Source organism: Lethenteron reissneri, chromosome 27, assembly GCF_015708825.2.
Source record: "Lethenteron reissneri isolate LAM-NWPU_2019-01 chromosome 27, ASM1570882v1, whole genome shotgun sequence".
Taxonomy (NCBI): domain Eukaryota; kingdom Metazoa; phylum Chordata; class Hyperoartia; order Petromyzontiformes; family Petromyzontidae; genus Lethenteron; species Lethenteron reissneri.
In genome coordinates, this window is record NC_083805.1 from 7,245,829 (window position 1) to 7,306,776 (window position 60,948).

The 60,948-nt window shown below is 42.9% G+C and overlaps 1 protein-coding gene across 7 annotated transcripts; it reads right to left on the bottom strand.

The window, feature by feature from the left end:
• Window positions 1–3,193: 3,193 nt before the first annotated feature.
• PXN (paxillin) lies at window positions 3,194–59,646 on the bottom strand. 7 transcript variants are annotated; one of them, XM_061561285.1, is made up of 11 exons: window positions 59,392–59,646; window positions 37,439–37,573; window positions 30,426–30,579; window positions 21,652–21,781; window positions 15,954–16,031; window positions 15,555–15,644; window positions 15,191–15,418; window positions 13,750–13,923; window positions 12,325–12,406; window positions 8,055–8,203; window positions 3,194–4,532 (listed from the first exon to the last, which is right to left on the bottom strand). In XM_061561285.1, exons 2-11 carry the CDS (start codon window positions 37,548–37,550, stop codon window positions 4,266–4,268), a joined length of 1,464 nt encoding a protein of 487 aa, XP_061417269.1. In that variant the 5' UTR covers window positions 37,551–37,573; window positions 59,392–59,646; the 3' UTR covers window positions 3,194–4,265. The 7 variants fall into 7 exon arrangements, with proteins under 7 accessions (XP_061417269.1, XP_061417270.1, XP_061417265.1 ...); XM_061561286.1 differs by lacking the exon at window positions 15,555–15,644; XM_061561281.1 differs by lacking the exons at window positions 21,652–21,781; window positions 30,426–30,579; window positions 37,439–37,573; window positions 59,392–59,646 and adding exons at window positions 17,025–17,558; window positions 17,683–17,928; window positions 18,476–18,659.
• Between the last annotated feature and the right edge of the window lie 1,302 nt (window positions 59,647–60,948).

Consider the following 60,948-nt stretch of genomic DNA (forward strand, 5'->3'; position numbering starts at 1 on the left):
TGCCTTTGTTGCAATTCGAACTGGAGGAGGCACATTTGTGGTGGTGGAGGGAGCTGCATGCGTGCCTCAAATTGCATTTCTCATTCGTTTTCAGGCGTATGAGCAATACTATGTGATATCGATGAATTCGTAAGTATTACAATAATCACGAGACTGTGTATATTTCCCACAACGACACCATCGAGTTATGCATTATTTAATATTTTATTAATTATATTTAATTTTACTTTGCACCGAACATCTGGCAGTTTACCGGCCCTGATTTCAAGCACGCTTGACTGCTGATAAGACGAGAGGCTGATGGATTAATATTTTTTTTTAATGTGTAGAGATGGATATATGAAGGAGACATTGTTGACGTATTGATCACGTTAACTAGAGACCACCGAACTCCTCCAGGTTACAATAATGTAAGACACACCGCAAACCTTTGTCCTGTGTCAGTCAATAACGTTATAAACATCCAGTCACAAACACACAGTTACCGGATTATAAGACGCACAACCAATTGTTTTGTTTCAGACACGGGGGGGGGGGGTGGGAGTGAGTCTTATATAATCTGAAGAATACAGAAATCGACCTAACAAAAATCACGGAAAGCTTTATTTTTTAAAGCCCCTTTGAGCCACGAGTTATTTTTCAGAGGCGACCTGTCCACACATGATAGCTCACCGATGTGGCTTATCACACGTGGGAATTTATAGTCGCAGCCAAATAATCTCAACGCACGTTTTAGAATGTGGAGGGCGAAACCGCAGGACGAGGAGAAAAATGCACGAGACCACCACGGGGAGAGAACACACGAATGCATAACGAGGCATCGTCAGGATCGGGCTCGAACCCACGACCTCCTGCGAATGAATGAAGCGCAATTGTAAAAACCCTTACTCCCTTTAATTTAAGTGGAAACCCTTCTGTTCAAAGAGACATCCGACCATGATTACAGGAGCTCAAGTGCAGCGAAATGATAAGTGTCGGCTCTGTCATCAATGGCTGCACCAATAACACTTTTGAATGTTGTGTTCCATAAAAAAATAATCCTTAGTTCAGCTCCGATAGCTCATTTCATGAAGTATGGAATAATTTCCTTGCAGAAAAATACCTATTAAAAAAAATCTGACAATACATTTGGGGAAAGCGTTGGCGATGGGATGCATGGACTAAAACAAACCACGATATTCAACCTTAACGTTGCCTTAAAATGTCAATATAAGCTGATGTTTCAGGAAATTACCCTTATTTAGAATATTAATTACTATCAGTGCTGGGTAACAAACAAAAAAACCTGCAGTATTCAAGAGACTGCAGATGCAAGCTCTGTGGCATGTTTTACAACCACTCTGTCAGATAATTTGATGCTCTGCTGTGTTTAAGGAGTTTTGGGAAGAAGAAAAATGCCACGATGAACAGTAATGCAGCACACATGGGATGTAATTCAGCGGAATGAAAAAGAATATCAGAATGTCTACATCGGGATTGTGATTACGGGATTGTTGTCATTTACCGAGAGGTGCAGGTTACATTACGACAAACTACAAAAATACACAACGGAGCTTCAACACAGCTGAACATTTGGGGCTTTGAGTGCACTCACGATACGTGATTGGCATGCCAGTGTTCCTTACAGCACGTTGAAATGCCGTTATATTTTTATACTCTCGATATCTAAATTGAATTGCAGTTGTCCACTGAATGGGTAAATAAAACCACTGTTGTCGATACCCACTTGCCTTGAAAACAAGCTTGCTCAATTGGGTTATTTTTTTGTTCATTATATTTCATTCCACGATTATGGAGCAGAACACACGACATAAAATGTAAAAAGAGGACAAACGAAACCTTGCATTATTAATAACGAAGAAACTGCCCGGGTTTTTTTTTTTAACATCTGAAAGGTACACTTTATTTGTAAACATTTAAGAATCAAAAATAGTCAAATAAAGACATAGAATACATGTTTCTTATCTAAACGTGTCACTTTGCAGTACATGTATGCAAAAATAGCATTCCTATGTTTAATAGCTATAAAATACTGAGGCAATATCATTGTTTGCTTTCATAGCCAATGTAAGTTTGAAAACCTACTCGTACCATTGGTGAAAATGTTTTTTTTTAAATACCAAACCTGCTTTGTACTTGGTTGCAACATTCCTTTTTATAAATAACGATTGAGCATGTTACTGTTAAACACCAGCAATTATGTTTCCTTAATTCTATGATAAACATGTTTGAATATTAGATTATGAAAAGAGGATATCTTGTACACTGTCACAAAGCAAGAAAGCTGCGCTCCTCCCCATAGCTCCACAAACCCAGCATGCGATCTTGCAAACAACATACACTTGTACAATTTTCTAGTTTGAGAAAAATTCCATGAAAGATTTAGAGCTTAGTGCCTGAAGCTCATTCGAACTATGTGGGGAAAAAAACTTGGTAAATCACACTGTAACAAACTAAATTTGATTTAATTCAAAGTCTCTACCTGTCTCTTGAAATGATCATGACTTGGTAACATTGTTTTGCTTATTTTCTTCCGACTTCCGTAGTATGCACAAAAGTCACACCATTACACAAGGGCTCTTTAGTGACATCACAAAAAATGGAGATGACTTGGGGATGCCTTCGTCCAGCAGTGGATAGATAACGACTTAAAATAATGATCAGCAATACATGAAGTATTCAAATGGGCGTGTAACTGTCATTGTGTTGTGCTCAGTCCAGTTCTTGCAAATGCTGTTTCCTTATCAGCATCTAAAGCACTGCCTGCTGGGTGAGATGTTTTATTTCGAAAATGTAAAATACAATGTCCTGAAAGATGTCCGTTCAAATTAGCTCTTGCTCATTGTATGAAAGCACCATGGCGAGCACGGTGCTGTTAATCCATTTGAAAACAATTAAAAACGAGCTTAAATCGTGGTGGTACGAGATGAGTCGGCAAACGAACGGTATGTTACAGCCGTATGTTTTTTTATGCAGAATTTTGACCGAAGATTAAACTGGACTATTTAAATTGGGATTATGTATTGGCAGGTTATTTCAATCAAAAAAATCGTATATGCTATGTGACTTACACACCTCACCACACCTCCCTCGTTCAAACGTATGGCCCCAGCATGTCAACAAACAGTACACATGAGAAGACTGCAATTAACAAAATGCTGCATCTCCAAAAGAAGCATATGAAACCCGCAAATTGGTTAACACTATTTAATATAAAAAAAATGGTATTCATTGTTCAGACAGCATGCACTTTCATTGACTGATAAGTTGGGAGTATTGTATTTCTGAGAAAATGTGTGGTTAATAAATTGTTTTCTCATAAATAAATATGGCCACAGGCGATGCATAAAAATATATATTACTAAGGGCAGTTGCTTACTATTTATAGTCAGGTATATGTATCTGACACTGAATCATAAAATATAAATAATGTATTCTAATTATTCCTTTCTTGCAAGATAAATGTAACCGCAAGGTGGATATTTAAACGTAAGATTGATGGTGGGCGTACTTTATTTTATTTTTCATCAGGCAGTGGCAGAACAATTAATAACACCAAAGGCATTATTATAACATTCCATAATCATCCATATCCATCTCATTATCTCGTAAAAATATATAGCATTTAAATACACGAAGAGCAGGCGATAGCAGAAGCTTGGTGATACGATGGTAGTTTTGTTGAAGATTTGGTACCTGCGGTATGTTTTAATGAAAAGTACAAAAAAGCCCCTTCTGTGCGAGCAAGCACATTATGTGAACCATGCTTTAAGAGTATAAATGTTAAATGAGCTAATATGTGGATAATGGTTCCAATTTTAGATTTAAAATATGTGTATCCATAATTTATGTTTGAATATATTGTTCTATAAAAAAACATATTTCAGAAATATAGCACAGTATTTGGAATAAAAAATATGGCAAAGGGCTATGCTGCGCAATTTCATTCCCGTGTTTGAGCCAAAGTAACCAAGGCCTCTGTGGTAGCAGCAGCAGGCAAGCTGGGGCAAGCAAGTTGACAAGTGCTGGGCTCTCATGTCCCATCTGTAGAGAAATCTAAAATTGGTGCATGTCTGGCTTATATCCTTTATTAAGTCACCGCAATCTATCCACACAAATGCCTGCGACCAGAGCTAATACTCGAAATAGGGGCAACCCACACGTGTACAAAACCACTTGCCCCATTCCCCTTCCCCAATCAAATATCATTCTCCCCCCTTATACTGCACTATATTTGCCTCCAAAATATCATCACGTCTTCACCCTTAACCAAATAGCTTTATGAAGCACGGCTGGCAGTAAGGCTTGTCGTTCTGCTCCTTGAAGGTTCCCTTGTTCAGCTGCTTGAGACAGAAGGCGCACACAAAGTGCTCGGGGTGAAACTTCTTGGCCATGGCAGAGATGCATCGGCCCGTGATGGGCTTCTGACAGCCGGAGCAGAGCGAGCCGCGGCGCTCGTGGTAGTGCACCTCGCAGTAGGGCTGTCCCTCGTGCTCGAAAAAGCTGCCGTTGATGAAGGGCGTGAAGCACTCCTGCACGCGCACGCACCCACGCGCACAAACAACGGCATGGGGACATGAACGGCAGTGGCCGGAGGCAGTGGCGGCACGACGCATAAGCAAGTTGAGCAAAAGGATTTGGGCCCCAAGTGGGCTCGAGGGCATGCCGTGTATATACACGTCTAGTTGTCTACTCTTTTTTTTTCTAATCTCACTGCATCTCTCGTATTTATCTCTTCCATCATCTTACTAGGAGTTCATGAATTTAAAGTGTGGCGGGGGGGGGCGCAAACATTTTTTTTTGTATCGGGGTTGCCAATGGGCTCGCATGGAGGAGTGATGCCCCTTTTAAAGTAATCGTTATTGGCATCAGCGTTTTTAAAACAGAAAGTGACTTTACCTAACGAGGGCCAACAATGGACTAATTTACACCTGTCGAGTTGGTGAAAAGTACATCCATACCAGTAAATGTGTCACAACTGCAATGGTCAATTCTGGACGAACAAGAATCAGGAGTATTTACGGGAGTCAGCAGAAGTGTTTCAGCAATAAAAATGACCGTGGTAATGAGTTGGCACAGTCTTATTTACTTATTTATCTATTGAATTCACATTTATGTGTTTTAATGGATGAGCAGTACATTGCTACTTACATTTCCCAAACAGGCAAGACATGTGGGGGTGTTGGAGGCCTTGGACGGTCTATTATCTTTATTAAACATAAGTATGCTTAATCTATATTTGAAGCTTTCGTGACTGCAGGAATCCATCCTCTTTGGTTCTTTCGGTAAAGTCACGTAGGTATAAAATAAAATAAATCACGACGTTTCGATTGCAACACAAGCAATCATCATCAGGTGGGAAAACGAATAACTCATTAGTTATTCAGCATAATAAACAATGATGTTTGATTGTTTTAAGTGAATGTCAGCTTGGAGTGGTAACAAAGTGGTTAATGCATGTTGCTATGAACCTGGTAATCCGAGTTTGCTTCTGACCCATAGTTGTCAACCTTGCCGAGTGATATCTGAACTGGTCCCGAGGTCGTCATCCCACTCTACCAACCCTTTGTCCAGTGTGAAGGGGTACGGTCCAAGAACCTCCATGATCAACATGGCATCGGAAAGCCTCATTCACCGTCGGATTAATAACAGGGCTACAAATTATAATTGTTGATGAATGTCGGCATGCCCGAACGAATATTGAACAGTGCTCAGTGGTAAAAGATCATGTACCTCTGGCAATGATCAATTTATCTAAGGGATGATTCCCATTCCTTCACCAACTTGCAGCTCAGCCATAACATGACAATAGTTCAAGTTCACTTCATAAATTCGATTACACACGGATTGGCATTGAACAACCTTGTGACAAATCTTGATGTTACAGATTTTATTCTATCGGAGACTGCAATGTCACAATTCAATTGCTCTTATTAATGAACCTGTATTGGAGCCTACAAGAAGTCCTTAACAGAAGTGCATTCAATTGCATACCACACACAAGCCCACAAGGGTATTTTTGGATTTCCATCAGCCATCTGACAGATGTGATAAATAGTGCAGCTTACAGGAGTATTGACCCTGTTTTCAGCAGAAGCCATGGTTAAACTGCTACATTCATTATATTGTTCACAGTCAACTAAACAATGTGGAGAAATGAAATGGCATGAGCTTTCCTTCCAGAAATGTGAAGCATGTAAATCCGAGGTCCACTAACATTTCCCACTAATCTTGACCTCCAAGAATCACACAAATAAAAAAAAAGTTAACCTTTCAGAATATATGCTGTATTTACGAAACAATGAGATTCAACACATTAACATTTACCTTTTTACAATTATCTCCAAAAAATTGAGTGTTAAAATTTAGATTTTTCTAAGTAACCATTTGTAAAACTATCAAACTGTCAGCAGTTGCCTGTCAACTTCCTTCCCTCTGGAAGCACCAACCCACACAGGCATTTAATACCAAGGCTGGGTCTCATGGCTAGAACTGATAGTACCTTTTAAATTCAGTCATACTACAGTATTACACAATGTGCACAATTGTATGCATTAGTATGAGTGCTATTGTATGCGTGCCAATAGTGCTATTGTGTGCGTGCCAATTTTTTTAATATCCTGCATACTGCTGCGATGACCAGGCCGAAAGTCACGTTTAAAACTGGACTTATTAAATGGCGCTGAGTAAAGCATCGTGCCCTTCATTATGTTTGCAATGAAGAAGACAAAGTAGTTCACAAATGAACAGCTTTTATGTAAACTGAAAACCTAAAAACACTCTAAACATTGCTTTACAGCAAGCACAAGACCAAACTAAGTGACGAGATCCATCTTCTGGTGTTCATCATCATCAGCAGCAGCAGCAACCATTATCTATCCACTGCTGAATGAAGGACATCTCTCATGATTTCGCAATGCAACAATCCATGCAGCACCTGCATCAGAGCCAATTTCCTTTCTTCATTTCCAACGATGGATATCTTCTGGAGAACTTGCATTTTTTTAAATGAAATAATTGTGCCAGATACAAAAATAACAGAATATTCTAAACATCACAATTGCAGCCATTAGTCCAAGAACAAATGAAATAATCTAATTAGAGATTTGGTGATGAATCAAGGAACATGTGGTACTAAAATAAGGTTTTAATCAAACAAGTGCAGATATGCCAATGTTTTCAGGAGACTTTCACCTTATTATTTTTAAGCGTGTTTACCTATAACTACCAGGTTTTCAAAGTTGGGGAGGATGTTGCAATGTGTAATCCCTACTGAGTAATTTGCAGGTATTTATTTAGTTTTTGGATATTTGGCCAATACAATTTACATTGCAATTTAGTATTTTTTTTTTACCTCTAGGAGTATTCCAGAGAACCTAGAGGAAACCTATGTAGAAACAGGGGGAGGGACATACAAACTCCACAGAGAAAGGTTCCCAGGTCAGGAGTCGAACCCAGGCCCTCTTCTTGTCATGAGGCACAAGTGTTCCCATTGCACCACCCTGTCACCTGAGAGTTGGGTTCGACTCCTGACCTGGGAACCTTTCTCTGTGGAGTTTGTATGTCCTCCCCCTGGGTTATAATCCAGCTCTCAGCTGATATTATAATCGAACTTTCACTGTGTAACAAATCAATATTTTTTTTTGTCCCCGGGTAGTAAGTGTTATTTTCTAATTGCTTATGGCTATTATTCCCCACAAACTTTGCTTTTGTGACCAGGACAGTGATATTTTGAAATGTACCTATTTTCAATGAGAAAACGTGTGCATTTGTGTCATTCCTTCACGTAAAGTCCTTTTTAGGCATAACCAATTAAAAAAAAGAAACACTTACTACCCAGGGACAAAAATCGTGTTACATAGTGTTATAATCTAGCAATGGATAATGACGTCCAGTGGAAATACCAACCATTGTGACACAAAGTCAGTGCATGAAATCATTTTTAAAAAAAGCCAGCCTTTGTCCACAAGTGAAAGGCCCGGTTTCTTTAGGAAATAAATAAATAAAGTTCAGAGTGATGTAAACCACTTTTTGACTCTCCCATCCCCAATTACCCGACAGATGAAGCACTCAGGATGCCACACGGTGTTGAGGGCAGACAGGTAGTTCTCCATGATCGCACGGCTGCAGCCATTACACTTGGGCGCAAACATCTCATAGTAGTCTTGCCGGCAGTATGGCTTTCCATCTCGCTCATGAAAACCTGAATTATCACAGCGAGGGAAGACAGGACCGGCCACATTCAGAAGCCTTGAAAGCACTCATATTAAAAGCATTACATTACAATACTAGCTTGTCGGAAACTTTTTGATGTGATGTGAAATATGTTTGAGACAAAAAAAGTTGTATTTGGTGGATATGCTGAGCATATATTAAAATACATGTATATGTACTGATGAGGAGCGGTGGCGCAGTGGTTAACACATTCCGCTACGAACCTGGTCACCCAAATTCGATATTTGTCCACAGCGAACGTCAGTTGGAGTCTGAATCTCCCCGTAGCCAACCGACACTGACCAGCATGGTGAAGTATGGTCAAACAACCCCCAAGACCAATATTGACATGGGGGGACTCCTTCATCGATCAGTGGATTGACAAAAGGGCTGAACATTTTAATTTCTATTATATATGTTCTTTAGTTAATATTTCCTTTAAATATTATGAGCAAAGCAGCTTGTGAATTGTCACAAAAATAAGACTGGCCGAGTTAATGTTATGGCTCGTGCACATTGTGAGCAGTGCCTCCGTTCAGCCGAGAGTTTGTTGGATAGGCAAGCCTGCCGATAGATTACATGAGCACACAGTCAATTCAATGATGCCGTTAGATTTACGGCTTAAATGTAATCCAATAAATGTAGTCCGCTATTGTTTATATTTCAAATAATTTTCCATCCCATGCACTTTCAGAATATTACAATTTTGTTCATTCACTCTGAATTCGGCAGCAATAATGCTTGGTCCAGTGATAGACACATGGACTTAAACTGTACTTGATGAAAAATACATCATAGTAGCATCATTTTTTCATACAGTAGCATATTTTTATTATAACCTCTTATTATTCTTGGTTCTTTCGGTAAAGTCACGTAGAAGGGAAATAATAAAATAATAAAAATAAAACATAATAAGCTAAAATCCTCACGACGTTTCGGCCACAACGCAAGCAGCTGTCCTCAGGTGAAGAACAGGGCTGTCGGAAAGACAGCTTCCTAATGAATTAATTTAATGAATTTGTGGCCGAAACTTCATGAGGATATTATCTTATTATGTAAATTTTTATTATTTCATTATTTCCCTTCAACGTGACTTTACCGAAAGAACCAAGAATATGAATCCATGCAGTCACGAAAGAATTAAATCAAAATAGAACCTTTTATTGTTACGTGAATTTCGATTACATCTTGTGAGAGTCATGTGTATTTTTATAAATTTCAGCACCTCCGTTTTTCTGCATATAAACTGCACTTACGCACTGGTGAGTTAATGCAGACACAATGATTGTTAATGTATTGGCCACTTGGCTAGTTTAACAGTTTAAGTTGTTTTATTGAATAGATGAATTACAATAACAATAAAAAAAATCATTTTACATAACCAAAAATGGCACACTTAACATAATTCCCAGCAAAGATTTTGATGATAACTATAATAGTATATTATCAAAGTAATGACAATGGTATTATTTAATTATTTAATAAAATATTGTGCTTTCGTGTCTGAAATGATTTGTGTGCAAAAATAGTGTCAATTTTTTCATTGTAAGCGGAAGAATGGCTCAATTGATTAGAACATTCATAAACCCTTATAAACACGTTCCTCTTGAAGCTCTGTAATTACATAATTTCCCCACTGTGTATTTGATTACATTTGTTATATTTATTTCTATATATCCATGCAAGCGTATTATATACAGCTTATTGACAATAAACCATCACTGGATGAAGGTCTCCCGAAATTATTTTGGTCATGGCAGTTGGTTGAGGGGTGGCGTAGTAGTTTGTACACCGCACTATGAACCTGGACACCCGAGTTTGATTCGCAATTGTGACTAAGATCCGTGGCCAAGTGAGATCTCAACTTGGGTTGCCAGTGTCATTATAATACTACTAATATATTAACAACAGCATAGCGTACATCATTGGTTCTCAACCGGGGGTACACGGACCCCTGGGGGTACATGGCAATGTCCCGCGTACGTCAGGTGATTTATAAATGTGACATTACATCATACGTTAAGAGTAAGTGGTGAATAATCACGTATGAATATGCCAATTAAAAATAACTACGGTAATATTAAAATGTATATGGTAACCTAAAACGATATGAATTACCTTTCTAAACTCATTGAACAATGTGGTTTCGAAGAGTAACCAGTGAGTGCGAACAAATTACGTCATGCATGCAAAGTGTCCGTAGATTTCTTTGCTTATATTTTTTATTTGTTTGCATTTACTAGCTAGTTAGGATACCTCCCAAAATGGACCATGGGTTAAAATATTGATTTTCATTATTCATACATTTCTCAGAATCATGGGTCAGCAAGGGGGTACTCGGTTGAAACTAAATTCAACAAGCGGTACAGTAGCCAGAAGAAGGTTGACCACCACTGCTGTATATATGTCAAACATATTCTGCAAAAAAAAAACCTTTTACTCAATGGGATATTTAACACGAATAAAACTCACTCACAACTTATATATTAGAAATTGAAGGCATACAAAACTTTGGAAAAATATTCTAAATTCTTCGGCTCACGACTGCCAGTACACTCACCAAGGTTAATAACCAGGCTACAGTCCCCATTATAGATTGGCAATGCACTCACTCCGATTAAGAACCAGGCTACAGTCTACATTAGTGGTTTTTTTAATTCACTTAATTTTGTATTATTATTTTTCGTGACTTTACCGAAAGAACTAAAGAATATGAATTCCTGCAGTCACGAAAGTTTTAGGTCGATAATTAACATTTTTAAATCCCTGCGTAAAGTACTTATGTAAAGCAGTTGTATAATTTGCATAATTCACACATGGTGCTTCAGCATAATTCCAAACGTACTGTGCAAAACTATTTATTGGCCAGACATTCGCCGCCAATGACTGCCAAGCGCCGCACAAGATGAGACGTGACATCCATGCTAATGGTCTGCCACATAGTGGAAGAAAGTAACATTACAGCATAAAAAGGCTGTCACATCTTTTATCTCTCGCATGACAAGGATGCCCCCTATGAAGATGTGCTGACCTTTATAAAGTGCCTTTGTCCATTGCAAAGCTCTGCTGACCACTATTTGGCTTTGCTGAGCTATATTCTGTACATCTCCACTGCTGTCTCAAAATAATCAAAGTCAACAAACCATACTGAATTGCCGCTCAAATGGGCAGTGAGGTGGTACGTATCTCCTGTTTACAGCCCTGAGCCAGTTGTGGAAATTCCACATTCATATGGCAGGGGTGGCTCATTCCACAGGACTACTGCCGACCTCCCCACAAAGTGGGGCTTGCTCACAAAGTGGTTCATCCCCCAGAGGGATGGTGGCCTCAGTCAATCCCCTACCAGGATTTGAACACGCAACCTGCTGTTTGAGAGCCCCCCCCCACTCAACCGCTGAGCCACTTTGGCCAGGTTAGTTAATACTTTGTGGAACAGCGCACGCTGTGGAATAAGTGCAGGTGGGTCCAGATTACCCCATCATAATTGGTCACCATAAACAAATGCCATACGCGTAATAAAATAACGACTAAAACTATTTGTATTTATCAGGTAAGGCCCACCGAGTTATGCAGCTCTTTTTCAGAAGCAACTGGCCACAAATGATAGCGCAACGAAGTGTATTCGATATTGCACTGCGCTATGCATCCAGGTTACCTGATTTTTATACGACTAGAACTATAACTTGTTTTAACCAGGTAAGGCCCACTGAGCCATACTATATAGCTCTTTTGCAGACGTGACCTGGACACAAATGATAGCTCGAAAAAATGGCTTATCTTGTGGAAATGTATAGCAGCTAAAAATACTCAAAACGCATGTTTCTAAATGTGGAGGGAAAAACTGCAGAACCCGGATAAAAATCCACACGGCCACAGGGAGAACAAGTAAACTCCAAATATACAGCAGGCATCAGGGTCAGGATCGAACCCCACAACCTCCTGCATACTAGGCGAGGGAGTTAACGTCTCGCCACCATGCTTTAAAATATGGCAGCATTTTACCAGTTAAAAAGAAAAAACCCCACGTAAAAGAAGAAATGTCAATGTTGGTACTGTTGTTTAGAACAACCCACATCAAGGGTGCATGCTCACTAATCCTGTGTCACCCACCTTCTTCTCCAAACGGCCGGCCACACTGTGCGCAAAAAAAATGTTCAGGATGCCAAGTTCGATCCAAGGCTGTCACCACTCGCTGGTTCCGCGAAAAAAGACAAAAAAAGATTAAAAATTGATAAAATCACCCATACCACATATCCATGCAATGTACAGAGAAAATGTCATAAATACATACCACACACCGTATAGACAAACATCAAAAAGGATTAGAGCACTGTAATTCGGTACTGAATATTAGTTTTAACTGTATCCAGTATGTGCTCGCAGTTAAGTAAAGATTACTCCGAAATGAGCCAGACCTTGTTTCACAGAATTTTCTGGGTCAATTGCGGACAACGCAACGCATACTGCTTCGAAAAGCATCAATCATGCAATTAACTTTATTGGATACAGCTGGTGCGAGTGCCCAGGGAAAACGCATTGCGGCGTTTAAAGAGTTAAAAGCGAGCGGTGCGTTTAGTGACAATATGTTCCATGGTACAAGTCACACTGGGTCACGTCGTCACATACATCGAGCAACTGACCAATACGCTCAGTACTAAACAGTCAAGGATACTGAAATACAAATACAGGAAAAATCTAATAAAAGGTGCAGCCCTGCATTGTTGCTCACATCACTGCTGACAGAAGCTCTACAGCAGAGGAAGCTCTTGAGAGTCCCTCGAGATGGTATTTGGGCCTACTCTTCCTCACTAACCAGATCGCTTGGAAGAGCTTGGTAGTAGCCAAACTCTACTGTAGAGGCGGCGGCGTTGGGAAGGGTTTTTTTGTAAATTGCGCCGTTTCAACTGCTGTCCCCCACAAGAATGAACCAAACCGGTGACCTCTGGATTGCTAACTAGCCCAGAGTGCTAACTCTTTTACACAACGGCAACAGACAAAGCAATTTTAGAGCATTCTAGAAGCATACTTATGAATTGATACTATGGCTGTGAAGCCCTCCCTGAGGATGGAAAAGCAGCCGTGAAATGTTTTCTTCATAACACTTCCACAGATATTTTCAGATGTATATCTAAATTGGTAAATAATTTATATTTTCGCACATTTATGTTCATTCCATGTGTACTGTATAGGCGTAATGTGAAATCGTTCTTCAGAGGTACACAAAAAATATTGTGTATCCATGCCAAAATTGTCAGTAAAAAAAAAATTCTGTACAAAACAATACAGCCACGCTTCCGGCATCTACTTCAAAATAAAACTATATAATCAGAACATTCATGAATACCGGACCAAACATTTTGATTTAAATTATGCGTAATGAGTTATCTGACAATCATGACATAAGAGAAGCCGCAGCCTGGTAAATTGTAAAAATTGGATAATTAAGCAACCCCGCGCCAGGCGCTCAAAAGCAAGTGGTAGCAGCTGATGAAATCAGTCTGAGAGTGAAAGTGCAAGTCGCCGTCTAATACTCACATCCATTACGGCCTCGTTGCAGTAGGCGCAGCGGGGTGAGAAGAGGCTGTGGTAATCCTCTTCGCAGTACGGTTGCCCATCCTTCTCGAAGAAGTTGCGCGAGCCAATCTCCACCTGGCAGTGGACGCACACGAAATGCTCGGGGTGCCACGTGCGTCCCATCGCGGTCACCACCTGCCGAGTGCGGGCAGCCACAGGCGAGACACGGAGGACAAACCACCCGCAACAGTTACAGGTCAATGGATCTATACGCAAAATAGCAGCATGTTCACATCGTGTGTAGGCATTTGTACGTTGAATTTATTTCGCACCGTATGTAACCAACCATATTAATCGGAGGTATGGATCAAGGGACCTCTTTATATGTTCGTGAACTCCTTATACACGAGGTGCGGATCAAGGGACCTCTTTATATTTTTGTGAACTCCTTATACACGAGGACAAAAACAACCATGCCCCTACACCGCCCCCCCAACCCCCACCCCACATAGCCTCCACAGGCTGTTTAGGAAGCGCTGTTAGCGAGCACCGATGAAGACCATCACGGCACACACGGAGGGCGACGTTGGTTGCGGCCAGCACAGCACCTGGCCATTATTTGTATCGCCAGTGTTGATATTAACACACCGTATCAGGTAGTTGTTTTCGGTTGAACTGAGATAGGGAAGGCCCAAAACTGGTTTAGACAATCACCACTGCAGTGGCCAGCAATTGTATTTGGGCTGCTGGGTTCATAGTGTAGTGTGCTAACCAGTATGCTACTGCTCCGACACACATATACACGCCTTTACAAGGTGGCAAACATTTGGATCATGCTCAGATCACAAATCCTCTCATCAGCCTTTAGAATATTCTATATTGACACCAAATCCTTAATCTTGGCAAAAATAACGTGCCTCATAGACCCAATGGTACTGTTAAAAAAAGGAATTTATAATCCTCTTGTCAATCCATTACTGGATGAAGACCTTCCACACCTTCCGGTCATAGGAGTTGTTTAATCATACTTCACCACACTTGTCAGTGGGGGTTGGTGAAGAAGGAGGCCCGAAAACCGGATCAAGTGTCACTCACCAACTGATGTTAGCTGTGGCTGGGAATTGAAGTCAGGTAGTTGTTTCGTAGTGCAGTGTCGCACCACGCAACCCCGCCCCCCCCCCCCCCACAACAAAAACCCCCTGCCCCATAACCCACCTCTACCACTCCTTTACTTATGTAAGTAGCCTTTAAGGCTACAACAGGCCATCGTCTCACCATTCTCCAACATTCGAAAGCAAGCGTGGGGCCGCTGGCTAAGTAACAAACTCCAAGGTGCTATATCTGTGCCCTCCTACTATATGACAACCACCTGTCGGGATAGAGCTGAAAATCTGCCGAGCTCAAAAGCAGAGCCAACACAATGCATTTGCCGCTCGTCACGCACGTTCGCTCTCGCGCCTACCTGCCCAACGATCGGCTTGCGGCAAGCAGCGCACACCCCCTTCGCCACGATAGGGATACCCTGGCGGTTTAGGTCTGACTGTAGGCTGCCCAGCATGTTGTCCAGCTGCCTGCTGCCCTGCTGTGGAAGGGCTGGCAAGGGAGGCTTTTGCGGTGGGGCCGCAGCTGGCTGAGGATCTTGGGGCTCCCGCTGTGGCGCTGGCTGCGGCGCTGGCTGCGGCGGTGCCACCTGATATATATACGTACAAAATGCCAACGCAATTCCATCACTTGCCTTGTTTAAAAAAAAAAGAAGCAGGCGGTTAATTTTGGCTGTTCAACACGTGCAGCATACCGGAAGGGGAAAGTGACTGGAAAGAACTTGCCTGGCGTTTTGGAATGAGTGGTGGTGGAGGAGGGGAGGGAGAATGGAGTTTAGGAGATGGTAAAGCGTCGCCGAGATCTATCTCTGGAAGCTGTGAAATAGGAACATGTGGATTTGTACAAAACAGGCTGTGCTTTGAAATACACAGTACAACAGTTGAAAGAAGAGGCATGCATGCACAGATGTTAATTGAGAAAGTGAAATGTTAAAAGCCTGACATGCATAAATATGCAAATATAAACAAACACGGCTTTGCGAAAAATGGTTATGACATCAAGGAAGTTTTCTCAAAGAGTTAATATTTATTGTAATACATGTGTTTTTTTACTTCTTTAGCATCTCATGTTGCGAAACATAGCATGTATATTGCAGTGTATAAAATGACAAAAGCATGTCATGCCTTTTCGACAGTTGAATAGGAAGGAGCAGGCATGGCTTCATGATATGTAAATTGGACCTCCTGGGTAGGTGACCGCGCCTGGAATAAAAAAAACAGACAATTACCAGCAAGGCACAGAGATATTATAAAGTGGTGGCAGGACTTAGATGGTTCAATGCTGCATTTGCAGAAATAATCATAATGACACAATCAAGCCCAACACCACAGGTTCTGGTCCAATTTGTTGCCACTCTAAGGGGTTGTGCCACGGGACAGCTACTTGTCAAACGATAATAGCAACATATTCACGAATTAGGGCAGACACTTGCGCATTGTATACACAATTTTGCATTTCTGCTGCTTGGCAGTCCATGTCTAATAATGACCCCCCCCCCCCCCCACTACAATCCGGAACACATTACCGTCTGTAATGTGATGCCCAGGACATTTTAATCGGTATACTTGTGCATGTCATCGTCTCATATATAGTTTTACAAATGCTCGTAGAAATGCTTTAACTTTCTCTCCAGACTAGGCAGAGGATAATTGTTGGTCGATTGCCAATAATTATGTCACGAATTAAACGTAGGCTTAATTTTACATTTCATTACAATGCCATAATTTACCTACGGCTATTTACAAATAAATACATGAAATGTACAGCGTTTTGTCAATTCACTGCCTGATGAAAACTTCCACCCCCCGATGCCATATCGGTAATGACCATACCTCACCAAACTGGCAAGTGCGGGACGGTGAAACTCAGAGTGGTCCGTCGACCAATTCAGACGTCAGCCCGCCACACTGACGACAATCATGGCCAGAAATGTAGCCCAAAAATCACCAGAATCATAGAAAAACGTATTAATCACTGCGCCACCACTCCGCCCCAAACACCACCCCCTGCTGCAATATATTATGCTTGAAGATTTTGGAAACTGATTTCCCAAAAATAATAATAATCAGAATTTAAGTAAATAATCAAATATAATACCGCAAGAGCTCTTTAATGGTGCAAGTTACATTCTCATCAGGATAGATCGCTGTGACGGCACGGATAATGACAGCTAGTGGTGAACCAAGTCAGCATGCCTGTGGTGATTCATCAAAGGGGATGTCAGTCTGGCAGCCAACAGACACCCTGGCTCGAGGTGCTCTGCTGACACTCGTAGCTGGGAACACCAAAGGCTGTTGCAGTTGCAGCAATAAGGAGTCCAGCTCAGCTGTGATTTGTTGTTCGGCCGGAGATGGGGCCTCGATGTGGCCCAGGCGAAGCATAACTTTGGCCAATTCTGGCGATTCACGTGGCGGCGGCGGCGGCGGCGGTGGTGGTGGAGTTGGTGATCTGGGCTCCAGGTGTGGATGGTAAGCACGCTCGGGAGGGGTCGGCGGTTCTGATGGCATCGGTGGTGGTGGCAACTGTGGCTCCGCTTTGGAGATGGGTGGCGGTGACGGTTGATGATGCGGTGGAGGTGGTGGTAGGGGTGGAGGTGGGGGTGGAGTTGGTGGAAGTGGAGGAGGAGGAAAAGCAGGAGCAAATAGGACTTTTCGTGTTTGAAGAGGAGAACAAGCTTTTGAGAGCATCGTGACAGCAGGAGAGTTCCTTTGTAAAGGCATTTCTTTTTTCTACAGAAAGAAAGGAAAGAACAAGAATTGCAATGAAAAGGGTGTGGGTTTTTTTTACGTGACTGTTACATGCAATTGAACAGGTAATGCAATCACGTGTTGATTGAAGTGATTTCATGCTTGCCTTTTGTTCCAATATAGGTTCAGACATAACGATAACCCCCTCGGTGAGCCACTCGTCCACCGGTTTCTTGGCTTCTTCCCCTTCCTTCTTGAAGATGCCCAGCCTGCTCTGCAGCTCCTGTATGACTTTGTCCTGTTTCATCGACTTATTGTAGATCACAGGTCCCATGCGCCTTCTGGGTAGCTTACCATTGTACATTGGATGAATATTGGTGGTCTCTTTGGTTCTCTTAATAACAAACTTAATCTGTACGAGTATCGAGAATAGGAAGAAGAAAAAACAGCGAGAAAGTTGCAGGTAGTGAAAGTAAAGTGACAACAAAACATCAACTCATTTGTAAATATAAGGTGCTTGTGGTGGAAAAGTGAAATGTAAATGCATAGAAATTATGCTTTGTAATCAGGCCCAAATCTGTGTTAGTAGAAAGCCATGCCATTTGTATTACTGTGTTTCGAAAATAATGGGTTTCAAAGCAGCTGAACTGCCAATCACCCTTAATCAAAATGCAATATGAATTGCAAAATAATGAGGATTAATGAATCGTACCTAAAAAAAGTTGAATAATTATGTATATAAAAGGTTAAAAGTGAGATTGTTCAAAACATTGATCATTTAAATATAAGGAGAATGTTGGAGTTCACACAGGAGACATGAGTAAACATTTTAGTAAAGTGCTCACAGCCTGCAGGCTCACAACAGGCATGCGGTGAAAGTCAGACGAATGCACAGCCATTACGAGCCCATGAGTGCCAATGAAAGGGAGCCAGCAGCGTGCCTGCCGAGATGCAGAAACCTTCTTGATGCCCTCGGGTGGCAGAGTTGGAGGAAAATCAAAGGACTCGGATTTGATCACCATAGCATCTCCTGCTGCCTCATGCCCAGAATCATAAAGAATATTCTCCTTTTCATCCTTTCTTGTGTTCCCCGCAGTGCCTGGAATATCAGCTTTGCCATCTATAATCGAACAAACCTCTCCTCCAATGTTAATGGCGTCCACTGGAGATGGAAAAACATTTTTTGACTCGGTGCAGAGCGTTTTCAAGACCTGAGCATGTGGGACATCCATTTTGTATGGAGAATGTGCTTCCAGCGAAACTGACGGTAGACTTGATACTTTGGCCCTTTCTCTTGGTTTCGTCACAGAGAGCGCGGTCGTTCCTTGTGGATCCGCTTACGGCATTCGACGTGAAACTGTGCAGAGACGACATTGCAGGGATCTCCGCTGTTTTCTCTGGTGGCTCGTTAATTTTCACCTGCGAGAGTTCAGCCAGCGCCGTAGCTGGCTCTGGAATCATTGACAAAGAGCTAGTATTTGTTGCTTTAAAGAGGGCCACATCTCCAGTTGAAGCACTATTTTTATTTACGTACATTTTTGGAAATTCTGAGAAAACTATTTGTGACTCAGCCTTAGCCGGGGAATTAGCACCACCTTCTGATGGTACTGCCGATATTTGGTTGAAACCAGTCAATGTAGGCCCCGGGTTCTGTGTAACCATGCTGGATTGAGACTCTGATAGTGGAGGGATGTTGGATGTAGAACCACCAGGATTCAGGAGCTTTGCAAGTGCAGAACTTTTGTCTTCCAATTGTTCAAAAGACAAACACTTTGTCACTGTGGTATCTGAAATGTGTAATATTGCTGCAGTTTCGCTTTCTTGTAAGCTTTGCTGCCATTTATTTCCAGCGGTTATGGAATCGGTAAAACTATGAATCTTATTCCCTGGGCCAACAATACCTGATGACTCTAGTATTTTATTGGAAAGCATTTCGATGCCTTGTTCAGCTGTCTTCTCAGCAAAATATTGTCTTGACGATTGATCTGTTTTGATAGTGTATGGAACATTTGGCTTTGCTGGGTCCATGCTTTTTGAATTTAGGGGATGTTCCCAAGCTGTCAATGACAACACGAGCTCATTTTGCGAGCTCTTTTTTGACTGCACATCACAAATGACATCACCACGATTGGTTTCCTTCGCCTTCTGTGGCTCTTTACGATCCAATTGTTTTGAGAGGGCTTTCTTTTGAGCGACCCACTGAATCTCCTTCCCTTGCATAGTGTACACTGAGCTCTCATTATGTCCATTATATATGTCTTTAGTTTTATTGAGGGTAAGAGGAAATGCATTCACAGGTGATGAGCTATTTATGTCAGAGGTTGAAAGGTCAAGTGATAGGGCCTCTTCGTTAATGCAGAGAACTTCAAGGGGGCTTGAAGATCGAGAGGAGAGATTGGGAGAGGTGGATGGCATGTCTGGCACGTCGACCTTTAAGTGAAGACCATTAGTCATAGCAGAGAGGGTCAGGTCTGACCCCGAATTTCCCCTCACGCCCTTCATTTGCAGTTTACTTCTCTTCGGCTGAGATGTGCTTATCATGTTTGAGAGAATCTTGTCAGTGGACGCGAGGTCTGTCTTGAGAAGAGAGAGATCGTCTGGTATACATTCATCAGAGGTTGCTGAAAACTGCCGGCACAAGGGATTACAGAACAGCGGGGAAACAGTAATAAGAACAGAATATTAAAAGAGAAAATAAAACACGGAGATCAAAGAAATGAGAAAAGCAACTGAAGCAACATTGAACGCACCAGGAAAAGGATTTCACATTGTGACAGCTTGGTGTTTGTAGTTTGCTCCACAGAGCTGTGCACCGACGAGCCCTGACCACAGCACGTTCTCACTGAACAAGGCGTATATGTTTTGCATTACGCATCTCGATACCTGGGAGGTTACATCACCCGGCGCTTTTGTTGCTTGCCGTGAACGCGATGTGAAGCACGTATTGGGGATTTACATGGAGGAATCAGAATACCTTTCTCAAAGCCTCACACCGTGCTTACATATGGCCAGAGGGTCGCAACTGGGTACCCGATACCCGTACCCTATCCGATACCCGCCTACCCGTACCCGGCCGGGTACGGGTACGGGTAGCCGTTTGCGACCCTGGTGCGGCCGGGTACGGGTACGGGTAGACCGTGAGTCACTGGTGAGTCACCATGGGATCCTCATTTGCCAGTAAAAATATGATAATTGGTTGTTTACCCTTCTATCTGACAACAAAATATGACACCTTTTTACAAGGAGTCATGTTTGCATAGACCACAATACCTGCAGTCATAATGCAAACAAAAAACATAACTCTGATAATGTGCACTGTCCTTGAAGTTGATTGGTCCACACCCGAGACAGCTTTCCTTAGAGCCTAGTCTTACATGGTGTGGACCAATCAACTTCAAGGACAGTGCACATTATCAGAGTTATGTTTTTTGTTTGCATTATGACTGCAGGTATTGTGGTCTATGCAAACATGACTCCTTGTAAAATGGTGAGTCACCGTTTGTCACTCATTTCCCAACGTCTTGTCTCTTCTCACAATTCAAGTTCCTAGAATCAACCCACCCGCGCCTGCAACATGGCTTCATCCCTGAGGTCGCAATCAGGTACTCGATACCCGTACCCTACCCGTACCCGGCCGGGTACGGGTAGGGTACGGGTACGGCCGGGTACGGGTACGGGTACCCGTTTGCGACCCTGGTGCAGCCGGGTACGGGTAAAGAATCAAAACCCATTTGCGACCTCTGTATATGGCCCAAACACTACAAGGGAGGAAGACCCTCGTGAACATTTTCGTTCTCTGGCGCATCTCTTTTTTAGGGGCCCAAAGGCATTGAGGAGAATTTACCCAAGTTTACACGAGGAGTGGAGATGGTGTTCAGAAGCCTAACGGCACCTGATGGGCCCTCCCTCTGTAAACCCGCCCATGTAGGTTTTCATCCCTGTGCTGTATAACTCTCCGGTGTCTCTTCGGCTTGCACCGCGCATTGTTTTGGCAGAAAGTACACCATGCCAATTAACACGGGGTACAACCCGTTATCACATCAGAGAGCCCACTTCTTTTCTCATATACTTTCTGACTGTGACCTTTGCAAGGTCTGTTGTGGGCCTGACTGCCCATCACATTGGGCATACTTACATTGGTCTGTATTTTGAAGTCTGAGAGGCAGGCCATGAGCTCATCCAGCTCTCTGGTGGCGGAGGAAGCAGACATTCGGGAAGGTTGGTGAACTGGAACAGCATTGCACATCTGAGCAGATGAGGGAGGACTGAAAGACACACGTTGAAAACAGACCATGAATGACCATACAATCTCCCGAGCAGGTACATGAAGAAAAATGTAACGGCTGCTACTTCAGTGCATGTCCACAGTTATTATTTACGTATTTTAGAACAGAACCCAATCGACGTTTCAGGAAAATAAATAAACAAAAGAAATAAATGGCACCAAAGTAAAAGGCACAAACGACAACAAAACGTTAACACGTAACCCTTTTTGCCACATTATAGCCAAGTACCAAAGCCAAATGTAACCAAAAATACTGCAAAAGCCCACGTGTAAAAAGAAAATCCATAAACACACAATAGGTCATTGAGCAATGCTATAAAATATCAGCAGCAAAGATCAAGCCCAAATTTTCTTACAGGAGAGTCAAGAAAAATCAGCCACAGAAAACTCTCTCTGTGCGGGGACAAATATCTCAGGGGAGTGAATGCGTACAAGTAAGTGCTCTTAGAGTTTCACATTTAAAACTTCACCAACACACGTGCCACCATTGTATTACCTCATTACAGCGGCTAATCGATTGTTGCAGTTTACATTTATAGGAGGGGCCCAAAATTTGTAATATTTTACCAAGTCATTCAGGTGACTAATGGACCGAAAAAAAGAAACTGAACGTTGTGGTTTTTTTCTCTCTCAAGATTACCAAACGTTGATGACCAAATTTTCTGAACTACTGATGTAATTTGCACAAGCCACGTTTAGGCTAACCTGTCTTGTATTTTGTTTATATTCCAAACAAAAAGCCACAAATCTAGGTAACACTGTGATATGTAAAAGAAACGAAGTGGTTTGTTGCTCAAAGGAGTTTTCATAGAACCTCACCTCCTGTTTAAAGTCACGTGTTGTTTACGGAAATTCTGCATTGCTATGGAAGTCAAACCATGGGACAACCATTGTTGACTTTCCACAAGAAGGAATTCCTTTTAATATCTACCCTCCCGAGAGATGAAGGACTGTGTTTAACCCTGGTAAATGAACACGCGGCCTTCCCATTGTAAGCCATGACTCTCGAACCAATGAACCACTTGGTCAGTTCATGTTAGTATTACTGTAGAAATAAAACTTTATTGCCTTTCACAATAATTAACAAAATTGCACAAACATTATTAATTCTATTTAATGGTTTATTTAATGGCTCACTGAACCACAGCTAAATGAACACGCTTCAGCCTGCTGCTCTTTACCCTATGTCAGATGTTCACATTTCTAGATTAATGCACAGTGCAATGAGTATCCTTCATCACATATCAGCAGCTAATTACAGCTGCTGAAACCTAAAAAAAAAGTAGAATTATATCACTGTGTAGGTTGCGCTGTGTAGCTCTCCGATGTGTGTTTGGGTTATACCACGCATCGTTCATCACGAAATTGGACTCTTTCGCTCAGTTCCTGATGGAACTAAGAAGCTCCCAGAACATGGGGCGAAATGTCAGAATTCATGGGGAAGTACACTGTGCTACAGCCTAGAAACTCATGAACAAAGGTCCTTGCACAAGAAGCAATACAATCCGACAACACATTGAACTAAAACAAAGATTGCCTAACAAAGTATTGCTGATTGGCTGACACACCTGAACTACAAAGATATGTCCAGCATTTTTTTACATTATTGCTTACTCCAATAATTTAAATGGTAAGGTGAATTAAAAACCAGCACGCACGTATTAATGATTAAAATATAATACTGTTTCTTTGACTCATCGTTATTCAGGACAAAACTAGCCGCCGAGAACCTCACCAGGTTCAATTGGATTGAGATACAAACGAAATAGCGTTAATGACCTTAAGAAATATTTGATGACGTAACTTTGATTCGTGCACTTGCATATTGCACAATTATGGTAAATTTTTTGTTTTACAATTTGCTCATACATTCACGTCTTCATGTACATATTAGGTTCTATGGTGTTGCCTATTAGCTGTAAAGTTTTAAGACCTAGGGTTAAAAATGTCTATAAAAGAGAACACAACGCGAGGTTGTATCTATTAAGGCATGACATTTTTACTAAGGCAGCACGTGTCATGCCTCCCCTCTTAAGATCCATCCATGCCATGTAATCTAATGCTAGAAACAAGCCCTATTAGCCATTTTCAGCACCATGCTCTTTTGCAAGAAGACTTTTCAGGGACAGGCATCTATGAGGGAAGACATTGTGGAGGCAGAGCAATAATGAACGAAATGGGAGGAGGGAATGAATGACGAAACGAGTGGAATTAAATCAATAATAATTTATAACTGAAGAATATGGCATTTGAAGGATTATATGAGAGAAGCACTGATGTCCAAAAGGAATCATTCAAGTGCACCGCATGACCTTTTTATTATTATAAAAAATATTGCTCTGCCACGGTTAAGTCTAATCTCGGATTTCCAATAATTTACTGTGAAATTAAAACTGTATTTGAATTGGACACATTGGTAAATATTAATCCGTGTCCAATTTCACACATGGCCCTTTATAAAAAATACATTTGACAATGAACACAGGGGCTCTGACATGTTTTCCTATTCAAATGTGTTTCTCAAGTTTGCTTTACCTTGAAAAATGAACATTATATTTAATATCAGGGTAGCTTGTTAAAATGAACACTCGCATTCATAAAAAAGACTCGTATGCTTACCGTACAGCACCACCGGTATTACTGACACAAAATAAACTGGAAGAAAGATGTCTTATCATAATTTTCTCATCTCTATTGGCCCATTTACAACAGCGCCGTGCATACAGCGGTATTTTCCTTATGATTTCGTTACCAGTGTACACCTGAAGTCATCTTTGGCCTGGAGAGACCAAAAACTTAGAGAGACATCCTGTATGTACAGTACATATGTTGAACTTCTTTCGGACCATACACAGCAAACCATGCTAATCGGAGGTGCGGGGGAAGAACAGCAAACTGAACACAAAAAGCAGTTCTAAAGAAATTAGTTTTCAATCTTAATGATTTAAAAGTGCATGGCTCCAATGGTTTCCTAATATTGGAAGGAAGAGCGTTCCAGACGGCCGCAGAAGCACATCTGAAGGCGTGCAATGCAGTGACCGTCTTTGTTCGATGGCCAACCAAAAGCCGCTGCGAGGATGAGCGGAGTTCGCGTGATGGTTCATGCTCCTTTACGAGATCAGCAAGGTATTGTGGTTCATTTGTGGCGAGCACTTTGTGTGTATTGAGTGCAACCGGAAGCCAATGCAGCTCGGTGAGCACCGGATGGACATGGTGGGATCTTGCACGCTACAAGCCTCGGTGTGTTTAGGAGGGAGTGCAGGACTCACTATGTTCTCCTGGCTTTTGCTTAAACATTATTGCACTGTATTTGCATTTTATTTTATTGTATATAATGTTTTCATACCTTCTTGAGTGGCGGGGATATTACATTTAAAATATATATACGATTTACGGTTGCCCTGTCAGTTGAGGCCATCTTCCCAGGCAGAGCCGCTATTCGAGCCCCACCGCCTTGCTGCAACCCTACACACCGCCAACTGCTTACTGCGCACACCTGGCACGAGCACGACTGTTATTATAGCGAACAAAATACTTCCAAGGGCATATGCACGTTGAAAAGTGGCTGATTTTTCTCCCCTGAAAGAAATAGGATGTAACTTGTCAGTGTGCTAAAAAGTTTTTTCTTGTATTTATAAATGCTTTTTTTTGTTCTCGACATTGGATTGTCCATAAAACGGCACTGATGTTTCCCTTATAGATATTAAAAAATGGGGAAATTATGATTTATTTGAACGTAAAGTCTTGTAAAGTCCCAGGCCAATCTTTAAAAGCTTCAGTACTGTCATCGCAGGCCATGAATAAATAATGCAGTTGCTCTTAGACACAACCACCACATAAAAAAACTAATTACATTAAGTGAATGGCGTTTAAAAGCTCGGTTTTCTCTTTTTCTGCACGATTCTCATCAGTAATCATTCAAACTTATTATGAGATTTCATATCGATTGAAGAGTAAATTACATTTATGCAAACAAAGTCTCTATTAAGTCGTACGAAAGAAGTTATTCTTGAGCATTTATATAATGCTGCTTAATGCCTCTTGGAGATGTATATGAAGCATTCTGTAAATGAAAGATTGTTTCATATGCCTTGGAATTTTACATGCGGTAAATTGAAAAGTTATTTCTTTCTCATGAAAATCCATTATTTTTCCTAAACCTTGTTACCAAGGCCAATCTACACAGCTTATAGTTTACAATGGCTGCATATCTGAATAAAAGAAAATTCATGCCATGTTTTCATGACCAATGGGAACTGTGCTGGCTCGATTACTCATTTTCCACTGGCACAGCAACATCCCGGTTTACCTGGGAGATGCGTTCCTGAGTTGGGTGACGACGAATATCAAAACGACGTAAATCAAAACGATTTACTGGATAGATAGAGGTGAAGGCTGAGGGGCGACGGACGGACAATGCTGTCAGCGACATAATTGGGGTTGAGGCGATGCAAATCAGGTCGCAGTGTTAATAATAAAGCGACGACGTATTTGAGAAACGACGTGAAAGGGGGAGATGTACATTGAGCCGAGCCAGCACGAGGCTCTCACGATACGAGTGGTTTTCCACTGCTTATTTACTGTGTGGAGCCTAACCAAACCATGATACACGCTGGCCTCTCAAGCCATCTGAATCTACCTCGATGCCAAGCAGGGCCATGGTCAGGGCATGTAAATGCATGTGACATCAATTAGTACACTATGAAGAAGATAAACCAATTAGGGCGTCAATGCACCATCTACGTGTGTCTCAACGTCACACATTACGCTTGACGCCAACGGGAATGCTTGGCTTTCGCAGTGCAAATACAACCTGCACCTCCTGGCCCGCCTGAGCGTGGCTCGGCCCAGTTCCAGCACAGCGCTCGTATGTGTCAGTGGAAAAGGGATATAAGTTGGGCACTGAGCCGGGCTAAAGAACGTGCGGCGCCTTCACAGTGGCTGGCCCTCAGCCAAGCAATCCCGACTTGGTTCTCAACCTGCCCCAAGAGCTTCGGTGTGACGTACGTACGTATATGTTGAACTTCTTTCGCACCGTATGTAGCCAACCGTGTTAATCGGAGGTGCGGGAGAGGGGGAAGGACAACAAACTAAACACAAAATCAGTTCTAAGGAAAATCATTTTCAATTTAGATGTAAAAGTGCATAGCTCCAGTGTCTTCCTAGTAGCACGTGAAATATGGCCAGGGCTACAATAGAACCAGCCGTGACGTCACAAAGTCAAAATGGATATGGGACGTTAACGCCGTGACACCACGAACAGAGTTCAACTCTGTGGCCACGTTAATGTCAAAAAATCCATCATCCACACATCCATCATCCGCCATGATCAATCGACTTCTGGATGAAGATTATGGGGGGTGGGGGGTTTGTTTGACCAAACTTCACAATCGATTTTAACTTAAGTGAATATCACCAAACTCATGCTTACATTAAACGTTGTTGGACAATTAATTGTATTTACTATTGATTTCTAAACTGTGCCCGTGGCCATGGAGTAGCAGATGGGTCGTAGCAGGAGCGCTGGGCCCAACGTTGATCGAGCCTGGGGTAATGTTTTAAAACACACTCGTGCTAAAAATAAAAGGGGTAACAGTTTATACTTGTCCTTTCCATTCTTAACGGAGGAACAAACCATGAGGCCCTCAGGTGCAAACGAGCGTGACCGTGACTCGAGTGATGAGCAGGTGACATGACACGTCTGTATCCGCGCCATCTCCTGCCCCCAAAGCATGTTCGAGGCGACAGAACTGTTTAGCTGTGGAGTTAAGTGGTGGCGTTGTGGTTAGCACAGTATGCTGTGTGGTCCCGGGGACCTGCGTTTGAGTGATGCCCGAAGCGGTACAGGGTGGCCTCTTTACCAGGCTGCACTGCCAGTGTGAAGTATGGTAAAAAGTAAAAACATTCAAAGAAACGGTGTTGGGGAAACCATTCATCCAGCAGTGGATTCACAAATGGCTGCACATTACGGTTTTCCTTTAGCAAAGCCCGAGCAACCAATAAAGCATATGAACACAAGGTCAGGAGAAGGGATCCATGAGGTCAAACATACAGGCTGAACAAGACAAACAGAGAATACGGACAAGCGAGAGAAAGATGACAGATGGAGCAATGCAAATGCATCAAGACGTGTGCGGGCGAGAGAGAGCAAATGCTGCTGCACGGAACTGCTGAGTGTTTCCTTTAGCATTTGAAGCGGTGTGTCTAAAATTGCATAGGGAATCACTGATAATGGAAATGATGATAATAAAGATAACGGCGTGCAGTGGCTTTAAGCATGCTCGCGGCCTTTGCATGTGGAGTCATGTGTCCAGAGACACTGTACAAATAGTACGTCGGGGCAGTTGAAGGATAGGAGGGGATTTTTTATTATAAATGTTCCGTCTTTGTATTTCTTTACACTTCTCAGAGAGGAGACAGGTAGGCATTAGAGGGCAGGAAAATATGGAAGGAGAGCAAACAACGGTATGAGAACACCTTGCAGGTAGAAATGAGAACACCTGGCAGACAAGAAACGGTCAGTCGTAGGCAAGAGCCTTGATCCGCACAGGGTGGGGGGGGGGGGGTGTCTGCAGTGGAGAGCTATGGGTAGGGAATTATAGACCCCGGGAGCAGCTGCAGAGAAGGCTTGACCTCCCATTGAGCAAGAGGTTGCCGGGCGGTTTCGACAGGAGGCCATGCTTATGGAGGCAAAGAGCACGTGGGCCATAGCAGGGGAAATGAGGTGGGTGAGGTTGGTTGGGGTGAGTAATGGATTCCCAAGAAGATGGTGAAAGTCAATCTCTCATTTGATCCGCTGCTAGATTAAGAGTCGGTGGAGGGATTTGATTGCCGAGGAGATGTGGTCTCTTTTATGAGTGCCAATGTGAGAAGTGTGGTGGCAGCATACTGAATCATCTGGAGTTAGGAGATTAGAGATTTTTTTGGGAGGTCACAGAGGAGAGAAGTACGCGGTCGAGTTGAGCAGTGATGAAGGCATAGATCAGCGGTTCCCAACCAGCGGTCCGCGGACCCCTGGTGGTCCACGAGGTTATTGCAGGAGGTTCGCGGGAAAAAAAATAACATCCTCGCCAAGGAAGTGTACAATTTTCAAACAGTCCGCAAAATGTTTAGTGGTTGAAAAGGGGGTCCCCGTACAATCGAAAAGGTTGTCAACCGCTGGCATAAATACCTCAGGAGAAGAGGATGTAATGAAGTAGTGGATGTGGTCAGTGTAGGAGAACGACAGCTCGGGATCAACGACAATTGCTATCTTGATGTTGGAACTTAGAGCCCATTTGAAGTGGAGGCTTTATCAATAGCTTACTTTTTGTCGGTGAGAATCTCAGTTTTGGGTGCATGGAGCTGAAGAAAGTTTTAACCAATCGAAAATGAGACCGTGTCAAGAGTGCACAGTGAGACGGTGGTCTGTCAAGCCATTGTCGGATTGGGCGTCAACAGCATGGCAAATATGCTCGACGCGAAAGCTGGAGATTACGTTTGTTACGAGAGGAAATAAAACGAGAAGCGTAATGGGCTGATGAAGGAACTTTTGTGGAGGCCACCGAGTAAAAAATTATGATCACGATGATATGCAAACAAAACCTCTCGTACAAAAAAGGATATTGCAGTTGCTACCCAGGCTTGATGCCCAATGTGCCGTAAACAAGTACGGTTTTCGATATGAATTCGCACATCTGAAACAGATTTACAGTAAATGCACCATTCGTGTGACAGCATGTAGGTGAAGCAATCAGGAAGACGTTGTAAGATTTCTGGATGTGATGCTCTGCTACCTTGGGGATTCTGTGATGTGTACACAGGACAACATTAAATGTATTGAAACAACATCATAGCTATTTTAAAAGGCATCAGCGTATTGGTAAATCAATAGTCCAAGAAATGTACAGAATCAGCCCCCTTGAGACACATTTGGGGCCTCGGTACATCATCTCTGCTGGAAGCCCCCCCATTCCTTCCCATCGCCCGTGACCGTTGTCAAAAGGAGAAAATTTTGCCTAGGCCTCAATCGTACCCAACAAATTAATGTGTGCGACGCGAACGCCGTTGCAATATTTTATCCGGGGCAGAGACCAGATGAAAAATATTGTTTGAAAATAAAATAGGTGGCAGAGACATTAATCACAAAATGACATGGCCATGTACCCTACATTTAGAATATATCATATAAATCGTTTAGATTGTCAGTTATTTATTACCGATTTGTCTCCGTTTTCGTGATTGTATGAATACATGTAACATTATGTAATTACATTAATATTAAGAAAAAATAAATTCTGAAATAGGCCTTTCATGAGCTTATTTTAATGTGTCAAACAATAGAATTACTTCAAATCAAGTCCTAACTATAGAATATTTTTTGCTGTCACTCCATGCAAAAAAAAGGCGATATTAGGATTAGTTCAATTGTATTGTCTTATTTAGCAGGCGTCCAAACAATTCAGTTGCACCCCCTTTTCCTGCCACTCTCGCCGTGCCTGGGCAGACCCGTACCGTCTTCAGACACGATGACGCTTATTTATACCATCCTACGGAACCAGATGATGTATGCACGTGCTCACACACGTGCGAACGTACGCGTAAGAGTTACTGCTTGCGGCGGCAGCAGCGCCGTTCTCTCTCACCCTTGCTGAGGTGGCACCGAGGCGCCAACACTGCCGTGTTCCCGAAGGCCCTCTGTGGCCGCTCTGCCTTGCGATTCCATCACTCTGGGGTCCATGCTGTGAGCTTGAGCCGAGCCATGGCTGGAGTCGACGGCGAGGGCTTTGCTTCCGTCTGCTGTTTTGCACGGCGAAGAAATGTGGATGTTTGTGAGCCGTGTTTTATTTTAATTGTATGTTAAAAACAGTAAACATAGCAAAAACTAAACCAGAATTCGAATAATGGATCTAAAGACGAACCTAGTTTTGATATAAGACAGGGAAGAGAAGCAGAGGATAGAGTAGTGAAGAGAGAAAATTAAAATAGAAGATGAGAGAGGGATTGACAGCAGATACACAACAGTGTAAAATTATCATATACTAGCTTGTTTGCCCGTCCTAGGAAGGAAGCTGTAATATTTACGAAAACATTGAGCAGAGTATAATTGTATCTTGTGTAAATTAAATGGCAGTGAATCTGGCACAAAACGAAGTCGTAAAACACTTCACCTGCAGTTTACTGTAGCACTGCATTAATGGCAATGATTCTTGCACAAAACTATGTCATAAAACACCTCACTTCATGTCACCGTAGCACTGAAAATAACTGACCTTCAATTTGTTCAAATTCACTGCTCTGATACTTTATTCTCTTCTGCCTTTGGTTGCTGGGGTTGAAATAAATTGGAATTCGATACAATAGCTGGAAAATCACCGAGAAATGTCTATTTTATCATAATGTAGAAGCATGAATTAGACTTAACTTTTGTCTCCAAGTGCTGAATATATAAATAAAGACACCAAACCCACTTTGTTGCTGCGTAGAATTATTTATTAGATTCACTTTCAATAAAGAAACTTCAAACTTAAAGCGAATTATTTCCGCTCGACCTTCTTCTGCGCGAGTGTAGAAATCCACCCGCTCATGAATATTAATTATGAGGGGGGGGGGGTGCGGCACGTGGAGTGACGTCACGCACGTTACACACAAACAGACATCCTTGGCTCATTATAGTAGTAATGAATGTAAGCTTGATAGCATTGCGGTGTTTTGTTTTGCCAAATTATATCTTTAGAATCTTATTCTAATTTTTTGTTTGAGTGGTTCAGGGTTTAAAAAAATATATATTCCAATGTCCAATCGCAGTCAACTTGAAAAAACAAATATATTAGTGTTTGATTGATCTTATCAGGATATCCTGAAGCAGATTTGTTGACCCCAAAATTGACTTTTGTATTTCCACTCAGAATAATTGTGTTTTTCTGCTCACCCATGCATTGCTATTAAAGCAGACACTAATATATTACCTCCGGGCAGCAACCATTAATTTAGCTATGTGCAGAAGCAAAATCTTAATTTACTTGCCAAGTTTCACATTTATTTAAGTCAAATGTCTTCCTGCTCCTATATGAGTGGGACAATGGGCATCTTTGTTGGTGGCCCTGTGCCAGCACTTGAAGTTGCACATGCTTATGAAATTCTCCAGTCGGACCACAAAACCACCGCCGTATATTCTCGATGGTAAAGATGCAGCCCTGCAATCTCTTGCTCTAGCCACTCCTGACAGAAGGGCATCCACCAGAAGGAGCTCGAGGGAGCTCTAGAGTATTTTCTCGTACTCTTCACCGCTGGCCGGGCATACTGGAACCGGTGGGAGGACCAATGCTTTAGTGCACCTCACACGACCTACCGGCCGATTAATTGTGGTGCACCCAGTGATGCCCTTGGGTGGACAGAGGCCGGAGGAGTTTGTGCCGGTGACCTCTGGATTCCAAGCCCGGTGAGTCAACCATTACACCACAGCCACATCGACTTTCCAAAGTGGTACTTATTTTAACCCGAGAGATTATGAATTGAGTTCATCCCCCCAATGGGGCTTTTAAGTCACAATTTTATGAATACGGAAAGAGCAATCTAACTACTGTACTTAACCACCAAGCCAGATTGAGTTGGCCACATGCTTCCAATGCATTTAGCACAAGTGACAGTCAAGCACAATGGGTATTTTATTCAGTACCAGTAGCTACCAATGGCCATCATGCACTTCAGTACACGCAATTTTACTTGCCTTTCTGAAATTCATTGCACCATTCCAAAGCATATAAATGTAATAAAAATAGTCAGTTACTGTTGATAAATGCTACTGCAATTGGTAAATTCGAATAGCTCTATTACAAAAAAAATGTCTGCCAAATTTCAATACTTTCACATACATACATGCATATGCATTTAGTTTCAACGACATGGGTTTGCATAAAGATGCTTTGCGTGCTCCCTCTATGCCTGTACTATGTTTCGTCAATGTTCCAGGACTCACTTGAAAAACTAAGTTCAAATGGTCTCCCTCCTGGCTTTAACTAAAGTAAATAAACTGACTGCACTGTATATACTAGTATATGCCGTGTCGTGTGTGGAGGTTATTTACAGCCGTGGCAATGCATTGCTCATGCCCATTTTATCACCCATCATAGCGTAAAGCAGTGACTTAAATATGTGCCCTTTTAAGGCCCTTCTGCTGCGCCTGCTGCTTGCAGAAAGGGTTCAGAACTGCAGCGGTACTGTTGCTTTACCGTGCGTGTTTGAGTTGGCAGGCGGTCACAGGCGGAAAAAGTAGAGTCCCGAATATAAACAACACATGTGCAGCACCCATCTACAATGCTTGTAAAACGCAGTCATGAATGTGTGGGAGCCTTCACACCATCCTGGTTCATATGCAACTGTCAACCCATGCATACATTTGGCTACTTGTTTAGAATTCGAATTGTTCAATTGACTTTTACCGTTTGAACAATCCATGCAGCACGCAGGTTTTTCGTTTTATATATAGATGTAAAAATTATCCAATTGAATTAATAAATGCTCAGTGAATGACATGAATTTTAAACCTTGACATTTCTTTGGAGATGGCAACACGATTTGTGATAATAATACGTATTTCCACGTGACAAAGAGCCAGCAATTTGCACATTTTAGCAATAATGCTGTGAAAATCACGTTATATGTGCGGATATCTGGAGAAATACTGAAACGTATTGTAGTAAAATTCAGTTATTCTACAAATGTCAACCTTAAAAAAAAGAATCAGCTGGGAAACGGTGACTGTGCTCGATGTATACATTGCGAGTCTTGTTCATTATAAAATTACTGGTGCATGCTTGCAAACCTAATCGAATTATTTATTCTGCAGACTAATATGACGAATGAGAAACATTCCATATTCTATGTAAAGATTACCACATTATATTGACAGGTCACCCATGTTATGGGAGTGCAAAGCATACATATTATTTCATTTCTGAGGAGATTCAGAGGAACCCATGTTGTCAATTATTACCTTATGAGCTGGCCGATGAGATGAACACATTTATAAGTTAGGTCAATGTGTCAGGTAATTATTTTCCCTTTGTGTGCCCTTTTCCTGTCATCCATTTACTGCATAAAGTAAGGGAAACCTGTATAGACTTGGATTGATTAATTAAATACAATCTACAGGGTGTTTCAAAAAGATGGACCAGATTTGAAATCGCTATATCTCTGCAACCACGAACCGCCCATGAATGAAATTCTTACCACTTGAAAGGGCGGGGCATAGAGTTTCAAATGATGACCGCTAGATGCCTCTCCCAGCGCACAAACAACCCCTAGCCTCAGTCATCCGCAACACAAGGCGTTTTGCGTTCTGCAGTTCAGCAAGACCGAATCCGTAATTTCGGTGCATCATAAGTGGAGGTGGGGGGTTGAAAAAAAGAAATCTGAATTACAATATTCTACCAGACAGGACAACATAACATACATTTTCTCTGTCTAATACATTTACTATTACGTATTATTTATTGTAAACTTTTTAACAATGTAATCATGATGTTGATACAGTATTGAGATATTTGTTTTCAATGTTCATTGTGAATTAACACGATTATAGTTGTTGAATGTAATTTATATAAGAGTTTAACAGTTTTGCTGTGTGTCAAATCAAGTCGTGTAACAACATTTTTTTAAAGGATAGATTGGACAAAAATCCGATGCAACACTTTTCTTGATAACCTCTTTTCGTTCCGATCAATTCCGATCGGACCATTGTTGAGCCGATCTCCTGAACTGCCAGATCGGATAAGCTGAGATTGCGCGATCTCCAATTACACGACCCAACGCGATGGATGGTGCACCCCAAGTACAGTGATACCTCGGTTCACGAACGCTTCTGTTCACGAACAACTCGGTTCACGAACAGAAAAGTTCATAAAAAAATGCTCCGGTTCACGAACTCCACTTCGGTTCACGAACAGGAGCCGCGGCCATTTTAATGCTATTTCCAGGCTGTCACATGGTCGTGACTTCCTGTAGGAAGATCGTGGAGAGAAGAAGAGATACAGAAAGAAGTACTGTGAGTACTGTGAAGACACTTTCAGTGACTTTTTGCTTTTTGGTGTGCTTTTTAGCACATACAGTACTGGACTGTACAATACTGTACTTACTGTATTGTACAGTTCACCCGTTTGAGTGCTTACTGAAGTCATCTCAAGCAAGCTTAGTGTTCTCTCTTTATACATTGCTATACTGTACAGTACTAATGTGTATTGTAATTTGTTTCATATTTTTGTGCTTCAAAAAACAAAAAAAAAGGTCAGAACGGATTAACCGGATTTACATTGAACCCTATGGGAAAATGTGCCTCGGTTCACGACCAATTCGGTTCGCGACCAGAGTCAGTTCACGAATTAACTTTGTGAACCGAGGTATCACTGTAGTTGCTACGGTAGAGTTAGCGCAGTTCACTTATTTGTCTTACATTTTAACTATAATTCCATTTGTTGTATTCACATCGTTGGAACGATGCGTACAGTGTTATTTATAACAGTGGATATATATATACAGTGGATAAATAAAACAATATATCGTTAAATCAGGGAGTACATTAATTATAATGCGTTGATAAGCAATTATATTGACATTTATTCCACGACAGTGAATGATGAATGTCTTCCATTCACAAAGTTTTGTTCTGAATTTCACGGCACTGAAGGGACATATCCCAAATATTTACTTGACATTGAACCTCCAGATGTGATTACTTTCAATTGTTAACTCACAATCTACAAAATGTTCATTATTGGAATGAACAATTACATAGACTTGTCTCTTTTTGAGGATTCTGCCATTGAAAATTCCAGATTGTTTTGAAGCAAACTTATGGATGAAAGTCTGACCTCTGTTGCAAGTGTTGTGCCAGAAATAACTGTCATCTCGACAACCATGCTTAGCACCCACGCATCAAAGGCACTGTCAAATTTATGGCAGCATATGCCAACTGTGTATATTTAAACTTGTGATGAATGGTTTTACCAATGGTGATTACTTTTTTGGCCTTGAAACTAAAATGATGACTTTATCCATTTCACTTCAACTCCATCCCTTCCCAGAGCAGGACAGAGCCTATGCGTCACGTGATGTTTTCATCACAGAAAATACCACGGGTGCTGCGAGCCATATTTGGCCGGTGAGTTGTTAGCCCGAGAACTCCCAAGTTAGGGCATATCATTTCGACTGTTTGGATTTGTGCTGACATTCAAGCTGGTTTAAAACATCGTCAAAATGTTAAACATTCACGTCCTATGAAGTCAATATCAACCAAGGACGTAGTTGGAGAAAAGGGGAGTGCCAATTCAAAATGCAACAAATTACACAACAAATACCAATGTGAAATATTAGTAAGGATTAGAGGGATGGAATTCGAAATAATTGATTCCTTATTTCTAATATAAGCTGCCATGGCAAATGATTATCACACTGGACTTGCAATCCAAAGGTCTTCGGATCATTCTCCCTCGGCAGTTGAAACAAATAGAGCAAGTTTCTTCAATTCCCCTGCCTCTGTCCACCCTGCAGTATAAATGGGCAACACAACACAACAGGGGGCGCATGTGGTGGGGTAAAGTGTGGGTACTCGCACCTCTTCCTAGAAATCTGGCCTGTGTGAGGAAGAGTAGGCCAACATATCCTCTGGAGGGGATCTCTATGGCTTCCTCCAGTGGAAGCCCTTCTGCCAGCAGCCGCGTGAGCAGGCAATGAGCAGTTAAACACGTAGGCTTTCACGACCAATATTGTCCATTTCACACGCAGTCTTTCGTGACCAATATTATCCATAATATAGGTTGCTTTTTGGGGTTAGATTGCGTAAATATAAATGTGTTGTTAAACCCGACACCACCTGACAGAGCGGGTTTAACGACACTAAAATTTACGCGATCATACCCAAAAAAACTATATTATGGATATTGTCCATAATAAAGGTTTTTTGGGTTAGATAGCATAAATATAAATGTATCACCAACCCACCACCACCCGACACAGCCAATTAGCAAGGTTTGTAACATAAACAAAACGTGCTAATTAGTTATTATTTCAGCACATCAGTGTGTTTGGAGAGTAAACCCACAACATTTACAATTCGAGTACGAAGTTTCCCTGGCGATTACAACCAGTGTCATCAGGCGATTTGCCGGAATTGTAAAGAAGTCTTCTGAGCAGGGCTACACGTTAACCTTTTTATTGTTACACGCTTTTATTTAACTCTTTTCTTCTGTTGTATACTCAAAAAAGAAATCTTGTAACTCAATTTTTACACACTTCCCAATGTGCTATCGACTGCAAACTTCGTATAGCTATGTCATACTGATGACAACACGATATTCTATCATTAAAATTTAAAATATATATATATATTTAAACAATCTTTTTAACGGCTCTAATTGTCCACGCTCAACTGACGTTTCCTGTAAATCACCACGTGGTCCCTTACGTCACGGCAAGCCTCGGGGAGCCACGCCCAGGGGCGGGGCATGTGGAAGGAGGGGAGGGGCGATGAAGGAAAGAGGCAGGGGGAGGGGCAGCTCGGACAGTACATTTCATTAAAGCGTGTTTTTTTTTTAAGTATTTTAAAATATTTTATTATTGTTGAGTGCTGGTGCATGTTGCTGTGCTGCAATGCATCGCGTACCGGAGATGAGGCAGTCTCTCTGCGGCGATGGGGGAGAGTTAAACTGGGCCGCATTGAGCTCCTGAAGCAGCCGGTCCAGCTCGGAGAGGTTATTGCCGATAGATGAGCTCATGCTTGACCCTCTCACCTCACCTCCTGTTTCGCACAACAGCGGCAACATGCTCACAACTTGGCGCACACACACTTCACACTTTGAGTTACAGCTCCGGCATGCACACCCCTCCATACGCGCTAAAAATACGCGAAGAATGTTGAGAATTAAGTTGTGAATAAATCAAACCCAGGTTTTTGTCCGCATGCTCATGTAAACTTAAGTGTTCATATCAGGTATTGTAATAAAAAAATGTATAACGTATGAGATGCTTTACATAATGTACCATTTATGTGTGGTCATGAAGTTAATAGAAACTAAAATGTGTTTATCAGTAACACCAACCATGATTAACAAATATAACAAACAGCTTTGCTGAATGGATTACATAGTCTAATCCCTTATAAATGATAAAGAGGCTGTCCCACTGACATGGTACATGAGCAAAACATATTTTCTTGTCAAATTGGTACGAATTACATTCGCCACGATTTAGTTTCTGGGCACAACATGACTGAAGCTGAAGGGTCCCCCCTTTTGTGGAAATTGGATACGATAGTGCTGCAAGGCTGGCTGCTAGACATTGGCTTTGGGACAATGGCTTAGAAAACAATGGGACGGCTGAATACCTATCAAATGTATAATTTAAGCCATGTCAACAGATGCTGAGAATTCCTCTGTTCTGAAAAAAAGCCTGTCCGTCATATCAATGACTTCTCTTTCACACTTGCAGTGATTTAAAAAAAAATTGTTTACTGATGAGATTTAATATTTAAACATATTCTTTTCAGGGCACACATACCACATTGTGTGGTATCAAGGTTTTTACATTTAAACGCACTCATAATTTACGTGATTTCACAGTAATGTACTGTCTACCCATATATATGTGCTGTGATCCACAGTAGGAGTATAATCCGATCGTTCACTTCGAGTTTGGAATCGTGCAGTGAGACGAGTAAATTGATCAAAAGTTACGTCATTTTCTTCACATACAGAATCGGAATCTTTAATTAAACTCCAAGAATCCGATGAGCTATGAAGCTCTTTATGACAGATGTTAGTTAATGACAGTGTATGTTATTTAAATTTGTGCAACATGAATGTGTATCACGTGCAAAGAAAAAGGATTTCGTTATACATTATTTCAATACTTGTAACATTAACACGTAGGCTTTTGCGACCAAAATCATCCATAAGAGGTTTTTGGGTTAGATCGCGTAAATATATAAATGTGTCGTTAAAACCCGCCACCACCCTACACAGCCAACTAGTAAGGGTTGTAAATGTTGTGGCTTGGCTCTCCAACACACCGGTGTGCTGTTCTAGTGACGAAATGGCCACGTTCTGTTTACGTGACAACCCTTACTAGTGTCAAAAATACCCTGATGTCATTCGAGACGAGTAGGCCATTGTATGCTAGCGCTGAGTTACATTTTTGGCAAGTTAGAAAATTACCTGCAAATCACTTAATTGGGATAGCAATCGACTGTCGAGACTAATGCCCTATTTGCACATCCAGGTACTGAGTCACCTTGTGCCCACAGGGTTAGCCCTTTCAAACGTTTGAGATGAGACGTAAAGCTATTTGGGACGTCTCTGCATAAAGGGCACAATATAAATACACAATGATAATTATTACATCTATTGTTCATCTGTCGATAAGAGGCGCCCAGATGTGGTATCATGGAAACGCTAAATTAATCATATTACCTGCGTGTTTTAATATGCATTTATTCATGGATAACTGTCTGAATAATTTCACTGATAGGCATGAAAAAGCTTAACCAGCGTCATCACCTGCATCAACATTGATAAGGTGAGGTTCACTGTGAAACGGCCTCCTCCGTCAGAAAGTGGAACTTTCACCAGTAGCACAGCATTGCTGATGGAGACGAATACTAAAAAGAGCTCACTTGATTACAGACATACTCTTTGGTTCTTTCGGTAAAGTCACGTAGGTATAAAATAAAATTAATCACGACGTTTCGGGCGCAACACAAGCGTCCGTCATCAGGTGGGAAAGCCTGAAAGAACCAAAGCAGTCACGAAAGCTTAAATTCAAGATTGATTACAGACACATTATATTTTTCTACATAATACCATTAGCCTTTTATTGGAGGCTAGGCTCTTAATTAGTGCTGTAGCTATACATCAAGGTAATTCTAGTTTTTTTTCACTCTGAGTGTAAAGGTGGCAAAAACTGCACAGATAACCAAACAGCCATGGCAATAAATGGCATACTACAAATGATGAGTGTGCTGACAACTACACTCCTCTAAAAGAGGTACACATTCGTCAGAGTATTTTTATCTTGACTTTTCCAATAAAGCTTTAACCGCCCAGTTCACTTTCCTATACCTTCAAACCTGCATATTTTCGGCTGCTGACATTGCAAACAACACAGTGCTGTGCCCAGTAATTGGAAACGTGTGTATTTTTGTGCAGTTTTTATTTATGCCATTACAAAACTGAATGATGCTTTTTTTTTGCACAGAACTGCTTCTTTTCTGGTTGGGAAGACATGACATGCGCGTGTAAGACACAATCACGCACGCAAAAAAATCGGACACAATGACATCGGTGATGTATTTACAATTAAAATAAGTAGCATATGATGTCATTCAGTGGTAATTAATTAGTGCCGCGAACAACGTGGAAATTTAAATATTGAAATTGTTAACGTCTCATCATTTATTGAGCTTTCAAACTAATTGACCATACATTTCTCACCTACAGTAAAAACAAATAAGTGACATTCCAATGTATATCCTTGAAGGGTATACTCCATTGAACTCTCGTATCTAACTAAACTAAAAAAAACGAAACGATTAAAATTATTTGTATTTTACCAGCTAAGGCCCACGGAGCCATATAGCTCTTTTTCAAAAGCAACCTGGCCACAAATTATAGCTTCATGAATTGGCTTATCATGTGGAAATTTATAGCAGCCACATACTCTAAACGTGGCACTAAAAACTGGAGGACCCGGATAAAAATGCATGCGACCACGGGGAGAACATGCAAACTCCAAATATACAGGCTTCAGGGTTGGGATCGAACCCACAACCTCCTAAATACCAGGCGAGATAGTTAACATCTCGCCAATCATGTTAATGCCACGTTACCAATAGTATATTATTACATTTTTTTTGTATAGCATTTAATGACGAAAGGATTAAATGGCAAATTGGATTTACTCCATGTGATGTCAATTTAACGGTTATGGTAGTTAACTATAAATGAGCATGTGCCTTAAAAAATAGGACATTTTGGGCACGTTAAATACCACAGCACTGCTGCAAGGACAGTTCTTTAACTACTTTTTTGTGTTTAGTTTGTTGTCCTTCTCCCCGCACCTCCGATTAACATGGGTGGCTACGTACGGTGTGAAAGAAGTGCAACATACATACAACATACACACAACATACATACAAGGGCAGCATTAAATACAACAGCGATGCTGTAAGAGTAGCAGCGCAATTCATTCCAGAAAAAGCAAAAAAACCATGTAGGCACTTATACAAAATTCTGTTTGAATGTTCCACGTTGATATAAATAAATGTCATGCACAATTAATGAGATACACGACGGTATACAATGTAAACTTTTCATCTGACAATTTTTTTTTATTAAATACTAAAACCCCTTTATGTATATTGACATGCGGTATTTACTCATTAATACAATGTACTGTATATCACATTCCACAACACCACATTTTATCATTGTGATCAGGAATTCCTCCAGTGGCGTGAATCTTGGCATATGTATAATTAATTAGGCTCTATGCTTCTGCATTAAGCTGCTATCGCCTCCTGTAACCTTCACGCCAGAAGACAAATTGCACACGTGGTTGATGCTATTTAGTGGCATATATATAGACGTCTTGCAGTTTTTTACTTATTACTTATTAAGGACGTTTATGCTAATATTATACACGGTTTCATGTTTTTCTTCCTGTTTGCAATAAAATAAACACACTGAATTATTCACGTAAATAAGTTGCCACGTGCAACACGTCAAGGGTCCTGGGCCTATTTCACGTTGGAAGGGTCAAGCCAGATAGACAGAAGGTTGACATTGAAGCCCAAGAGAAGCAAAGTGCCGCGAGGTGACTGCATTTGCAATTCATGAGCTTCTTGCCTTTGATGATTTTAATGAGGTTTCCTTACCTTGCACATTAGAATTGTGGAAAGGGTCAGTTGATGTGCTTGGTAACCACGTGCACCAATTTTTCAGCTTTCATGGCCGAGAATTGTTTGTTTGGAGTAGGGCAGAGAATGTTATCATGTTGACTATACGCTTGTGGCCGTGAAACCAGGACACTGTGTTTCTATTGTCTTTATAATTCGAAGCTTGAATTACTTTTAAAAAAAGAGGAAAATAAATATTACATGCCGTAATGAAACTGCGGTAATATTTCATACAAGAATTACATACTGTATAGTTTCTGGGGTGTATGTGTGTTTTTTTGTTATGTTATATTGGTTTAGATTTGACACTTCACTGTTATTAATGTTCACATCTATAGCACCTGTACAACTCCCAAGTTTGTCACTGGGTTACCACATTACATGGATATGTCTCAACAAATTGATAAAGTGACTTCTTCTGTACCATAGTTACCTTGCACACAACACTAAATCTGCACTTGACTTTTTTGTAACAAAATAGTAATCACCATTTTATTTCTTCAGGTCATTTTCATTTTACGAACACATTTCACCTTGTTTATATGACCACACTTTTTTTCTCACATCTCCCTTACAAAGGCAACTTGGTGTATCAGTGGGATCCCACTTGGTTTAATATCAAATAGTGAAGAAGTGTCCAAAGGACACAACTTTGATGCTTATTTTGATTCTGGGTAGTCCACCAAACCAGATCTTGCATGCAGTGAGTTGATGATGGGTTCAGTGCGGTTACCAATGACTGCTTTGACACTTAATTTGACGAAATTCCAGCGATGAATTTTTGTTGTATGATGATTTTGACTGCTGCATGTCAGGGCATGTATCTTCACGGGGTAGGTGGGAAATTATGCTCCTCAATTTTGTGAATAAAAAATGAGACTTCAAATTACCTCAGATGTAGTTCTGCGATACCTCCATCTGTGGGCTGTTCTCTCGCACACGAGGTGATGGACTGCTCTGAATAGTTAATTCGCATGGCAACAATGACACTGATACATCAATTGGAACGAATTTTGGAGAAGAGAGAGAATGTATGATAAGGATGTCGGAGCAAAATATTTAATGGGATAGGGGCATCAGAGCACATCCCAATATGGAATGGCCGATGGAAGGACCAGTATCCTATAGTCCAATAACAATGGCGGATATCGTTAAGAATGAGTTATATAAGGAGGGGTGATCATTTTGGACCCATGAAGCATAACCCTATTTTTCAAATAAGGTCTATTATTTGTTGAACGCAGTGTTGCCCAACCCCCCTGTTCGGCAAGTTCTGCCTGTACAGTACTCTGAATACAGTGCAAGTCTTCTTATCCATATTATTATGCGTGCACCACAATTGATCATAGAAAACCTGTCACCCGCACAGCCTATGTTTTATGTGCCTATCCGAGGAATATGAGTTAGTTAGAAGTGGTAGCAAAATCACCCCTCTTTTCCACAAATAATTCACCTTTACATACGACAACAAATATGATTTAAGATTCTGTCAATCCATTCCTTGAGAAAGGACTACCTATACGATGTGAGAAGTGGTAGACAATTCATCCTATTACACATGCTAATACAACAGTAAAGGAAAACTCACATTCGTCAAGAGTAACAGGAGCCAAACACATTTGAGTGGCTACCATGCACTATGTATGTTGAACTTCTTTCGCACCGTACCTAGCCAACCGTTCTACGCGGAGGTGTGGGGGAAGGGCAAACTAAAGAAAAAAAGCAGTTTTAAGGAAATTAGTTTTCACTCCAGATGATTTAAAAGTGCATAGCTCCAGTGGCTTCCTAATAGCAGAAGGAAAAGCATTCCAGACGGCCACAAAAGCGCATCTGAAGGTGCGCGATGCAGTGACCGTCTTTGTTCGATGGCAAGCCAACAGCCGCTGCGAGGATGACCGGAGTTCGTGTGATGGTTTATGTTCCTACATTGCTAAGGGTGGTGATGGAAATGATAGTAGCGGTGAGAGACAGAAATGGAACAAAACATCCTTCAGAGAGCAAATGCAAGACAACAAATCTAAATTAAAATCATAATTCAAACTGTTACGAAAAGCTAAGTGGGCTCCAGCAGGAAATGTTACGAGAAGGGATGATGGCCGCTGGTCGACACCAACAACGGAGTGGTGGCCAAAGGAGAGAAACATTGCCCAAGAGGACATCCTCTGAAGAGATGCAGTATGAGAATGAGATGAGGTCATTTGCTGCAGTTAAATTAATTGTTCCATCGTGTGATTGAGGGGGATGGATAGTGACGGCTTGGAAAGGCCTTCATCCAACAGTGGATATATCATTGCTTATGATCATCGTACCTTATTTAATAGATCTAGATATTACATGCACAATAAAGGCTCATAAAATAGTTCCTAAAAAAAGTTATAAATTAAACATAGGGAATTTAATCTACAGTCATGCATTATCCACGCAAGCCGGTTCCTATTGTGGTGTTTTCAAAACTAAAACTTCTGGAGAGAACAGATAGTGTAGTTTCCAACGACATAGAAGGGCATTCAGATGTAAACTAGCAAATTCATGTCCTTTTTTGGGTATGTAGTAACAGCAATTCTCCATCATCTATGAGTCATACTGCACGCATTCTTAAAAGCATTTGAAGACAGATAACAAATGGGTCACACATGCTGCCAGGGATAACATTTACGAATACACATGGCAGACTATTACCATCGTGTTTTAATGCAAAACAATTAATTGTGCACACACGTTTAGCTATCCTCGAGTATATGGCATGCAATTGTAGCACATGTTCATTTTCTTCTCAGTGGGAAAACAATGTTTTTCTCTACCACACTGCTCTGTACAGTACTATTGTTATGCTCCAAATGCAACAACAGACTGCATAGCTCAATTATGCATATTGTAAAGATGCATATTACTTAGAAGTCAATCGCAGAAATATACAAAACTAATACTGTATGTTAATCCGGCAATATTCATGATAAACTACTGGAGTCGCGCTGGAATGTGTTAGTCCATTAAAGAATGTCCTGGCTTTTGAGAAAATGAAATCCAGACAGGGCCACACTGCAATTGCCCTTTGACCTGACAAGCCCCTTGCTCTCCCGAGCTGCTTATTTAAACCCAGTGAATTACAGCTTGGCCACACACTCTCATTAGAGAACACACAACCTGTGTCTTGTGTCAGCCAGTGTTCATTCCTTTTATGAGAAATCTTGGAACAGTTTAGCAAGCAGATGAGACAAATCAAATGCATGCAATATGTTGTTGCAATGCTGTATTTCCTTCTACATTATCAATGACGCAAGCCTAACAAATGCAGCGATGCTGGGATCTGCATTTCAATGATTCATTGCTGGCACGTTTTTCTAATCCTGTCTTTTTGGACATACATTTACAAAACGTGTCCCGAATATGAAAGGCGTGCAATGTAATTTCACTGTGTACTATCAGCTGCCTTCTAATCAGTCAAGCAGACACAGCTAAACATTACTGATGAAAGTATCAAACAATATATTTGTTATGTATTTTAGAGCATAATGTTTAAGTGAGCATAACAACTTGAAAACACACGATCAAGGTTGGACTCATTCTCTGTAAATATAAGCTAAATATCTTGCCATTGTGTGTGTACCCTACACTTTGTGCAAAACAAGGCCACAGCCTGGATTTCTTTCCTCTGTTTTCATAATACATGAACAACAGTGGGCACAGGGGTTGGTACGCTGGGGGCCTACTGCAAGGTCATAGAAAATGTGAAACCATGCCGAATTCTTTAGAGCTTGAAACCCACGCGGAAAGTAGAAAATGTACATTTATCTAGAACAACATGTGAAAAATAACATTTTCATTCATCTTCCAGTACAAGTAAAAAGGTAAATTGTGTTTGTGACTGTGGGTAAATAATTAAAAGCAACCCACTTGATACTTCATTAAGGGTATAAACACAATACTCTACTGTACTGGGGATGTTGCCATGGTGTAAATGGTTAACACACTGGACTTGAAATGCAGAGATCGCCAGCTCAATCTCCCAGCGTGACAGCTGAAACAATGGGCACAGTTATTAAATCTCACCCGTCTCTACCCACCAGCAGTAGACATGGGTAAACCACCGTTAGTCGACTGCCGGTTAACCTCTAGAGGGGTGGTTCTCGAGTGCTCCCTACTACTTACTAGCAGTGGCATAATCAAGAAATCGTAGGACTGCGCACCTTTACAGTTTACTCTGTTAATTTACAAAGAAACATATAACATCCATTATAGCCAAAATAGAAGTGTGACTTTACACATCTGACTAAATGCTCAACCACGACCCAAGAAGGCCTATTATCTATGAATTCACTACATTTATCCATGGAAAAAAATCATGGGTAATCCCAAACAGGATGAATTTGCGAATGAAGTCCTCCTACCCGTAAAAGATTCATGGAGAACAGGAGTTCCGACAATGTCCCAGAGCACATGCCAAAAAAGGGCCAGTCAACATCCATGAATAACCCGAGGAAAATGAGCCCTTCCACAATGCAGGATGGGAAAACCCATGGGTAATGACAAATAGAATGAATATGAGTGTGCGTAATGGTACTTTTCACACACCCTATAGTTCCCATCCATAATTGACGTCACGCACCTGGGGGGGGGGGGTCAGACATTTGTGACGAGGGGGGGGGGTGAGAAATGTGACGTCACATTAAAATGCGCAACTTTAATTATAAACAACATGTTCTACTTAATTAAATAGAATTGTTATAACACAAATTTTGATATATTTTCATTATTAACTATTTGATTATCTCAATTTACTAAGGTCACCTTTAATTTATTCCATGAAGGAGCATTTTGCTTCTCCATCGGAGAATGGAGAAGCATAAATTTAGTTATTCAACATTTTGATTTTCATTATTCTACCAGGGCTTTTCATTCTGTGGAATGAATATGTGATTGTTATAATTGTACTCTCCATTTTGCTTCATTCTACTACAAAGTTTCAAGTATTTTTTTTAAGTTATAATTACTTTTAATATATGATAATTATAGGAGAATTTCAATATAATATTCTGAACATCTGCAGTTTTAGTTAGACGATGAATATTTTCATGTGAAATTTATGCTAAATTTCAGCTATCCAACGACTCCTTTTTAATACGTGTTTTCTCATACAACATCAGAGTGCAGGGCCACATTAAATACGCACTACAATTGTAGAGGTGATACGCGCTGGGATTAGAGATCGTATGCCAGCGCGTGATGATTGGCTGTGTAGGTGGTGACGTGCGCTGACGGTGGAGGATCAGGGGTCAGCGCGGGGTCGTGGGTTACGGGGTACTGATTGGCTGTGGGCCGGTGACGTGCTGAGAGGGAGTGATCGGGTGGCAGCGCGGTGTGATTGGTGGAGGAGTGTTAACACGCGCTGGGGAAAACGGATCGTAGAGAGAGTGCGTCGTGATTGGTTCATTAAGGAGCGATGCTCACGTTGAAGTACGCATCAGCTCCGCCTCTCGTGAGCAGGGGCTATAAAAGGGGATGCACACAGGCGTGGGGGCAGTGTGTAACCAGCGAAGAATGAAGACGGGGATGAAGACCTAGGGCCCTGCGGTACCTAGTCCCGCTGTCCTAACGGGACCGGGACTCTGTGTAACCCAGAGGCGAGTGTAGTGTGTGTAGCCATAGGCGTAAGGTCTACACGAGCCGAATGCAGTGTATTGTGTAGCCAGGGACATAGGGTCTACACGAGTCGAGTGTATTGTGTAGCCAGAGGCGTAGGGTCTACACGAGTGAAGGGTATCGTGTGTAGCCAGAGGCCTAGAGTTTACACGAGAGTAGTGGAGTGTGAAGTCGGAAGAAAGGAGACTACACGTTGTATTTTGACACGTAAAGATTTAATAAAAAGTGTGTTCCCGTCAAGAAGTTCCTGCCGTCAATTCCCATACTTCAACTGGCGTCAGAAGTGAAACGGTCTTCCAAGCATGGATACAAGGAGGAACCGTCGGACCCACGGGATTGACCACGGGGACAACCTCGACGACGCGGGCCAGCTGGCATCGGGGGGTGAGGAAGAGGAGTTGCCCAAGGGGCAGGATCCGCCGACGGCGCCGGACGAGAGACGGGGGACTGACGCCGTGCTTCGCGAAGCGCACTCCCGTCTGGCGGAGCTGCTGCTCGCCGCCGCGTCCATCCTGGCGGAGATCAGCTCGTCGGGAGGAGCGGGAACGGCGGCCGACGTTCTGCAGGGTCGCCCTGCAGATTCCCGCCAAAACGATTTGGCGATGGCCGCCATTTCATCTGCACCGACTTTTGGCGGGAACGGCCATCACCACGTGGCAGCGGTTCTCCATGCGCGCCCGCTGACGTCACCAACGCGCGCGGCGGACCGCCATCACACACCCGCCGAGGGGGCCGCCATCTTACACACCGACGGGGCGGCAGAGAGGAAGCACGAGGAGGAGGACGACTTCATCTTTCAGCAGCGCCTTCCCACGTTGTCAGCCTTCAAGGCGGAAGGCGGGGATTGGAGCCAATTTCAGCGCAGATTTTTGGCGCATCAGGAGATGTCCGCCTGGTCCGACGCTACGGCACTGCGGGCACTGCCTGCCATGCTGGATGACAACGCGCTCGCGGCCTTCACGTCCGCACGCAGGTCGGACCGCTCCACGCTCAAGGATGCGCTGGCTCTCATGGCCAAGGTCTATGGTCCTCCCTCGGTGTGCCGCCATCATTTTTATGCAAGACGGAAGGCGGACACGGAGACCGTGCTCGCCTACCGCACGGCGTTGCTTGCTCTCGCCGACGCCGCGTTCCCTCGTATGGACGAGGAGGGCCAAGATGCCATGGTTTTGGAGCAGCTGCTCAAGTTGGCGCAGGACCTGGGGGTCCCCATCAACACGGCCGATGAGACCGATATTTCATCCTTACGGGTCGCCACAAGCATACAAGCGCACGAGGTCCTTCAACGTAAACAGGGAGTCGTCTGCAACGCTGCCGTGGCCTCAACTCCGGGCCCAGTTGTCACCGTGCCCCAAGTCGTCAGCCCACGAGAGGAGGCGTTCATCGCGGGACGACCGGGGGACTGGAGATCGGGGGGTCGTTCGCCTCTGCGAGCGGCCCGCAAGCTGGAGCAACCGAGATCTCCGACGACTGTCATCACCTGCTATAACTGCGCCCTCGGGGCCACGTGGCCTCCGGTTGCCGCGCCCCACGTCAGCGCGCCATGGGACCGCGGCTGGACGACGACCAAGGCCCCAAGTCGTCCCTGCAAACCCCGGCGAGTCGCGGCACCTCACATGCTCGGCCCGCATACTCGACACATATGGGTCGTCGCGTTGCGGCGGGGGAGAGCCGAGTAGAGTTCGGGGATTCGGTTCGGAGAGGGGGATTCGGCCGGGACCGGGGAGACATTAAATGGTCGGAGTTGGGGCACAGAATAGTGGCTGCCAGAGCGGGTTCATCCGTCGTTACGGGATCTATTGATGGGGTCGAGGTCAGGGTGTTAGTGGACACGGGGGCATCGGCGACTATTATATCGGATCTCATTTACAACATTCTCCCTGTACAATGTCGTCCGCTGCTTCCAGTGGATGTGCCATTTTACGCCGCTAATGGGGGATCGTTGGGCATTATCGGTCAGATTAGGGCGTCTATTTGCATTGGGGATATCAAATTGTCGGGACCCGTTTTCGTTTCGTCCTCCCTGGCGGTTCCTTGTCTATTGGGCACAGATTTTTTGGCAAAAATGCCCATCAAAATTCTCATTGATCAGCGTTGCATTGAACTACCATCGGGTCGCCGTATTTCATTTTTGACGAACCCTACTGAAATTCGGACGGCGTGCGCTACGATACAAGCGTTAGCAACACAGACCGTGCACGTGCCCCCGGGTTCACAAATGTTAATTCCCCTCCGGTTGCGGAAACCATGGGTGAGGGAGACCTCGGATCAAGGCACGCTTTTGGGTCCTTCTAATAGGGCTGTTGGAGGTCTCGATTTGTCGGTGGCTCACACTTTGGTTGGGGCTGACAGGGATCCGGTTGTCAGGGGTTTAAACGCTGGGTCGCGGCCGGCCGTCATTCAGCAGGGCACCGTGCTAGCTCACGCGGCACGCGTCCCTGCGGAAGAGCGGCTGGTTGCGCAGGCTGATCCGAGCCCCACGAAAAACGTTAATCCGAAGGAGGACCTCGAATGGGTCGATTCGCTGTGCGCGCGACACACAAATGCCGATGCTCTGTCGCGATTGTTGCCTTGTCACAAATGTGCGTGCTTATCGGGATCGGCGCGCTGTAAACCGCCGGTTACGGAAGGTAGGGAGGCGTTGGTTGCGGCCGCGAGCACACCAATTGGGGATGGTCCCGCTACCCCTGGGGGTCAGGACTCGCTGCTCTCACTGTCATTGATTGAGTGGGGCCGTCTCCAAATGGCGGACAGCTCCCTGCTGGCATTGCGCCGCAAGACGGGGGGTTCCGAAGGTAACCACGACCGAACTGGCTCCTACGAGCTTAAGCAAGGCCTATTGATGAGATGGGACAGTTTGTCCCGGCGGCATGCGATTGTGGTGCCTGCTGCTGTGAGGGGGAAGGTTGTCTTGGCCACACACGAACGCCTCTTGCATTTGGGAGTTAACAAAACGCTTGCCCTGCTTCAGCGTGACTATTATTGGCCGGGAATGGGGGGTGACGTGGTGAATATTCTGAAGGGTTGTGTTGAGTGCGCCAGACGGAAACCACCGCCTGTGGCAGCTAATCCACCGCTGCAATCCATCCAGGTCTCGCGCACTAACGAGCTCGTTGCACTCGATATTCTGGGGCCTTTTCCGGTCACGCCTAGGGGTAATAAGTACCTGTTGGTGGGGGTCGAATATTTTACCCGGTGGCCTATGGCGTGGCCACTCGCCAACCAGTCGGCGGCGGCTGTGACGGACGCCTTTGTCCAGGGCTACGTCCTGGACAAGGGGGCTCCCAAACGCTTGCTGACTGACCAAGGGAAACATTTTTCGAGTAAATTACTGCAAGAGGTGTGCGACCTGTTGGGTACCAAGAAGGTGCGTACCTCCCCGTACCACCCGCAGACGGACGGGATGGTGGAGAGGCTTAACAGGACATTGACTTCTATGTTGTGCCAGCAGGTGTGTGAGGCACATGTTGATTGGGACCTGCAGGTCCCTGGGGTCCTCGCCGCGTATAGAATGGCCCCCCATGCAGCTACGGGATTTTCCCCGTTTTATCTGATGTACGGTCGGGAAGCCGACCCGCCCATGGAAACGCAGCTGGGTCTATCCGCACCACGAGCAAATTCGAAATTGCCAGAGCATATTAAATTTAATATTCATAAGCTGACAGAGGCAAGGGAGGCCGCACGGCTTAATTCACGGGCTCGCCAAATTGCAAACGAGCGGTTGCGGGCACGGAAGGTGTCCGTGCACAATTGGGAACCAGGTGACAGGGCCTGGCTGCATTGCCCGCAGGCACCTTTGGCTACGTCGCCTAAATTGTTGAAGCCGTGGCGGGGACCCGTGGAGGTCGTGCGGGTTGCACGCCCCCAGTGCGTTCAGATAAAATGGGGAAAACGCCGTTGGTACGTCCACCCCTCCCGACTGAAACCGTTCTCGCCTCCGTATGGCCTCCCCTTGTGTCATGAGGGCCGAGCATGTGACGTGACCAGCGACCCTGAGGGGGAATTGTCTTTGCCTGCTCCTCACATGTCTCCGCCTGATCCGCTCCCAGGTGTCTCGGAACTGACAGCTGCCGACCACCGGCGGCCGGATCTTGAGCGGCCGGATCTTGAGCGGCCGGAGCCACCGGACGGTCGCCAACGTCCCGTCCCATACGACGGACCGGCCAGACGGACTCGCGCTAGGTCGCGCTACTTTGTGTGACCTGCCACGTGAGGAGTCGAGGCAGCCGGAGCGCCTCGGCACTGCGTTTAGTCACAGAGACACTTGGCGCGTTCGTTTTCCGGTGTTCGCTTTTATTGTGTTCGTTTTCCGGTGTTCGCTTTTATTGTGTTGTTCGTCGGGCTGTATATTGCTTCATATTTAAGTGTTGTGTTGTTGTTGTTGCGTTACGGGGCACACTGACAGGTGGAGTTTCTTTGTTACTGCATTGACGTTAGGTTGTGTTGTTGGTTGACAGCCGGGCCGGCTGCGAGCTATGTGGGAGGGGGTGATGTAGAGGTGATACGCGCTGGGATTAGAGATCGTATGCCAGCGCGTGATGATTGGCTGTGTAGGTGGTGACGTGCGCTGACGGTGGAGGATCAGGGGTCAGCGCGGGGTCGTGGGTTACGGGGTACTGATTGGCTGTGGGCCGGTGACGTGCTGAGAGGGAGTGATCGGGTGGCAGCGCGGTGTGATTGGTGGAGGAGTGTTGACACGCGCTGGGGAAAACGGATCGTAGAGAGAGTGCGTCGTGATTGGTTCATTAAGGAGCGATGCTCACGTTGAAGTACGCATCAGCTCCGCCTCTCGTGAGCAGGGGCTATAAAAGGGGATGCACACAGGCGTGGGGGCAGTGTGTAACCAGCGAAGAATGAAGACGGGGATGAAGACCTAGGGCCCTGCGGTACCTAGTCCCGCTGTCCTAACGGGACCGGGACTCTGTGTAACCCAGAGGCGAGTGTAGTGTGTGTAGCCATAGGCGTAAGGTCTACACGAGCCGAATGCAGTGTATTGTGTAGCCAGGGACATAGGGTCTACACGAGTCGAGTGTATTGTGTAGCCAGAGGCCTAGAGTTTACACGAGAGTAGTGGAGTGTGAAGTCGGAAGAAAGGAGACTACACGTTGTATTTTGACACGTAAAGATTTAATAAAAAGTGTGTTCCCGTCAAGAAGTTCCTGCCGTCAATTCCCATACTTCACAATGACAATAGTTTAAAGCGATTTGAAGCATGTTTTATTTTCAAAATGGAAATATTGTTTTGGGGGGGGAGGGGGGGGCAGAGCTTTGTGACGTCATATTTGAGGGGGGTCTGACTTTTTGTGACGCCGTGTGACGAGGGGAGGGGTCAAAAATCGAGTGACGTCATTTATGGACGGCCCCTAATAGGAGGCGCAAATAATAGTCGTAGATGAGGTCTACTGTACTATGCCGTTGACTGATAGATAGATGTAAGTTCAGTGAAAATGCTTCTTCGAAGCATCATTTACACGATCGTAATTGGAAAACAAGCGCACATTTCAATTTCGTACAAATTATCGAAGAGTGCTGTCCAGTACTGTGGATATTATATACAGGACACAGTAATGACTTCAAAAGAAGTGCAGTATAAGTTGGTGTGCTGTTCGATTAACTACTATATAACAATGTGTCCTTGTAATGGCCTACAAAGCAGAAAGTTATTTCATCCTGAAGTTAATCACCACATTTTAATAAGCTGTGTAAACACATCCATTGCAAATTATATTTCCATGTTAACGTTTTTTTTCCTTCTTCTGATGGCTGGGTTTGCAGAGATAAGCTGCCCGGAAGCCACAGTTGAGTTCTAGGAAATTTTGTGAAGAATCGAGAACACAACTGGGAAAAAACGATATATAAATTACAAAAATCTAGGTCAACCACAGTAGAGCTCCTATTCTCTCAACGAGAATGTGGTGGCGCATACTCTCTTAGTGAATTATAATGTCCACGACTATCTGCAGAAATATACGTGAAGCATGAATCTGCCACTTCCGAAATCCCACTTCCTGGTGATTTTCACCTACGGATAAACGCGGATAACATGATAAATGTTCAAATAGCCTCTTATCGCAAGTACTCTAAATATATATATAACAAAAACATTTGCGGCCTTTATCAACTATGTACTCAGTCGAAACTGAGTCATCCCAGCTCTCTCAAATCCAAGACCTAAAAAATCACATTTAGAAACAATGAAAATTGTTTACAAAATGTGGATACTCTAAGGTGACATGACGACAAGCATCAAAATAAATATTAAAAAGTAGTCAAACAAGCTGACACACTTTCACCGAAATTATCCACAGCGACATTACAATGTATGTTCCGAATTCTGAAGTGGAAAAACTAATTAATAAATACAAATGGCGAAAACATCAAACATATCAGATTTGCTGATGATTGTACAACTGGAATAAATTGGACTTTTTTATTACAAAAACTGCAAAGTTTGGCTCAGGACAAAAACTTGTAATGAGAAAACAAAGGCCATGTACAACTAGTTCACAAAACAATTGCAGATACTGCATTTGCGTAACGGACACAACTGGAAAACACAACAGGATGTCTGCCTAGGATGTGTATTGCAGTTGGACCGAAACAACAATTAGGAAATTAAGATAGACAGAAGCGAACAGGTGGGATCATAATGAAAAGTAATATATTGCACCGATTCTATCCTATTATACTACATGAGAAAAACAAGTCTTTCTGGCTGGCTTCCTGGCTGGCTGCCTGGTGCACATGTCCATGGCAGTGACATCACCAATCACAGCTGCTTGATGATGTCACCTGCATTCCAAAGCGTTGAGCCGGGTTCGTAAGTCGCGATGACGTCACGCCTCCGCCTACATGGGATAATATCATATCATTCTAGACTGTATTAGACAAAGGTTTTGCTGGCTGGCTGTCTGGAGGGAGGGAGAAATGGATGGATGGATGGATGGTCACATCCCAAAGGACGTGCAAGCTGCTAGTATGCCTAAAGAAAGCTTTTAGCCGATACATACTAATTGCTGTGACATATGGGTTCAGGAACATGATCGGTAATGACGAAAATGGAACGACAGTTCTGTAAAACTGAAACGTGTGAGAAAAAAAGCATTGAGAGATGCATGCTTGTAATTACACTGAGTGACAGAAAGATGAACACACTCATTAGAGAACATACAAAGGTTAGAGACATCATTCATACTGTTAAGAAATATAAGTGGGCTTAAGCTGAAAAACGTTGCTTGACAGGATGATAGTCCATGGTCAAGAATAATGATGGAGTGGCTGCCAAGGAATAAAACGCATCCAAGTAAATGTCTACTCATCAGAACGAGCAATTAAATGAGCAGGTGCTCGGTGGATTAGTACATCACATGACCAAAAGAGATGGCTGTAGGTTGGGGAGGCCTTCATCCAGCAGTGGATTGACCATGACTGATGAGCACCGATTCTATTTGGCATCACAAGCAGTGGTGCTAGGATGGCTTGTAAATATGTTTTGAAACACTGTGCAATACAATACTGTACCACGTGCTTTAAGGATTTTAAAGACTACACTTGTAAATTAGAAGTTTCTGAATTCGAAAACTGATTAGGAACACTGCAGTAAAGACTAGTACATTTAATACCATACATGGTTTAATATTTCATATAATTCCTCATAAGCTTTAGCTAAACGTATTCGAAATAAAATCGGCTTAGTCATTTTGCCGAATTAAAATAAGTGTGCTAAATATGAAACTGGATCACTGCCACGGTGAAACATGCAGTGTGGCATTAGTTTTTTTACTCTACACTCAATAAGGGCCTCCTCCCCACCAACGTACCAAGAATGGCTGCATTTTTTATTTTGCCTGTGTAGTGGTGATACGCGCTGGGATTAGGGATCGTATGCCAGCGCGTAATGATTGGCTGTGTATGTGGTGACGCGCGCTGACGGTGGAGGATCAGGGGTCAGCGCGGGGTCGTGGGTTACGGGGTACTGATTGGCTGTGGGCCGGTGACGCGCTGAGAGGGAGTGACCGGGTGGCAGCGCGGTGTGATTGGTGGAGTAGTGTTAACACGCGCTGGGGAAAACGGATCGTAGAGAGAGTGCGTCGTGATTGGTTCACTAAGGAGCGATGCTCACGTCGACGTCCGCATCAGCTCCGTCTCTCGTGAGCAGGGGCTATAAAAGGGGATGCACACAGGCGTAAGGGCAGTATGTAACCAGCGAAGAATGAAGACGGGGATGAAGACATAGGGCCCTGCGGTACCTAGTCCCGCTGTCCTAACGGGACCGGGACTCTGTGTAACCCAGAGGCGAGTGTAGTGTGTGTAGCCATAGGCATAGAGTCTACACGAGCCGAATGTATTGTGGGTAGCCAGAGGCATAGGGTCTACACGAGTCAAGTGTATTGTGTGTAGCCAGAGGCATAGGGTCTACACGAGTCAAGTGTATTGTGTGTAGCCAGAAGCATAGAGTCTACACGAGTTAAGTGGAGTGTATAGTCCAAAGGATAGAGACCACCCGTTGTATTGTGACACGTCAAGATTTAATAAAAGTGTGTTACCCGTCAAGAAGTTCCTGCCGTCAATTCCAATACTTCACCTGTAACCTTTAAAATATTTAGCTTTAAAATCCTTCGATTTGTTGCATACAGTAGAATTACGAACGACACTTTTTTTACGCGATCTAACCCAAAAAAAACCTGTATTATGAACAATATCAATTTTAAATGTATGTCCTTTCACGCACACTAATTCACAAGTTATTTATGGACTTTTTTATATTCACGTTACAGTACTTCACAATGTACTCTCTTACCCAGCCCAGAAGCAGCAGTTTAGCAAAGTGGCTTGCAAATTAGAAGGTCGAGAGCTCAGATCTCTCTTTTGAGGTTCACTCCGTTCATCATCCCAATTGGGTCGATGATAATGAGTGCTCTCGTGTGAGGATGTCAAGAGTAGTCGTCTCATGGAGAGATTCACCTCCATCGTAGTCACGTGGAATGTCCACCACTGGCTCAGGGATGTAAGTGGGAGATGATCACTGCCTAAATGATCATCTGAGCAAGATATCGCTTTGATTTGAGAGACTGTTAAAAAAAGGCAACTTCCATTCTCTCCCTTTTATAAATTAGGGTGGGGGGGTTATGGTTACGGTTGTGATTCCGGGGGTTTGTGGTTATAGATGTCAAGTTATGAATTGTGTTGGGAATAAACTTGCATTGCCGTGAGTGCGTGACTAGCCGCCCAAACTATTTAGATTAAATATCTTATTTAAAGCGAGGTTTGTGAAACTTTGAATTATGTTAGGAACATATGGGACGTGCCTCAAGTGCACAATGGTTTCTACCAACGCCTGGCTGCACATGTGGCACTCATTTGGCCCAGAATACTGTATCCGGCCAAACAATGTGACGCTTCAGACTGAGAGCAGGCACTACAGTACTTAGTCTCCTGATACAAAATGAGACTAAACTTATGCATTACAAACGCGTTGCAATGGATATTGTAATTACGTTTCAATGGATATTGTTCGTGCAGAGCCAATTGCATACAATACAATACCAGCAATGACACGGGAAATAGTCCTAAACTTCGAGCTTTACATTTCTGGTGTTGGTACCAACTTGAGCCCTTGGGCTGCATTCAATTTGAAATCCAGAGGTCCCTTCTTTGATCTCCCAGCACGGGATGTTAAAACAATGGATAAATATCTCGATCTCCCAACGACCTGCAAGTTAAGTGCAGGTGGGGCAAAGTGTGGGTATTGCAACCTCTTAAAATATGTCTGGTCTCCGTAGAAAAGTAGGCCAAATGCCATATCGAGGGGGCTCTCTCGGGCTCCCTCTAGTTAAGGCCCTTCCGCGAGCAGTGGCGGAGAGTCAGAAATTGCAGGGGCTGCACCTTTACCTATTAATTATATATCAGAAGTGCTCCATGAACAAGCTAAAGTGCAGCTAACAATACTACCCTGCGTGACGTTTTTGGTAAGGGTAACAATACACAGGTAACAAATCCATCCAGTGCATGTGACTCAAACGGAGAACTATTCTTAACGGGCACCCAAAACAGCTACATTCATAAACATGCACATGATAACATTCGGCCTAACAGCACATCCCCTGTGGGACTTTGTGGCATCCACGGTTAACACCTCCACTTCCCTCCACTCTCGTTTTGTTCTTCCTGCTGCTGCTGCTACTTTTATTTGCATCTTCTCTTTCATGCCGTTCTCCCATATGGTTGACCGGCTTCCCCTACTCTTTCAAGCACACCTTCCTCGTATGATCACCTTCCATAAGGCTACTACTGGCTCGTCATAATAATCCCAAAGTATCTCAGCTTTCTATGGTGGACATCCTCCCAGCAGTCTGGTTTATATTTGCACTTTTTCCAGTACCGACTCATTTGTCCTTCTTGCCATTCAGGGAGTGCAAAGTATGCACTTTTAGCTGTGCATCTTTAATTATTGTATCCTTGCATTATTATTGCCCAAGATTCACATTGTACAATTGGGAGACCCGTTACATTTAGAACACAACAACTGCTTTTCCTATGCATCAGCTTCTATTTAAGTGATATGCCATAGGTGACAATGTGAGAGATTAATTATGGATCCAGGCAAAAACTAGCGGCACCGATGCTGCCCGCTACGAATAATTGGCTCTCAGGGGATTGAGGCAGCCTTCAAGGTTCACATTGACTCGTTAACAGTTATAATAACCACGACATATGGTAGTAGCTGCTCTCAACCAAGCTGACAGTGTGTAAAACAACCAATCTCATTTTTTTGCAAAAATGCATAACCCAAATTAAAAGATTTACCACGTTATTTTAAAAATATATATGTTGTCTCCACAGTCATGGTTATGTTAATGATAGGGTAGCTCACAAAGAGGGGGCAACTGCATCTCCTGCGTGTTACATGACCGGTTATTTTAAATCTCTTGACCAAACCTAAAAATATGTGGACAGCCATTCTCCAAATGCCCATCCACACCCACAAGCCATCCATCCCCGCACCAGCCTACAGTCTTCACTTTCTCCCACACTCAAGCTCGCAACTCACGACCAATGCATATAATCAACGGGACTCCCCATTTGTTCTGCTCAATTAACCCTGTTGACTTGGAGATGCACTTGATCATTTGCAAGTCACCATGGGGCACCAGGGCTAGATGCCAGAACAGTCATAATGTTCAGCGTTCTGGCCAGACCCATCTGTTTTCATGCCACACATATGGTATCTTTCTGGATAAATGCCTGTGTGAATCGATCACTCCCAACTGCGCCTTTTTTGCCTTTTGATTTATATACTTTGTAAGCATTTATTTTCCATGTGTATACACACACAACACTGCAATTTTCATACTTTCATAATATTTTCCCCACCATATTGTTGTTCTCCGGCAGTTTTAACTCTTTGTAGAATCTCATGCGTTTTCACTGGTGTGTTATAGCATGCCACTACACTGATTTACAGTGCCATGACAAAGCAATTTGGTTTACGGTGAGAGCTATGATGCGAAATTCAGAAACAAGACAACAATTTAAACGCGTAGGCTTTCGTGACCAATATTATTCGTAATAAAGGTTTTTGGTTGAGATCGCGTAATGTTTAGATGTGTTATAACCCTCCACCACCCATAAGTTTTGTCACGTAAACAACACACACTTAGTTACTACTTCAACCTGAACCCAAAACCTTTATTACGAACCGGACAAGTTGATCACATGGACTACGCAGTACGTACAACATATTTAGTTGCGGCTGAAATGTTTATTTAAACGTAAAAAAAAACAATACAAGAAACATTGTTACATTATCACAAACCACGAAGAGTTAAAAGGTAACAATGTCATTAACACCTTCAGTAGGAACCCACATTTTTCAACAAATCAAATTGCACGAATTAAACAACGGGTTAAGCAAACACCCAACCACGGACGTAATTTATCCACGAGGTCTCTGTTAATTAATAACAATTTGGCATGCAATTAACGCCGCTCTCTCTCAAAGTTTAGTGATGTCCAACCATAGTTACCTGTGGTTGCTGCGGATGAGATTAAAGCAGCAGTAATCCGTCGACAAGCTGTACACGGGTGGCAAATGCGTTGAAAGCACGGGCACTTTGGCTGCGTTAAAAGTTGCCAACTCCGGCTCTGACTCAGCGAGCGACTTAAGCCTAAACAACAACTCTTTTCACCGTTGTACACCGCTAACACTTGGGGGTATAGTTGCTGTGAGCTTGACTGTGGATGTGGATGATGATGATGGCTTAGCTCGGAGACCGCTAGTTTTTTTCAGCCCAGCAGGAAATCACCACCTCCCCCACACCCAACCCTGCCACTTCCTGCCAGCCCCGGACCATGTGAGGGCTGGGAGGAGAGAATTGGGATGGGGTAGTGGCAGTGTTACTCGTAAGTTAGTGGTGGTGTGAGTGCTTCTAGAGTGACATTTATTCATATAACGTGTTTGAAGCAACAGCTGCTGCTCCCTGTTGCTACTGCTGTGGATGGTGTTATCGATCCCATCGATTCTACGACTCGTGGTTCTTTCTGCATCTAATAAACAAACACGTTTCCCATGTTAATTTTACAATAGATGGGTGGAAGGATTGCTCTGTGCATGGATGCTTTAAGAAAAGCTCCTGAACATTCTTCAGTTTGAACCCCAACACATTTCCCCAAAATCTGTAAGTAGCATGCAGATATCAATCACAACTGGAAGATATGTTTTTATATCACAAATGTAAATTGAAACGAAAATCCCAACCTACATAATTCACTAGCCATCGCAGTTTCCCTGCTTTAATTTATCAATAAACTATTTTTTTTCAATGAATGTGCAGCCCAGCATTTATTTATTATAATGGATGTACAGTGCGTTAACATTGTGTGTTAAAAATACAATTCACGCAGGGCGTTAATTGTATTTTGTGTTTTATTCCGGAAAAGGCACCAGACGTGATATGAGTAAGGTACAGTATTACTGAAGTACGGTACTGCTCCCTGACCCCTCAAGGCCTACACACCAATCCCCTTGGCATGCATTAAATCTGCCTGTGCATGTAGTTATAAAGGGACATGCCACTCGCATATTAATAGCACCCTTGTGGAGTCTCTGCCAAATGTCCAGGGTACTTTTATTACACGAAACATGTAACCTGTGCTCCTGGTTTGTTATTTCCTGCGCGTGGCTTCAATGTGTAATAATATGGACTTAACAATGCAAGAACATGGTAATCTCTCACTGTACGTTATCATATTCATAATATGCATGATCATGTTCGTAATCTGGTGGTAATGATTTTTTTTGGTATATTAAACGGTCGGCAGGGCCCATGTGTTGGCAGGGTCAAATATGGGTACTTGCACCTGTTGTAAGATATCTGGCCAAGATACCCAAGAAGACCTTCTTTCACCAGCGTGCAAGAGTAGGCAAAAATACCCTTCCACCAGCAGTGACGTGAGCAAGCAATTGCATTGCTGCACCTTTACCACCTTTATATTTCCTTATAAGAAAAAAATGCATGTTGGTTGAAATCATATTTTTAGATCGGTAAAATGTTTCAAGGCAGGATATGCACAGACAGTACTCA

What these genes read in the sequence shown, in the direction of transcription:
- PXN (XM_061561280.1), bottom strand. Translation starts at nt 18,538, where the DNA reads ATGGTGATCAAATCCGAGTCCTTTGATTTTCCTCCAACTCTGCCACCC. An exon ending in AACCTATATTGGAACAAAAG is followed by an intron (nt 17,559 to 17,682) that starts GCAAGCATGAAA and finishes TTCTTTCTGTAG; the next exon opens with AAAAAAGAAATGCCTTTACA. An exon ending in CCGGCCGTTTGGAGAAGAAG is followed by an intron (nt 8,204 to 12,324) that starts GTGGGTGACACA and finishes GTGATAATTCAG; the next exon opens with GTTTTCATGAGCGAGATGGA.